Raw genomic sequence first — 72,089 nt, 5'->3', positions numbered from 1 at the left:
TAAAGTGCACACTGTTGACATTCACACACCTGAGCTACATGTTGAGATTCCTGTGACAGAAAAAGAGAAGAAATCTGCATTTCTTGGAGATAGTAGTCCCAAGCTATTCTAGGCTGTATCTTGAAACAATGTCGTAAAGGAGTCTGAAGGGATTTATGTACCTGGTTCCACATTAAATGCTATGGGGTATCCAGGACATCTGTATGAGGATGGTAGATAAGATAGAGCCCACAGGAGACGTGGAGTCTTTTCCCAGTTGCCAGAGGCCAGGCAGACTGTTCTTGAGCATCTCACTTAGCTATAGTTGCCTCTGTCTTGACACTGGATCTTTATTTCTGCACTGACCAGCTGAGATGTAGCTCCTCCACTCTACAAATAGATACAAATAGGTGGGATGAATCCTGACCCAGTGGCTGTTTCCAACACCCAGAGACAGGGGCTATAATTAGCAAATGAATTACCCTTTTCTATTCCTGGCACCACATTTGTTCATGGAGACTCCCAAGGCCATTCAGCTGGCATGACATGCACGAATCATGGAAGCAAGCACTCAGTTTTGCCAAGAGTCATCATGTCTGTGGTGCAACTCTGCCTTCTTTCACACTGCTCCTTTCAATATATGTCATTGCTCAAGAAGCATTCTTCCAGAGAGCACACCCCAGCTGGAAACTTCCGCTAGCTTTCTAGACAGAATGGCAGAAAGCAGGACAAATTGAGAGTAGAAACCCAAAACTATTCCAACAGTTTCTTTGCAGAAAATCATATTGCAAAGGGTTTAGTTGAATGTTAAGAGATGGACTGAAAAGTAGACTTGAATGACAATGTGATTTTATTCTTAACTACAATGCAGCTAACCTCGGAAAAAATAGTCAGGAAATTAATTTAGATCATAATATCTAGATAATATATAGTTATCTACAACTATATAATCTATAGATATGTTTTTCCATACAGAAATCTGTAGTAAACTCTGGCTGTTTTAGCAGAATTAAAAAAAATTAAGGAAGCAATGAAATAAATTAAAGGAAATGAGACTTCAAGTCTAGTGATAATAGAAAAGCAAAGAATGTGTATTTAAAAGTAGAAATATAATAATTCAAAGTGCAAGAAAGGAAAATATTGAGAGTGAAACCAGATAGGAAAAGGTAATAGAAAAAAATACATATGACTTTTGGAGGGATTGGATAAAATTTTGCTAATACATTAAAAATGGGATTAAATTTCAGTCCTACCAAGTGATATTGATTATATTCCTACTATAATTAAGTTTAAAAAGTGCTGCTAATTATCTGGATTTTTATGAAGATATTTGTTTCTTAGAAACCAGAGTGACACCGTAAAGGCCCCAGCCCCATGTACTACTTTAGCAATTTTAAATGCAGAGCTCAGTTTGTGGGGAAGCATTTTAAGGGTCATGACTTCGTTGACCTCTGAAAGCAACTAACATAGCACATGATAATAGTGCTCTATGGCTACTGCTGAACTTGTCTAAATTTTAGGGAGTGAGCTAGACATGAAAGAACTCAGTCACTGGCAGACCAAACTGACCAACCAACATTATCTCTTTGTCTTCTGCTTCTCCTCTGTGGGCTTGTATCTGTTATCTCTTTTTCTACACTTTGGATGAAACACAGCCTACCAGGTTTAATTCTCTAGTTAGCTACTTCAGCAACGTCTCACTGAATTGTAAGTCCCTGACACTGGGTGGACAAAAAGAAGAGGGGAATAATTCCATCAACCTAAAATAATCCAAGTTTTCTGAAACTTGAGAGAGACTTCCAATAACTTTCAAAGCCTGCAGAAGTTTCAGCCAGCCAGACTTTAGGACTTCTCTTCATGGCTGCGTGAGAAATTCAAACCTATTCAGAAGATGAACAGTCCATGAAGTTATGTTTCTATCTCTTTGGCTGAAAGCCTAGGGACCTAATGGGAATGGGACTTACTGGAGCAAACTCAGTGAAGGACTACAAAGTTCATTAAGAGACTGGTAGCACTTTTCAAAGGGGAAGATGATGTGAGAGTTGGAACTTTCCAGCCTAGAGAAGAGAAGACTTGAGTGGGTTTTATTAATATATATGAGTACCTGAAGGCAGGGAATGAAGATGAGGGGGTCAGTGGTACCCAGTGACCAGATAAGGGGCTATGGGTACAAACCTGAACACAGGATGATTCTGTGTCAACATCAGGAAACACTTTTTTCCTGTAAGGGTGATCAAACAATGGGAAAGGTTGCCCAAAGAGAATGTGGAGTATCTATCCTAGGAGATATTTCAAATCTGGACATAGTCCTGGGCAACTGGCTCTAGATGACCCAGCTTGAGCAGTCAAGGTGGATTAGATGATCTTACAAGTTTCCTTCTGACCTCTCCCATTCTATAATTCTGTGATCTCTTACATCTCTACTGATCTCACTTGCCCCATGAGACATGGAATATATGAACTGTAAACACAGCAACCACTGCTGACATGATAGCCTGGTAGTTAGAGTATTGCCCCAGGTCTGGACCCACCTCCCCAACATCCCTGAGCAGGTCTCCCTAGCGTATCTTTCCAATCTTGCAACCAGAAAGAATCCAGACCAACTTGCAGACAAGAAGAATGCTCAAGTCATTCAGATGGATAAGGCAGAACACAGCTTTTCCTTCTACTCTCAAGTTTCTTTGTTTTTATGATTTTTGGTAAATACAGGTACATTCAAGGCAGCAGTTCCTGGACCCCCTAGTTGTGTCATGGAACCATGGCTTGGGTTGGAAGGGACCTCAAAGATCATCTGCTTCCAATTCCCCTGCCACGGGCAGGGACACCTTTCACTAGACCATGTTTTTCAAAGTCCCATCCAGCCTGGCCTTGAACACTTCCAGGGATGAGGCATTCACAGCTTGTCTGGGCAACCTGTTCCAGTGCCTCACCACTCTCACAGTAAAGAATTTCTTCCTAATATCCAATCTAAAACCAGTCTCTTTCAGTTTGAAGCCATTCCCCCTTGTCCAGTCTCTATATGCTCTCGTAAAAAGTTACTCTCCAGCTTTCCTGTAGGTACTTTCCAGCTCCCTTCAGGTACTGGAAGGCAACAATTAGGTCACCCCAAAGCCTTCTCTTCTCTAGTCTGAATAAAACCAACTATCTCAGTCTTTTCTCATACAAGAGGCTCCAGCCATCCTGGTGGTCCTCCTCTGGACTTGCTCCAGCAGGTCCATGTCTTTCCTGTGCTGGGGACCCCAGAGCTGGATGCAGCACTCCAGGTGGGGTCTCACCAGGGCAGAATCCCCTCCCTTGACCAGCTGGCCATGCTTTTGATGCAGCCCAAGATACAGTTGGCTTTCCTAGGCTGCAACTGCACACCGTCAGCTTGTGTCCACCCTCTTATCCATCAGCACCTCCAAGTCTTTTCTAGAGTTCATACCCTATCACTAGTATCAGGTTTTCATTTCATGCTTCTTATATGGGCAGCTACATATTGTCTCACAGCAAGTTCAGGAGTGAGCACCTGGGTTCCATGGTCTGGTTGGTGGTTTGGGTCCTTGGCAGAAGTGCTAGTCCCAGAACTTCTGAGAAAAGCAAGTCCTGCTGTCCCACACTGTCCAGACAGGGGAGACAGAGGTCAGTCTTGCCAGAGCAGGGCACAACTACTGGTTAGGAAGCTCCTTTCCAGCTAAAAACCTGCACACTCCCTGGGTCAAAGTGAACAGCTTTATTCTGTATTTGAACCAAGTCTTCTACCAGTGTCCTGCCTGGTCCAGGGTAAACACTTCCTCGTGTTGTTGTCAGTAAAAATGCAAATAACAAGCTGGGTCCGAAAGCAAAGCAATAACAGGAAAACAGAGAGAAGGAAGCCAAGCAACCTTTTACAACTCTTAATTTGCTGCTGATTTTTTAAGCTGGAAATTGACAGTGGTGTCAGTCAGCTATGAGAAAGGTACAAGCACTGTATTAGGGATAGTATAGACACACTTTTAATGATTGAAAGGCTCTGTTCCAACAGGAAAGCAAGGTTTTTTGCATTATACAACACTGTAAATCAAGGTAAGTTTTGGGGACATCCCATAAGCAATCCAGTTCTTTTCTGACTCAGTCTTTCCTAGCTTTTCTAAAAGCGCTGGATTGAGTCAGACAGTCTAAATCCTATTAAAGTCAGTAAATTCATGTAAAAAGGAATGTTTCTTGGACTACAATAAGGTTTCCTACCAATTTTCCTTTGATTATATTACAGATGACAGTTTATAATAGAACTGCAGACTATGGTAACACGGAAAAATCCATAAAATGTAACATTTATATTTTTCCAACTCCTTGTCAGACATCAGAGGGATTTAAAAAATTTGGTCAGGAATTTACAGCTTGACACAATCACATGTGCAGCAATAATAATATAAATATCATATGTAATCTCCTTCATTCCATTCTAACCCCACCCTTGAAAAGAAGAAAAATTGGAAAAGTATTAAAAAATAAGTTGAACTCTCAAGGTGAAGCTGATAATAAATAGAAAAAGTCACTGGGAAACAATTTTTTATCACTGCGTGAGAAGGTTCAGTCCTTATATTTTCTATATGTCACTGGAATAACTCTTTCCGAAAAATCTGTGCATAATGTATCTACCATCTTAATTTTTTTTCCTATAGGTAATTCTATACATGGGCCAAAGAGCTTTTAGAAGAATTTAGATTCCCTCAAAGAGTGTTTAAACCTCATATTTCAGCTGGGAATTTTTCTATGAATAGCTTATGAAAAACTGCAGGTGTAATTACTCAAGTATTTTTGTGTGGGAACACCTTTAGACAAGTGAGTTATACAAGGAGCTTTCCTGAGAAGATTCACCTAAGTAAAATTATTCTTTTACAAAAGAGTGTGAAGGACTGGGCCCAGTAAACAAATCACCATATTTTCCATGGCATACTCAGTGGCACAGGTGGTATCATTGCATGGAGAATATGACTATTTCTTTCGTGTTGGTTCCTTCACAGATGTGTTTTACACATTCAACACACAGCCCCTTTGTACCTTTGTACCCAAGGATGTTGGCACTGTTTTTCTATACATATTTCATCTTTTTTGACTGTTCAAAACTCAAGCAAAGACATTCAAAATTGTCTCTAGGACGTTTTTTAAAAAATTGTTAATGTATATTGAGAAGAATGATATATATACATATATTATACATCTGAAAGGAAAAAAATCATCTTGACTCATGGTATAATAATAGACACCTTGTGTAAAAGATATACAGAATAAGAAGATAGTTTGTGATCAATAGTTAAAACATGAGCAAATTCTCAAGATTAGGACTGTAATTTATTGGTAAACATTAAGCTCAGATAAATATGGAATTAAAATGTCTTATCAGATTCCCTGTACAATTAATTTTTGAAACTAGTGGAATTACCACAGAAATACAGGTTGACCGCAGTAAAAAAGGTCTTTTCCTCTGATGAATCCCTTTTGATGTTGTGATTGCAATGCAAAGGGAATGGGTCTGCAATACTGTAAGTTTATAGAGACACATTTTTTCAGCACTTCTCTAGCTAATTTTGTGCTGTGCCTTCAAACATTAGGTTAGGAAAAGTTTGCCCCATCCAAGACTAGTCTCCTCATCAAAATCTTGTAGATGCTTTCTGCCCCTAGAGAATTTTTGGATGTAAGTATGAAGCTGGGATATGAAAATAAAAAAAGAAAAGAAATTCAGTCTCATCCAGCTTACAATCCAGACAAGAAGAAGCCTGAGGATGATGTAGTGAATGCTGTAGACAAGGAACTCTGATTGCTTCGTGCAGAAAATCTCCGCAGGTATGAGAACAGCCCTAGACTCCAAGATACGAGATATCTGAAAACAGTTGGAAATATTAAGCAATAGGGTTATGAGAATTCAGCTGATGTCCTGCTTCCTGCCAGGGAAGAAATTCCTGTTTCTTGTACCTAGAGGGTATAACTGAGGTTCCCCAAATTCCTCAGCAGTAAAAACAAATCAAGAAAACTTAGGGGCAAATTTGAATTTTCTACCAAACCCCTGGGTGTGAAATCCTGCAGTGGATGGAGGGAGTATGGAAAAGCATCCTAGAACTGGATTTGAAAGATTAGAGGGCAAGTGTCTGTGCAAGAAGGGGTACAGTGAGAAGAAATGAAAGTGTTGCTTAGAAAGGAGAATGAGACCCTGACTCCTTAAGTGCTTTCTCAAGATTTGGCTGGATGATGATACCCGCATTCACAAATGTAATAAAGCCAAATACAAGGACTTAATATAATTGTTTGTCAGCGGTGCAAGGATGCTGTGCCTTTAAGTGCCACAGTACTTACCACCTGCTATGTTTGGCAGGTGTCACCTCAATGGGATAAGGAAAAGGTCCCTCTGTCCTGCATGACTGTGGGAGTGTGAGAGCTGCTGTGACACAGCCTGGTGGCAGGAGCCCTGCAAGCCCTTTTTCCTTGGGGTTGGTCAAGGACACCAATGGAAATATGTAAGGTTGGGAAGACCCTCAAAAATGTGTAAGCAGCATCTTCTTACCTGATAGCAGTGCTGATCCTGTGGTCCAGGCAGAGGTTTAAGAGGAACAGAAGACAGAGAGTCCATGTTCTCCCCAGTCAAAGGTGGGCAAGGATGAGAGGGTTCAGGCAAGGCTGGTTGTCTTGTCTGTGATATTGAATGCAAAGAGAACACCATGAATAGATGGTATTTAGACTATTGCTTGGCCAGAAGAACTCTCTTTCTGTCCACCGCCAATGCAAATGTTGTCAGAACAGCCTGTTCAGGGCTGAGAGGATTACACAACCCAAGTAAGAAAAAGTTCTCTTTCTCTACCTACTCTTAGGGGGGGTTTTTTTGCCAAAGAGCAGTGAAAAGAACAGCTGGAAAAATTGTGAATTAATTTCCTACTGCTGTGAGCATCAAGTACCTAATAGGCCACACCATCTCATCCTGCTCTGAAGAGCATGTGGGACACTGTAAAAAAGGTATTCAGATATCCATTTTTAAATCCATGTACTGAAGCTTACCTGACCTGTCTTCCAAAAAACTTAAATCGTGTTCAAACATTTGTATCCATTGATTGTTGATCTGGAATGTTTGGTGATTTTTCTTGCTTCCTTTTAGAAGGAATAATGTTTGTATACATGGACATAACAAATCCAAAAGTCTAGATCATTTAAAACAAAACACAGAAAAAACCTATTATTTTCTTAGTCTGGTTAATAAATGTCTGCCAGATTCAGAAATGAGTTCGTTTTTTGACACTGTAGCTCCACAGTCTTGTATAATTATTTCTCTCTTGATTTATTTCCAGTAAGACAGTCGATCATATTGTGCAATTACTATTTCAAATTCTCCATAGAAACCAACGTTTTCATAGAAAAGCAAGTACAGTGCTCCTGAAAATGTCTTGATAACACCTTTTCTCTTACCAAATTGTCAATGATTATGACTATCTATATTTATTAGCATAGCTAATCTAATATTTTATCACAGTCAGTGAACTACTTTACAGAGTAGAATCATACTAGCTGGATACCAACCCTATGAATGCAACGTATCATCAAGGTCATAATTTTTTAATTCTTTAATAATTATTCTTTAATTACATTTACAATACTTATAAAAGCAGAAATCTCTCTAATGTTTATATTAATATATGAATAATAAATGATGGACAAGGAAACACAATAAATGTTTGGTTAACTTTACTATTCAGTACGTGCAAACCTAGAGTTCATCTAATAGCACTGTTATAATGGCACTGGGATATTGTTATTATATTTTATTAACTAGACTTTGCTAAAGAAAAAATTTGTGAATTACACTCTGTACTGACTTCATATTGAGTCATACATCTCGTAGTTACTATAATCTTTTTTTGCTTATGATGTCATTATAATCCATAAAAAGTTAATGTTGAAATAAAGTTATCAATGTAATCAATCTTTGTACTTTTTTCAAACCTTCAAACACTTTCCAAGTTAGTTTTCTAAGGAAAAATATGCTTCAAGATAAGGAACTAGAGGAACCACAAGTAAATGTCAAAAAGATCCACAAGGATGGTGAACTATCCATTGAGCAGTCCCCTGCTCAATTATTCTGCCATTATGAACTGAGTGTGAACTGAAGGTAATTGAAGTGAGAAAGGCATTAAAACATTTTCCAAAGCAACATCTGCAATGAATCAGAGGAATGAAGATAAAATGACAAGGACATTTAATGACAGGATTGTGCCCCTGCCTGCCTTTCAGCCTAAAAAGGTCTGGCTGAATTCCAGTTAGAAATGATCCCAGCACAATGAGTATACCATTTCTGTGTCACATGTAACTGGGTTTCACAGAGATATTTGAAGAATGCAGTTAAGCATCTCTTTGATATCTGTACTGTTCCCAACCTTTCAAATGTTTGTGGCACTCTGAGATGAGCTCTTCTTCTTTCTTCTAATATTTTTTCCACCCTCAAAAAAAATCTACATTATTTGGGAGGGAGTGCCATTGGTAACAAATGCACATTGGTGTTACACCTTATGAGGAAATCAAATGTATGCAGGATCAGCCCAGGCATTCCTTCTCCTCCTCACAGCCCTCACTATTCAGTCCTCACCTAGTCATACGCACCCATAACACACCACAGGCCCTCACCTGCATTCTCCAAGCTCAGGAGCAATCCATCCCAACAAAGAGGAAGTCAGACAAAAATGCCAGAGGGCCTGCATGGATGAACAAGGAGCTCCTGGACAAATGCAAACACAAAAAGAAAACCTACAGAAGATGGAAGTAAGGACAGGTAGCCTGGAACGAATACAGAGAAATTGTCTGAGCAGACAGGGATCAGGTTAGGAAAGCTAAAGCCCTGATAGAATTAAATCTGGCCAGGGACATCAAGGGTAACAAGAAGAGCTTCTATAGGTATGTTGCTGATAAATGGAAGACAAGGGAAAATATAGAGTCTCTCCAAAAGGAAACAGGAGACTTGATTACCTGGAATATAGGGATGATTGAGGTACTTAGCAATTTTTTTGCCTTGGTCTTTGCTGACAGATGCTCTGGCTGCACCACCCAAGTCACAGAAGGCAGAGGCAGGGACTGGGAGAATGAAGAACTGCCCACTACAGGAGAAGATCAGGTTTGAGAATATCTAAAGAACTTGAAGGTGAACAAGTCCATGGGGCCTGATGAGATGCATCCATGTGTCCTGAAGAAACCGGTAGATGAAGTAGTTAAGCCACTATCCATCATATTTGAAAACTTGTGGCAGTCCTGTAAAATTCCCATGGATTGGAAAATGGGAAACATAACCCCCTAATTTTAAAAAGGGAAAAAAGGAAGACCCAGGGAACTACAGGCAGCCAGTCTCACCCGAGAGCCTAGAAAGATCATGAAGCAGATCCTCCTGGAAACTGTGAAAAGGTAAATGGAAAATAAGGAGGTCACTGGTGACAGCCAACATGGCTTTACTAAGGGCAAAATGTGCTTGACAAATTTGGTGGTCTTCTACTGCAGAGAGACAGAGTTGGTGGATAAGGGAAGAGCAACTGGTGTCATATACCTGGACTTGTGCAAAGCGTTTAACACTGTCCTACATGACATCCTTGTGTCTAAACAGGAGGCAAGAATTGAATGGATTGAGCACTCAGTGGATAATGAATTGGCTGTATGGTGCACTGAAAGAGTTGTGGTTAGATGTCCAAATGGAGACTTGCGACAAGTGATGTTCCTCAGGGTCGGTATTGGGACCAGTGCTGTTTCACCTCTTTGGAGAAATCAGCAAACAAAATGATTTCAAATCGTGGCAGCATGAAGTCTAGCTGGTAAGACCAGACTGCACAAGATCATAAAATCATAGAATATGCTGGGTTAGAAGGGACCTGTTAAAGAGATGATGTGTTTGATATGCAGTTACTACATTGCATGGATATTCCTGCATAAAAGGTTTTGGTTTCCTATCAAAGCTGAAAATATTTATGGGTTTGCAACTCAGTTTTTCCAACAACAGTCTAAGATACTTATGCCCCCATAAGTATATTTTATGAGAAAATTGTTTTGTTTAAACTACCTTCCCCTCTCCCCGATTGTCTGTTCACAACAGTTACAAAATAAATTTTTTACCTTCTGTTTTCTGAGTAAGTTCTGAATTAACATATACAGTTGTTACTCTATGAAATGGAGAACATGGAATTAAATTTTTACAGCACTACATGTTTTTACTGTTAATTGAAAGATGTAAATCATGTCTCAACCGTCTTGATTTTTTTTAATAGAAAGTAGAACAAAAATCAAGATAATTCACTTGTCTAATAAATACTTCCATTAAACATACTGAAAATACGTGGTACAATACAAGACACATAATCTGAATCATATTGGAATCAATTCGACCTTTGTTAGTCTTTTCAGTGGAAAGATTCACAGCAAAAGTAAAGAAATGACCAAGGCCTTAGCTCAAAGCCCTCTGAAGACACTGGCAGATTTACCAGGCTAAAGTGAGAAGAGATTAGATTTTTAAATTGTTCCATTTCTACCAGCACTTTAGGAAAGTGAAGTGTATTTTAAAAAGACACCTATCATGCCATGCATAATCAGTGTGAAGAGTGAGATTAGCATGTTTTTTCTCACAGTACATACAGCAATGACTGGCTATTGGGGAAGACCAAAAGTATTTCCAAATTTTAAGCGAATTCAACAAGTTCTGAATGAAAAGAGATAGGAGAAATGTTTGGATTAGGTTAAAACATTTTGTTTCTCTATTTTTAAATTATCTGAGGATTTTTTTTTCAAACAGTGAAATGAAATTTTTTTGGTTTTATCAATTACAGAAAAAGAGGATTTACTAGAGCAGGAGAGGAATGTAATGAAGGTAAAGAAGAATATGTAATGCAGCTGCAAATGACAAGGAAGAAGAAAAAATGTTTGAACAAGCGAAAAAGCACTCTCCAGTTCAGGAAAAGAGCACTGTCTTAGTCTTAGCCCTAGCCTGTGTAGGTGAGCAGAGCCTGGGGATCCTCCTGCTCGCTTTTCCCCATTTCCCTGCCCACACCATTTGGCAGGACCTCTTTCCATGTGATGTATGGAAATAACAGGGGTAAGGAGTGGTGATGCAGAACAGCAACAGGCACATATTTAGCTCTGCTCCATGCCACTAAGTGGGGAAAAAAAACCCTAAAATTAGAGCAGGCAAAATTTACATAAAAAACAAGAACATTTTTCCATATTCACATTCTGTGCTTCTGCACCTGAAATTATCTAGTATATTGATAAATGAATTTATGCAGTTGATTTTACAAAGGCAGTCTGTATATCACTATGCTCTGTGCACCAAAACTTTTAAAAAGTACAATATCAGACAAAAATGGCATTATAAACATTTAAATAATGTGGGTATTTCAGGCTCTTAAACTTTTTTTACCATATTAGGTTTTCATTAGAATTTGGTGTAGGTTAAGCAGAGTGAATTTCTAAACCTTAAAAGATCAGACAAAAGAAAAAATGATACCAAGTAAATCCCTATAAAAGCAATATCACATCCAGAAACAACATTTCATTTTGGGTCTTCCAAATACTTTGGAAAGAATAAAATGTGGTTTGGAAAGAACTGTGGTATGCCTTGAAATTCCAGCTGAAAATCCAAGGAAGACCCATTTGTTTTCTCTTGTCTTTTCATACAGCCCTTCTGGATTTATTTTTCTTTAGTATCTGTAAAGCTTTTTCAGACATTTTGTATGACAGGTTGAATCTGCCTCGTTATTTTTGTTGCTAGGACAAATTAGATAATTGTAAATGTTTTGTCTACAATAAGGAAACTGCTATCAGTTTCATGGGGGATATGCAATAAAGCCATGGGCAAGCACGTGGTATTGCAGGACGAGGATTAGCTGCTTTTGGTGGCGATTGACAGAAAAAACAAAACTGAGATTTTTACTGAGGAAATCAGTTCTTTACAGATTTCACTTTGTGTCAGTGGAGACCTGTTGCAACAGATATCTGAACATGACAGGCAGGTGGTAAATCACTGTCACGCTTAGTTGTCAATGGGTTTGTGCTTTTAAGTTACCAGTGGCCCTGAAATCTCAGCGATAATACTGACTTAGGGATGATCTGCAGCACTAGAAGTGAGGGAGGAGACACCTTCATCCCCCTGACATCTGGACTGTGATAAGACTGAAGGAATCCCTGAGGTCAAACTTGGCCCAAAGAATCTCTTCAAACACCTGCATCTTGAAAGGAATTTTCCATCTTTTCAGCTCCCACTTTTCTGCCAGGGAAGTACAATAAATGTAGGAACATAATTCAGTGCAATCTTTCCTTAAAGCTATGCATATCTTTCTGTCTCTCTAGTCTTTCCCAGCGTTCAAAAAATGAAAAAGTAACAGACACAGAGCAAGTATATGGTGGTCCTTCCCAGCTTCTGAATGTTGATGGTTGGGGGCCTTCCTGCATTAAGGTTGCATTGATACAGTTACAGTTAATAACTATCAATAGATTTATTTCTGATTAATTTGCAGAATTGCTTTTGAATTCATGTGTTTATTTTTCCTTGACACCTTGGCAGTAACAAATCCTGTGTTGCATTCTGAGCTGTTTAAAAATATGTTTGTTTATTTAAAACTTACCTTCAAGTGATGGAGTCACCATCCCTGGAAGTGTTTAAGAAACGTCTGGATATGGCACTTAGTGCTATGATCTTGCTGACATGGTGGTGTTCAGTCACAGCTTGGACTTGATGATCTCAGAGGTCTCTTCCAACTTAATTGATTCTGTAATTCTCTGATTTAAATTTAACTGAATGTCTCTAAAGCTTATGTGAAAAAAATGTGAATATTTTCCTTTTTTCCCGGGTCTTCCATATCAATTATAATTTCACCTTTCTCTCTTGTACTATCTTGTTCTTTCCTTTTCCAAGCAAAGAAGTACATTCTCTGTTTTTTTCTCCCCAGTTTTTCGTTGCCTGGAAATAACTCCATAGATATTGGCATGCTTATGACAATTTCCTTTATCTCTTTCAGTTGTCCTACATCCTTTTGTGCAGTGACAAGAGTGAGAGGGCATCACAGATCAACATGATAACATAATTTTTTCTATTTATTGGTTCCTTTCTTAATAATTTCTAACACTCATTTTTTCACCCATCATCACTGACTCCCACCACAGGGAGTTAAAAATTTTTTTCCTAAGTATACATAATTTCTACCCCATCACTGCCTATTTATCATTAAATGCATTCTGGCCTATGAGCCTTAGCTCACATGCACTGACCTTTAGTCCAACTTCCATTTTATCATATAATCTGTTAAGTTCTGATGCAACTTTTGAAATGTACTTTAGATTTGATCATATGGAATAATTTTGTCAGAAGTCTTTGCTACCTCATTATTCACATACTTTTATACTTGAATTATGAGTATGCTGAAGATATTTTATGGGTTTTTAACCCCTTCACTATGGAAATCAATTTCTTATTTCTACCTTTAATTTCCTACATCTTAGAAAAAGAGACCCCAAGGTATCTTCTGCTCAAAAATCACATGCAATATGCACCTGCCACAGGAAAAAAATGCTTATATGGTTTATACTAAATCAGAATCAAAGTGCTTTATTTCTTTATAAATTATGCATAATTAACTGTCAATGAGTGAACTACACCTTCAGGACCAATATCAGTGATACAATAGAGAAACTGCAATACTAAACACTCACAAAACATCAGCAAACACCTACAGATTTCTAATTGCCCTTGTACAGAGAATCCAGGACAGTTTTGGTTGCGCACATACACACTTTTATGTGCACATCCACTGTTTGAATTAAAAGTTCATTCCATAAAACATGACAATGCATATACCGGTGAGGATGGTCCCTGGGCTCACATGCACATCTCCCAGATACGAGCATCCCTTTGCAGCTTCCCGTGCTATCACTTTGCTGCCTGTATGGTTTTCAAGAGTAGAGGCTGTGTGGGCATCCCTACACAAACCTTTTATTGTCTTGCTGTGACCTTTTCCTGAGTCACACTGTGCCACTAAGATGCAGATATGCACCTACTGACATGCAGAAATACAGATTTCTGTATATTTAAAAAAAGACAAGTGTTCCAACAATGACGCTTTTTCATGAACTAGTTTATTCCTCACAGAAGCTTCAGAACGGAATTCTTTACTAGGGAATTTCTACCAGAAATCTTGGAAAACTTGTAAAAATTCCTTATACTTCAGCTGTCTGTTTTAGTCATTGTCATAGTCTTTCACTACTAACAGTCCCATTAAATAACAAAGAGAGCAGAAAGATTGCTATGTGGGCTTCAAAAATTATTCATTCATTTTGCTTTATATTTGACTTATATTAAAAAAATAGAAATAATACATTAAAAATGAATTAAAAATAAAGCCTTTGCAAGTATAGGTCACACATGATGTGATTTGGAGCTATTCTTTGCCACTCCCTGTGAACCAGGGCTGCACTGAAGCAGGGTGTAGAGTGTGGTCTGATGTGTTTGCACAGTGCATGGCCAGTCCAATGCTTTCTGCTTTCAGTGGAAGCCAGGAGAGTTTAAAGCCTTTAAAATGTTTTAAGGCATAGAAATATGAAACAGTAATGGTAAATGATTGACTTCTTTGGCTTAGTGGTAGCTGGAATTAGTGGTAGCTTGAATTACCAGCCCACAGAATATGCTTCACTTCTACTGATGCAGGTGATGTGGCACATCCTGACGAAAATCATGCTCTGCAGGCAGCTGCCTCATTGTCTCTACCCCACGGAGGTCTTCTGGGGGTTTTTGTTGGTTTGGCTTTTGGAGGGGTTTTTTTTGTAGACTATTTGAAAGTAATTTGGGGAGGCTTGATTTCTCAAAGGCACATATTGAGGACTATTCATACCATTTTCTAGAGCACTTGACAACAGGTCTGACACTAGGAGGCCATAGCACAGGGACTGCAGAGCTTTTCCAGTAGGAAAAGCCTCTGCTTACCCACTGGAGGAGCCCTGATGTGAAACCATGAACATAGCTATGGGTTTGACAGGGACCAAGACAGTTATTGGTGGCCAAAAGGCCCTGTAGTGGTCTAGGTTAGGCAAGAAATTCTGGAGAGGAATTTCCCAATCTCTTTATTCATTATTTATTTTTAAAAGAGGATAAACATTTGAAGATAAGGATTTAATTTTTTATGGTAGTTTCACTGGTATAAATTGGTGGGAAGCAACGGAGTTACCTCACCATGTCAGGGCAAGTGAGACTGGGCTCAGGCAAAGGAAAGAGAGGAGGACTCAGATTCCCTCTGTATCCTTATTTCAACTGTGCTTCATTTTAGCAACTGCGTTTTCTTCCTCCATATCATAAATATTTCATATTCTTTCAGCCATTGAGTTCATCATTTAAACAGGAAGGCATTTAGCAATGCTGTTCTCATTCAGTTTAAAGATGTACTTCAAGCACAAGATTAATTCCTCAACTGATGTAAAATAGTGCAGCCCCACTGGGGCTGGGAAAGCTGCTTCCCCAAATGGTAGCAGCATTTCTGCTTCCATTACTTCCAGAAGAAGCCCCAGGTCCTCCTGGGAGCTCCCCTTGCCACATTGCCTCCTCCCAGGCGAGCTTGGGGCTGCACAGGGTCGTCACGCAATGGTGCTGTGCTGATCGCAGCTCGATGCTTCACTCCTGCAGCTCCAGGCGGTCCCTGCTACTGGTATTGCAGAGTGCAAGCACCAAGCTGAACCACAGAGGAGGCTGAAAAATGGCACCACGAAGGCAGTCATGACAGCATATTTCTTCTGAGACTGAAAGTATCACATCCCGCCTCTCACAGACTGCACATCCTCACCAAGGTAATGGGTCAGATTTACCCACAAAATCCCTGTCGACCTTGCAAGCAAGCACAGACTGTAAATCAGCAGGAACTTTATCTTATGACTGTTATGGCAACGTACAGCAGTCACAAGTCCACAGCACCTGTGACCCAAAGAAACATAAAATGCATTTCTCTTGTGCATTCAGGTTTAGTTGGTCCAGAGTTTTCCACACAAAAGTTAGCTCAATCACATGTATTTTACCTGGATTACACTGGCTCATGTAAACTATCTAACTGAAGTTTCCCTTTGGCATTACTTGAATGGGTGGCCAGCCACACACAGAACAAAATAGAAATGCGTGGAGCATTCACCTCGAATGCAACAAATGTTTACCATAAGAAGAGAAATTGTACTCTTCGGGGATGTTTACCATTTCCTTTTCCTCTTGTTTTCTCTTTCTGACAAAGCTAGGAAAGCAGGGCTGCCAAGTCATATCCATGTGATAATTCCAGATATTCAAGTACTTTAAAAGTGTAAAATTGGATATGAATAGCAAAATGTACCTTATAACCTACTCCCATATTAAAATATTTTCAGTCTTCAAAATCTTTTGATCTATCTCAACAACTCCTGCAAAGTGTAGTCATAACCAAGATAGTTTTTAAACAGTCAGCTCTAGGCAAATAGCATCATAGTCCAGCAAGGCGAGAATTCACTAATTCTTCATTTAGTCCATGATGAGGTCCCAGTGTCTGGGCTAATTTTACATCAGCTCTGGAATGATGAGTTCTAACCAGTGTTGGGAAGGCGGTCCTTGCCCTAAGATTGTCAGCCAAAGTGATCAGCCATCAGCCATGCAGCTCAACAAAGAACACAGCCCTTTCTGGATTCAGATAGAAACAAGAAATATCCCTGCTAAAACAACCCACTCTCTCAAGCCAGTAGGGAACTGGATGAACACCATAACCCTACAATATCCTCTTCTCTCTAGTATGTCTGTATTTCATGTCCAGCAAAATATTTGCTAGAAAGCCAGGGAAAGACAAGCTTAGATTACATTTTGCCACATATCAAATAATTCACAGTGAACTGGAAGCCATTCAGAGAAGATGAAAATAAGCCCTGAAAGATAAATCACTTACAATCATGTAAGCATGTCACAGACAATCTTACGTGAGAGAAGGGAGAAGAACTATTTTCAGAATTGGATGCAAAAAAAAGGCAATAAATGAAGAAGAATTATTAGGTTTTGTTCTGTAAAGTGGATTTACAAAAAGGGAAAAAGAATACTTTTGATTTACTACATCTGAAAAATGGAAACAGGTCACAGAATATGAAAAGCTTGAAAAATCTCACTTAACAGCACACTGTAGGCCTTTTGAGTTTTAAGATTTTTTTTTCTCCCACTGTTTTCCTTTCTATTTCTTTTTTTTTCTGCTTTGTGTGTGGATCCCGACCTCACAAAATCAAGAAATTTAAAGAATATTTGAGTTCAAAGGAGTATTCACATGAATATGTGTGGGTTGACAAGAGCTCAAAGAAGGGGGGAAGAAGGCAGAAGAGGTTGCAAGCCGCTGAGGTCAGAAATTTACCTTCTTATCTATCTGTATAGACTACCTTATTATGGGAGATTGCAAAAATAACTGTAGATAGTTTGAGGAATTTCAAATATAAAAAGATTTCAAATGTAAAAATGTGTCATTTGCCTCAGAGTAAGGCTTACACTCAGGGGAACTGGGTAGCAATCTGTAAATGTGCAAAGTGAATAGACCCCAAGGACAGAATACAATTACTTAGGAGGTAATGAGATGAGATTAAGAAGGGAATATTTAGACAGAATGCCAGGAAAAGCTTGAGCTACTTTGAAATGTTGAATAGCCTTGTAAGGGAAACCTGAAAGCACAATTACTTGAGACATTTAAAACTGTGAGTACGCTCACATTTGCTGCAGGGAACACATCTCCCTTTGCAGTTAGATAGACTGAATAATGCAACCAGGTTTCTACCCTTTTTTTTTTTTTCCCCATGATTCAGAGCACAGTGCAATTCAGATGTACTCACATTGTAATACAAGTAACACAAAGGACACTGCAGTGGCAAGCAACATGAGACAGGCGGTGTATAGGTTGCAACCAGCATTAAAGAATTTCTGCCTATTGTATCACGCAGCTGCAGAAACTGGTGAGTTGTTTTAGTCCAAATTCTGTGTTATCTCTGTACACATACATCACCTTCTTGAACACTTATGGTTATCAGCAGTAGCATCAACTAGCACTGGGAGGAGACACTTCTATGCTTCACATCTTAGCAGCAGCTAAGATTTCCCAGGGGAAAAAAAAAAAAAAAAAAAGGTACTTTTCGGCTGGGCACTGCTCTTTGTTCCCAGGTGTAGTTCCTATGAGCTTTCAGTACTGCAAAAGAGGGTAGAGTGAGCTGATTATTTGGAATCTTTCTCAGTTTAAAGATTAGATCAACCCAGTCTGCCACCAACCCAATTCAGTCTGCTAGTATCAGCAGCCACCAGCCTTTCTGCTGATCTGCCATGAAGCCAAAAGAAACTTAGAAAATGGATCTGTGGTGCACCTTGTTAATTGATTGATGTACTCCAGGAGGGCACCTGATGAAAATCCAGGTGCTAGTGGGCATTCCATCAGTGATACCAGATTAGAGCTAGTACAAAATAGCTCCATGAAACATAGGGAGTGTAAATACTGGCTCTTCAGCCCATCTGCTTTTGTCTGCAGCTTTTTTCCTGCTGCACCACGCTGTTCGCTAAATGTAAAAACTGCTGGAGTGCACTGGCTTTGCCTTCCTACCTCTCCAGACTTTTTTTTTTCCAAGAAAAAAAAGTTATACATACAGATGGAGCCAACAAGGTTAATGTGGTGCCAGAATATAACCAAAGTGCAGACCGGTGGCTGTGTAACTCACTTAGCCTGGTATAGATATGGCCACTCAAGTGAAAATTGCTTTACAATTAAAGTGCTACTTGGTGTGGAAACAAGAAGACAGACTTTGACCATTAATATTTTTTCTTACCAATAATACTATGATTCTTCCATATTTGCCCATAGTTTTACATAGTTTTATGTACACTGTTCATTGTCCTTAGCCAAAATGTGTCAGAAAAAGACTAGAGTGAACTTCAGATCACGGCCTTGTAGTCTGCAGAATAAGTTGGCTCCAAGCCAAGCAGACATTACAATACACACCTGTTGGGGCTTTCCAGGTTTTTCTCAATACCATCTTAAACAATATCAAGGCCTCAGAGAAATGTGAGAATGACTTTGAAAAAAAACCAGTTTGACTGTAACAGTACCAAGGTGGTTATATGGCTCTATATGGCCCTATTAGGAAACACTGAATTTCTCTCCCTCTCTCCCCATACTTTAATCTGCAACATGCAGTTGCAAGACAATCCAGCAGAAACAGTCCAGCTATTTCAATGCAGTACAGTAACTGTTTCATTTCATATGGCTTATGACTCTAGGTTAAGGAGAGCTGTTTCAAAGCAGTATTTAACCGGGAAGCTTTGTAAAAAAGGATGGGATTTCAGTAAATCAGTGTGTGTGTGTATTGTGTCTGGGGCAGAGGCTGAAATCAAGCCAGGCCATTCTTTTCAGCTTTTGTTACTTCATTCTTCTACCATGGGCCTGATTCTGCGAGGTTTTTTCAAGTTGAACTGCATGGTCCCCATTCAGGGAGCTTCCGCTGAGATCCCCATGGCACTCACTGGGATAAAATATTTCTCATGAGGAGCAAAAATTTCAAAATGTTGTCACCTGTAAGCAACAAGTTAGAATTGTTTTAATACGTGTCAGATAAGAAAAGATTGCCATTGAAGAGCCCTTGAGAAGTATAGAACACTTCTGTGACTCAGATAGGGACCTGAAGTTCTCTCTGAATAGCCAAAGGCTCATTTACCCTGCTGGAAAGATACTGATGCCATTACAGTGCTTCCTTTGCTGTTTTCTGAACATGTTCTGTTCAACATCTCACCTAGAGCCTCACCTCATACTGCAGATAGTCCCAGAGGGGGCATCTGAATCACACTCCAAGGAAAAGAAATGCCAACAGTTTTCTGAGGAGCTCTTTCCTTTGCTCCAGCTCTCTCTCTCCTTTCTCCCTCTCACTCTTCTCAGCACATGAGTTTCAGAGATCCCTCCCCAGATCCTCTCATACTCCCTCCATGCAGTTTGCATGGTGACAGGCTGAGACATAAAAATTCAGGTTCTCCATCCAAAATCATATGGGTGTGTGGCTGGTGACCTTAAGGATGTTCTGCATGTGCTGCATGCGAGAAAGTGACAAATTCTACTCTCCTTTCCAACACAGACACTGCTGATCTGAGTCCCTCTTCTCAAACCAGATGATAAGTTCCATGAAAGTCCCAGAAATCAAGCACATTAGACACTTCTCTGTGTGTCCAAGTGGGACTGAAATCAGTCTACGAGTTTAAATGGGCTAATACAGGCAGGGTCTCAGGTGAGCAATAGACTGGTAAGCAAAATAACTACCTGCTAAATCTTATTTCCTTTTGAAATCAAGCTGAAACATTTTTTTGGAAGGGTTGGCGTGTTTTGTTTTGGTTTAAATAAATTGAAGGATTTGGTTTAGAAGAAAGATGTGGAATAGCTTCTACACACAAACAACTGAGAAGGATATGACTTTCCAACCAGAAAAACAGTTGACTTTAAGAGGGATGTGATAAACACCTACCTGTTCATACAGTTGTTATCCTGTTATTGTTGGTTAAACCTGTTTTCGCTCATGGTACAATGCCTTCTAATTACTGCTCAATCAATTAAAAATCTCCAAGGAATTTTTAAAGGGTACCAATGAGCCAAACACTTCTAGTCCATGGAAAAATAAAAACAAAAACAAAAAGAGAAAATGGAAAACACTCCCAGCCTTAAAGTTAACCAGTTATCAGTTATCTACATACCCCCTCCCTGTTTTTGTTCTGCCATTGTAGTGCTGCCAAATCCCAGGTTTCACTTCTCGCAGACCAATGCCTTACCAAAGAGAGGAGAGAAGAGAAAAAGAATGAGAAAGAATAAGGGAAATGGTAGAATATCTAGGCCATACAAAATATGGATGAAAAGAACTCCATTGCACAGGAGAAAGAGGTAGAAATATTCCTGGTTCTATAGGGAAGGTCAGTGGTATCAGAGGTTGTAGAAAATGGGGAAATGGGGAGAACAGTATAAAAAAACCATGGAGAACCTGCAGCGGAAGAAAGGAGAAGAAAGAAGGGCAGAGAAAAAATAGCTCAGGTGTGTAGGATGAGAATAAGTTTTGCAGACCTCAGGACTGCACAGAACCAGAACAGGAAAATTAGTGTGGAAGAAGCCCATGATGTGTGCTGAGACTAGGAAAGCCACAAAGTGTTTATTTATCACAAAATTTATTTGCCTTTTAAAGCCCAGACCAAACAAACAACCTGCACACTCTCTGCCTGCCGTCTGCACACTGCTTCTAGCTTTGACAGCCCTGGCAGAAAGTCAGATGAGTCTCAGAAGAATTTTGTCCTTCCTGGAAATTCCTCCTGGGGCTCTGTGTGAGAGTGATTAGTGATTCTCTGGGCAGGAATATATTGATCTTTCCTCTCTGACTACTGGGAACTCCTATAATCTGAAATTGAATTCTCTAGGAGTGATTTGACCTCTCCAAGGAACCAGCCAACATCGGTCCTCTTAACATGAGAGTGATTTGTACTGTAGGGGAGCAAACAAATCCCCATCCATGCCCAGCATTTCCCATGCAGGCATGTTCGTGAGCACCCTCTCTACCTCTGAGCGTGCCTGCGTTGGGTAGCCAGGGCACAGTTTGTATTAGGTTCACAGATTATTCCTGCTTCCATCACACAAGTGTTGGTACAGACAGCCATGGAGTAATTTTCAGCCATTTTGCAAACTTAACTGCCCAGGCAAATTGTAAGAGATTTCATTAATTTAAAGCATGGTTTACTCCACATTTCAGTGAGTGAGTCTTACAGACATGCCACCTCTCACTGGGAACTGCTGAGAGGTTTGTGAGGTAAGTTAAGACAAATCCAGTAAATGCTTAGATGTGAGACCTCTGAAGGATGCTTGGATATGACTGGAAGTGGTACTGGTAACTCAAACACAGAATATTTTTTCCCAGTGAGAGAGTGCTCAAGCTCACAATTACACAGCATAGTGCCTTCTTTTTGGAGACAGAAGTCAGTATCCTTACACTTCACCAATGTAACTGTGTGAAAGGAAGGTGTTAATTCTACTATACCAGTTCTCTGTTGTGTTTCTGGCCTGCTATGGCCATTTGTGACTGGCAGGAGTCAACCTCAGTAAAACTGTCTGAAAAATTATGCATTAAAAGTCACTTTTCATGTTTGCTGAAAGGTGAAGGCCTAACAAACTTCTCTGAAGTTTTAATCACTTGAGCTCAGTCAATTAAAACAATGACATCACCCAGTAGCACAACCATCTTTGTTTTATGGTCTGCACACTTCACAAGGGTGCATGGGCTACTTTTAAGGCATCAGTGATAAGCAACAAAGGAAAAGCATCTTTTCCTCTAAAAGCTTGTTTATGGTCACTGGAAATTTTTCGTGTGACTGCAAGTGGAAAAAGGGTTGAAAAACAACTCAAACCCGAAGTCTTCCCAACCATAGAACAAAACAAAAACTGTGTCTCCATAACTCAATGTTGAGTCGTTATAATACAGATAATATCAATTAAGGTACTTGTAATTTTTCAGATATTTGTTACCACATTGTAGGATTTCTCTACAAATATTTTCATTTCTAGAAGAAATACAAGGCAGTAAGCTTCACAGAACAGCTTATTTTGGATCATAACAAATATTTTTTCTAAGTCTAGATTTAAAAAAATCTATATATTTTTCTTTTTTCAGAGGGGGGTGGGGGTAATAGACTGTACAACATGAGGCTAGAAAAGACCACTTCATAGCAGCTATTACAATGAAACTATCTGACTGCTTACTGTATGCAGATTTCAGTCTCCTCTATGCCCAGAGTGTTTGTGTGTATGTACACAAACATGTGGAGAGCAGCTAGCACAGACTAACTCTAGCTGTGAGGATTTTAGTCTTCAACCTCTTGGGGCTACAGTAGTAGAAATAGTCAGCCAAAACCAAACAATAGACCAAAAGTAAGACAGACTCAAACCCGTGATTTTTTTCTTTCATTTCATAGACACTACCTGAGCCACTCATCACTTAGCCATATTAGTTACATGATGTTTTTCAGATCCCTTGGTTGAATCAGGGCTTGAAATATTGGAGTTAAGGCAGGGCAGTGTTCAGGGACATCAGTTTTCATGAGGCTGTTCCTCAACCAGGGAAAACCATGGGCATGAGGCAGGGACAACATATGTTTATTATTATACATAATACTTCAATTTATTCAGGCTGCAACAGTGTTGAAAACAAACCTGATATTTTCCATACACAGACAAAGATACAGTCTCTTCTCCTGAGAACTTATGGCCTAGGAGAAGACTTAGTAGAAAGAGAGCAGCAAGTCATGGCTAACTGAAGTGGAAACTGCAGTCAGCACTCCCCCGTGACAGATCTTCACCTTCCTCCCAGACCAAAGGTGCCATTGCACTCCACTACTTTCCCGTGCTCCCGGACCCTGCATGCCAAAACTAGCTGTAGCTGAGACATGGCCTTCAAATGCCACGTGGCAGCTTTCAAGTGTGCCTCTGGGGAGGACTTGGTGTCTCCTGTTCACCTTTGTGGTGCTGCGTGCCTTCTCCACTTCTGCATGAGCAGGTGTGCCCAATGCTGGGACTGATGGCTACATCTCATGTCCGGGCAGAGGAATTTTCCAAGGTGTGTCAACTGGAGCTTTACCTTGCATTTTTCTTAAATGAGGAAGCTCTGACTGTACCAAACAATAATTGTGAAATAAATAATTAATGGTATTTTTTTCTTTACACTCAGTTGTGACATTTTTTTTTCATAATTTTTTTTCATGTGACCAACTCAGATTAGGAAAACCTTTTCTTAGTTCTTCGGCTGCTCAATTCCCAGCCTCTTACAAATTTTCCCTCCTGGAACCCGTTCCTTCCCTCCAGAGTCTAGCAATTCCTTACTGTTATTTTGCATGTGTCAATTAGACCTGATGTTGCAATGAAAAGAACAGAAGAAAGAGATGCATTTATTTTAATGTTTCAGAACCAAATATACAGGAGAGGCAGCTCCCTTTTTTTCAATATCAGAACACCCAGTCTCACCACTCTGACTTAGAAACCCTTTGAGCAGGGGAAGTCTGAAGAGCCTTTAGCATAGGAGCCCTCCCGCACTGCTTGCACAGATACACATCTGATCTTATCTTTCATCTGAAAGGATCTCCAAGGCAAAAGAAAACAGAAATATGTTTTCGTGGCTAAAGCAGTAACGCATCACATGCTGAAATGCGGTCTCATCCCACTAGAGGGTGGTCTGGTCACCCTCATGCTACAGCTGAGGTGTACAGGCAAAGCTCTTTCAGAAAGCCTGAGCCCACTTTATTTAAGACTCAGCAACATCAAAGTATTCCTGTTCTGAGATTTTCCGAGTGGCTCATGTTCCATCACCAACACTGAAACTACCCTGTCATTTAAACAAATAAACATGTTGTGCCTCTCACTGAAGATCTGACAATCTACAAATATCAGCGTGCTCTGAAGTGTTCTACCAACGTTGCAACTGTGGATGTATGAAAGAGCAAAGCCAGGTTCACTGTTAAAGAGTGCTAAAGTGCTTGGCTTGATATCACTTTGAAACCTTTAAAATCTGTTTATGTGGTTTATATTTTCTTCACATCATTTTCACAGAAAGCTGGATTATTACAAGTAAAACAAGGCAAATTTTTTCTTATGAGCTAGTCTGTGCTTTGAATGTCTGTTACAGTGAACTAGAAAGGGCTTTAAGACAAGAGATGAACTGGAGGCTCTTCCATCAGTTTGGGGGGAGTTGGCAGTTAATCTCACAGCCAGCTCTCACACTGACTGCATGAGATTCACCAAAAACACCTTCCTCTGCCAAGCCATTCTTTTCCTTTGTGAGCCATGTCACCTCTGCTCCTCTTCCCAGGACAGGCTGCTTGTCTCCCTTTCTCCCCCTTCATCTGCTCAGACTCAAACACACGCATCCCCACCTGCATGCTTCGTAGTCCAACCTTCAAAAGTCCTTATCTTGTTTCTCCTTCTGAGATTCATGTTGTGATCACCAAGAAAAGGTAATTTCAACCTGCTTTCTTATTCCTGCCCCTTCTGATGATCAGAAATCATTTAAGACCTTTGCAAGGAAAATAAAGGTACAGCCTTATGTCATGGAACTGAAGTTGCATCAAGCATCAACCCAAACACCATAACATTGTCAGAATTTGAAAGATATTTCAGAGAATTTCATCCAACATCTTGGCTCTCACCTCAATGTCTACATACATGGGAATCTTCCCTTTTACTCTCATGACAGTTGGAGCAAAGCTACAACAACATATGGCAAAAATTGCATTTGTATACCTATGCAAAACTTTCTTTGTAAGGAGTTTTTGTCCCAAAATTAATTGGGCTTTAGATTCTTTTGCTCTGATCAAGTTTCTCCTTACTGATTCATTTTCTTAAGTCTTGCTTTTCAACTTAAGTAGTGGATAAATGAAACACTTTATCTCAAAAAACATGAAATTGAAGGTACTTTCAGCCACAAAAATTTGCCATATCTAATGGTGTTCCAATGTGGATGTGAGCTCACTGGAAAAACTGTGAAGACTGTGAGTAAACCAGAGCACCATTCACCATTACATAAAAAATGTATATACTCATATTTTGCATGATACAGGAACAAACGTGAAGTGATTGGGGGAAAATGGGCTTAAGTTGCATGAGTTCACTTTCTCATCCAATTTAGGAGATGTTATTTGCCTATTTGGTTTTGTTTGTTTCACATATTTCAGACAGCAAAAATGTTAAATGATTAAAGAATTCATTATTAACCTCATGGCATTTGAATCATGTCAACAGATATGACACAGCTGCCAATGATAATCAAGACTACCTTCAGCTGTGAGTTTGGATGCAAATGACAACAAAACAAAATCTGTTCTGATGCAATATAATGAATTGCTACATCATTCATCTTGCCTGTATAAACACAACATAGCAAATAAAGTATTTTCTCTTTGTAAGTTCTTTACACTTCAATATTTTGAGAGTTATATAGGATGTGGCATATTTGGTTCTGGTAGTGGGAAAGGAAGTGATAGGGATGGGAAGTGTGACACACAGGTCTCATAAAAGGATTCTGTGTGCTCCTTTTTGGTGGCAGCAAAGTTTTGGATGGGTGGTATTGTCTCTAACAAATAAGTATTCTGTACTCAACTGTTAGGATACATGAGTAGAGCTGTCGTCCAGGTTGGTTCCAACATCTGGATACCACTTTTATTAGGTTTGGGAAGAACATTTGGTCCTCATTTAAAATACTGCAAACACTATCATCATGTAGACTGTGAAATTTTAAGAAAGACTACTACTGTTTTGATTATACTCTGAGATAAAAATAAAAGCAAACAGATCTCTAAATTGTGTGAAAATGCAAGAACACCAGCATCCTTTAACAGGCATCTCTGCAGGAGGTAAAGCAGCAAGTTTTGTTTTATAACAGAAGTTATCCAAGCATGGAACTGATGTGTTTGTTTTCTGCTCTCCATATGAACAGGGAAGGGAAGGAAGGGGAAAGGGAAGGGGAAGAGGAAGGGAAGGGGGAAGGGGGAAGAGGAAAGGGGAAGAGAAAAGGGAAGGAAGAGGAGGGGAGGGGAGATCGCAAACAAATTCCAAATGTAGCTAAAATTAGCAAAGCTATCCTTTTAATGCTTTTTTTTCAGAATCAAGTGCTCTGCATTGCCATTTTTCTGTAACCCAAATTAATTAGGTATTGACTTGTTTTTTCATTCAGTTAAAGTATAATTAAATGACAGTGGTCTGCCTCTGAAAGCAGATGAAAAGGTTCTAGTAAGAATCTCTAGGTTAATCCAGCTGCTTAAAATGTGTGTTGTATTTGACCATTTGCCAAGAGACTCTGTGAATACATGAGCCAGCTGGCATGAGGAGGGCTGGTGGGAACCTGTCAGCTGTTTAGGACAATGGCTGAAGTTTTTTTAACCAAATCAGGTTTTTAAAATACCTAAAAATAAGACACCCTACCTTTACATCTCAGGAATTATGGCAGAAATGAAATCTTACAATTTTTTTTTACTTCTTAAAATATGAGGTTTGACTCATATTCTGTGAACCTCTGCACCAAGTCATTTGTTTAGATTACTGTTGAATGTCTGGCAAAAATACACAATACATCAAAGCCTTATTTTTGCAATGATGGAGCCCAAGTTTGCTATTCTGACAAATATGTCTATTCAGGAGGAAAAAGCTGTGTTAATGTGCTGAATGGAGTTGCATCACCAGCTGCTCTTTGAACTAGGCAAGACCCCAGCCTTGGGTCCTGCTTTCAGAGTATCACCCCTCACTTCACAGAACCTCAGAAGGATGTGCGGGTGCTCATTTAGCCAAACTGCGAGCCACAAGCACATCCTGGTGAGCAGCTGCTCCCACACATCCTGCTGTTGGCTCTGGCTTTGCATGGGAATAATTACTGATCAGTCGAAGTCAGAGTTTCATCAGCAAACCTTTAATGCACTGTTTCCCACTAAGTATTTTAGACAGAAAAATTAGCCAATGACCCTGGCATTTAGAAAACCTCTTGTGCTCCCTGTGTTTTCACTGTTGAATGAAATGAAATGATTACAGTCAGGAGTGATTTCTGGAGCACAGAGGCAATGGCAAGGAGCCGAATAGCTCTTGAAAAGCTGGGCTGGGTGCGTGGGTGTGGAGGCCAGGGTGTCTGCACTCCAGGTGTCAATAGGAAACTTGCCATGCTAACAAGAGCCTTGCAACAGGCTGTTACTTTGATTTTTTCCACCTGGTGCTTGGTGCAACAATATGTCTGCCTTACCATGTGAGTTATCTGAGAACCTGTCAAAAGGCAGGGAAGATATGAGAAGTTCTGAAAAACCTGTCTGGGCCTGCCTTCTCAACAGTAACACTTTATGACACTTTTATTTTCATCCCAAACTTCAGATACTTCGTTCTCCAGACCTGAGAGATGCTCTGGCTGTGTGCTCTGTGGAGTGTCCCACTGCTCTGTCCAGGGATTCTCCTCAGCTTCCAGGTTCCTGCACACAAGTAGAGAATGACCTTGCTGTTAGTGCAGAAAAAGAAAAATGTAAAATGTAAATATCTCCATAAGCATTTGCAAAATGAGAAAAAGCTTATACATTTATGAAAGTTTCAAGTATGTATCTGAATCTCTCCATACCCACCACATCTGCTGAGCTGTGGCCTTTGGTGTTTCCAGTAAACAGGAAAATGTGAAGTGCAAATACTAGGTAGAAAATTAACATGAAGGAGATAAGCCTGAAGCCACAAAGGAAAGGAAAGGAAAACTGACAGGAACCAGAAGTTGTATTTCAGCATCTTTTGCACTTGCAGAAGGACTCACATGCCAGAAAGCTCATCAAAACAGGACAAATAAGTGTGTGTAGGAAAAGGTTTTCCACAACTGTGTCAACCTCATTTTCTTTGTTTACACTGAGCACCAGAGCTTTACAGCGTTACTCTTGTGTGTCAGAGACTCCTTCCAGTGGTGTAGACACCGGGTTCTTCTTCTTTTCTTAATGGACAGAATTGTTTTTTTCCTATCAGTTGATTCCATATCTAAAATACAATTTCCTTTTTCAGGACAGAGGCTGGAAGGTAGTCTGTGAAACAGAGTAATATTTCTTTTTCTCCGCATTATCCAAGTCCACAGCATTTACTATATGCCATATTCTGATTGTAGATCAGAATGATCCTCAGCAAAAGTAATCTGGGAGCCCGATATATTGGTGACATTTGGGTTTTTCTCCTAGCAGCGCTGTCAGCTGTCAGTAAGAGTACCTCTCATGGATACAATTCCAAGCAGCCAGTATCAGCCAGAGTTGTGTGGGCACCTGGTGGCCTCTGAAGTTGGCCACAACTCAGTTCAGCTCCTTTATCAGCACATCTCTCTGCTCCCACATCCAGGAGCACAGGACTGTGCAGCTCCTGGCTCCTCTCACTGTCCCACACCTCTCAGGGTGCAAGACGTGGACATGATAGAAAATGGGGGTATCCCTCTCCATTTTGCAAACAACTTTAAGTCTCTAAGTGATAACATGGTGAAGGGTTTCCACACCTAGGTTCATCAGTGAAGCTTTGGGACTCTAGAAATTCATGACTCTCCTTTGTGGACTTAGAAATCTGCACTCAGATCTCCAGGCCTCATCTCCTGACTCTACGGAAGGAACCAGGGCTTTCGCTGGAGTTAGGGTCCAGAGAGCTCTGGCTCAGGAGAGCTGTAAGAGAATAGAACAGAGGCAAAGAAGAAAGAGAAGACAGAAGAAAAAGTGGGGTCAGTTCCAGTTTAACCAAATATTTTTTATTTTTTTAATTAATTTTCTCATAAGTCGGAAACATCCTTTTTTGCAGCACAGCTTTCTGCACACCAAATTTATTAGTTCAGCGGATATAATGATATAACAAACAACTTAAAATATATTAATACAGTGGAAAACATAATGCTGTCAGTTAAATAGCATTTATTTTTAATGATTTATCATTCATGAAAGACATCAATTACATTCCACTTATATTATTTTTTAAATAATTTTTATGGCAGCAATGTCAAGCCCAAATGAAAAACAAGCCAAAAAGCAGGGAGCAAAAATCACCCCTGCTCCAAAGAGTTGGAAAAATAATCTAAGACGGAGGAAAGAGTTCCAATATCTGATGAAAGAGGTGAAGGATTTAAAAAAGTTAGTGACAATAATAGTATGCAGTGGTATAGATAAGGTGGGAGTAAAGCCATAACAGATTTATTCCCTCTGTGTCTCTGGTGCTGTGTGTATTATAGAGTGTCCCAGGAAGATCAGCTCCTTCTCTTGGTGCTTTCTGTTCCTGGGGGTTAGAATTTGGCTGCTGAGCTTGATATCGAGGGGATTCAGAGGCTGGTTTAAGGGCATGTTTTCTTACCGAGACTTCCTTCCCAAGACCAGTCATTCACTTCAGACTGGCCACCACCATGAAAGTTATTTACGGTGTGGTTACAGGAGGACATTCCTTTTAGCTTTGAGTCTCAGAAGCTGAGTGAAACCCACAAAACTTGAATAGTCAGGGGCTGACCTTAGAGAGAGCCAACAGAAGAAAATACTTGGAGTCACTGCAGTAATGAATGGACAGCCATTAATTTAAAACAAACCACATTGTTTCTTTTACTCAACATAGGTAATGAAATAATGAAAGGAACCCACAAGCTTTCAAAACAGTGGCATTAGCCGGATTTCCACTGTCACAAGATCAAAGCAAGAGGCTTTGTTAGTTATAGCCAGACAGTGTTAGACAAGGAAAGTCTCCACCAGCCTGGCAGAACTGAGTCAGTCCCTCAGCCCAGCACTGCCTCCTCCAGCACACTGGGGCACAGACACACTTGCGCACAGAGACTGTATTTATATCCTCTATTTATATCCTCTTCCTTTCGTGATCCTTCATCTCATTCATCAGAGAGAGTAAACTCTGCAGCATCCCTTTTTATGTCCAGGAATCAGCACTTTTCCTTCCATATTTGATCAATGTAGAAGGAAGCAGCAGTGAATGTTCTTGTTATCTCCGAACCCTGCACTTCATGATTCATTCAGGCATGACCTGAAACCTGTGTTTCTGGAAGCACTTATAGAGTATATTGCACTGTTTCTATCTTCAGCTCAGATTTACACCTGATGGTCAATATTCTTCCATAACAGGCCATGAAAAAAACAATATTTGGAAAAATTCAGAGCCTGCTTTCTTTCTTACAGTCAAGGTCCTTTGGGAATTTTCCTCTGAAACATACATAAAATGAGTGATACCAAATTAATGAATTATTTTCAATTTTGACGGTCAGGCTCTGCAATACTATTGATTTCCCACATACAAGTGACCCTAAGCTGCAACTCTCAAAGTGCTTCTTGCTTTCAGGTTTCAAGCAGAAAAACTGAAGTGCTGGGTTTGGACTACTTATGAAAACAGATGATTTACACTGGACTTCGGTCTGCCCAAGGCTCCTCTTGTTTTCAGTGTTATGTAGCCACTTCAATTTTCTTCTTCTCATCTTCTACCTTCATCTCTTCAGATTAGCTTCCTTTCCGATGTTTTCTGCTCTTTTATCTCTGAAGTCCCATCCCATTATCTGTTCATATTCCATAAAAAAACCTATTGTGTATGGCTTCATGTATTGAGGTAGAGGAGAGACACAGTGTATGTATCAGAAATTTTGTATGTCACAATGTCCCCATCATGCAGTCACAGGATGGTGGGATTCATAATTAGCATCTGAAATATAAAATTAAGCCTAAGAGACATCAGCTTCACAAGGCTGCAAGACACACAGTCCTTCACTTTCCAGGAACCTGAAGCACAGTATCAGAAAAAAGGAAGGGAACACTTTTCAGTTTTCCAACTATTATGAACATTACATGTTGTCCTCAAAAGCACAGAAAAAAATCCAAAGAAACATACATTTTAAGTAAACATTAAGCCAAGAAATTTAATGCCTGCTTTTATCATCCTTTTACAGCTTCATACTGAAGCCCTTAGGTTGAATCCACCTTAATTTTTCCCACAGAGGACAAACACAAACTGCATATTCTGAGTGAGTGTGAGCCTGAGCCCCACTGGTGCAACCAGCCAGAGCCCAGCAGGCAAAACGAAACAACACCTTGTTAAGTGCTCAGTAGGAATCCTTCCAGGATGCCACCTGGTAAATGCAGTAAAAACTAAACCAGGTAACCAGAAAAGATGCAAATCTGAAGTCAAATATCACTGCTGAGGTGGAACTTATAAGGGCAAAAAGAAATTAAAGATTTATGATCCATTTCACATGGGTATGGAGGACAGTCTGAAAAGTGCTAGTTTTCAGACTACAAAGAGCTAGCAAATATTTATCTGGCAAATAAGATACAAAGAGAGGACAGAGAAGCACAGAAGTCCGGAAACTGTCCATATTGCTGCAACATTTTAGTCGATAATGAACATTATGAAAACCTGAAATGACAGTGTTAAAGATACTGAGATTACTGTTATACCACAACACATTGCCAATTTAAGCCAAGAGAAACTATAAACATTAAGTTTTTGTTTAATGTTAGCCCAGTGTTTTAGTTTCCTGAAAAATTAAATTTGGGAATAATATATTTATTTGTGACTAATTAATATACTGCTGCTTTTGAACATGGCAACTGAAGAATACTGAGTGGGAACCATAGACCAGTGGAAGGCAGGTGTTGCATCACGTGTTTGCTTCTTTGGTTATTTTTGCAGTAGTGTTACTTTTCTTTAGCAGCACTCTCTGTGAAAATGTTCACATACATTTTGGGAAGGTGCTGCCAATTCTCAGAATGAATTTAAAATTACTGTAGAAAATGTAACATCTGCCAAATGTGGATCCATTAAGCCAGTCCCTTTAAAACTGGTGCTGTCAGATGAATGCATTTTATGATTATAAAGTAGAAGAGCAAACTATTTTATGTGGCCACTAATTGTCAGTGGTTTCCTTATGTTTCCCAGACATTCTCAAAGATAGTGGGAAATGGTTTCTTCACATATGGATGCTCGAATTTTTCATTCACTGTTTCTTTCACTGTGGGAAGAACAATCATGACCTCGAAAAACTTCATGAACTGAAACTTTGCAAAGACTACTCAAAGAAACTTTATAAGCTATTTCTAGTTTTTGTATTTTCTTCAGTAATTTCACAAAATTTTTACTTTTTTTTAGACCATAGCATAGCTATCCCTATAGGTAACATTTTGAAATAAAAGACTGTTTCAAACATGACAATGGATTCTTTTCATTTAAAATGTCAAAATTAAACCTTTAGATCATTAAAAGAAATTTAAAAAAAAATTTCTCTGCTATAGAACATCATAGTTGTTTCCCATACATTGTTTCTATGTTGATGAATTGGCATTTTCAGATATTTTCAGAATTTCCAGTCATCCTTAAACTAAATTTATCATATAATTGCACCACTGCCAGGATAATAGTTCAAGGTGCATAACTGTCAGCATCATTCAGTCCCAAGGTGCAATATAAGGACAACTCATTTTCTCTTATTATCCACCTTGCAAATCTTTTTATAATCTCATTGACATTTCTGCAGCAGAAGAGATCTCTTGGGACTTCCAAGAACCATGCAGATGGCTTTAAGTTAAAGGCAGAAAAAGCAAACAGCAAGCATTGAATCAGATTTGCTTGTTTCTTGCAAATAGCTTGTTTTAAAGGCTATTATGTCACTGCATTACAGATGCAGAGGCTGTGAGAAGGTGCAAAGAGGCCAAACAAGGTCATTGTCTTCTGCTACACCTCCAACATTGCCATGAACTGGGTGAGTTGCTGTACAGTTATATCACTACAGAAACATCCAAACCCAACCTTTTGAAATCTGTGCCAAGTACTAAACCTGCAAAAAATCCTTTCCAGAATGCAGCAGTTCCCAGGGGTCTCTCATGATCTCTCCTCTTTGCCTCCTTCTCTCTGTCTGGAGAGGAGAACCTAAAACCGCAACATTCCCAGCTGCCGAGTAAGAGGGGCTGCACGGCTGCTGCAATGGGGTAAGCCAGAGCCATGAGACAGGAAGCCTGGAAACGCCTGATGGGCTGAAGTTTGAATGTTGAACCGAAGTCTCTCACTTCGATCTCACCACCCTGCTTTGGCCATGTGGTTGAGTGCTGCACCAAAGGCACAAGGTTGCTGTGTCAGTCTGGCTGCTGCAATTCATCCTCTGCAGATTCTGTCAAATGTGATTGAGGCCATGATGTTTACTGACAAGAAAGGCGTGAAACTCTGGTGAGCTTTGATTTGAAACTCTATTAGAAGCAGGAGGGTTGAGCTGACATGCTGGTGCCAGACAGGATTGCCCAGAGGAGGTGTGCCTGGACTTGCCTAAGCGTCAGTATCTTTCTGACTGCTGCCATAGCTTGTCAAAGAAGGTATGAATATCTGAAATGTCAACACTCAGCAAGTTGGCATGAGGTCTACCCACAAAACAAAGATTTAAACAGTATTAGTGCTGCATTGAAAGAGCTTAACACCTGAGAGGAAACCCCAATTGCTCCATTTTTGTAGACAGAAAGGGAAATGTGTTTTCACCAAGTCTGTTGTATGTTTTTCTTTCCCCTTCAGCTTCATTTCTGTGCTGCTTCAGTCTCAGGCAATTGTAGCCCATTTGTCACTGGCTGATTTCCCCTGTACTCACTGGCAAAGTCTGCATCATCTTGGTGGTAAAAGAGTGATGGAGAAGAGTGACCAGTGTGGATCTTCAGCTCACTGCTTCAGCCCACATTGTCTGTTCAGCTCATCTCATGACCACCTACAGATGTTGAGCAGGTTACAAGGGGTAGAAGCGATGGTGTTCCCTGTCACTACACACTGTATATGCTCTATTCTTGTGCACCAAGAGAACTGAACTGAAACAGCAGTACTTCGTGCTGAGATGCCTCCTCACCTTCCTCCCTGCCTGTGGCCAGGCAGCCCTCCTGCCCTCTTCCTCTGCTGCTTCCCAGCACACAGCCTAATGCACTTCCTGGGTCAGTAGTCTGTCACATTTCTTTCTCCTGCCTGCAAAACCATGTCCTTCTACCTCTTACTTTGCTAAGTCATTGCTGCACCAAAGCCTGGAGTCAGTAAAATATAAATTTTTTTCTTTTTGTTAATGTTTACACAACCCACCCAAACATAACCTCTTCTTAGAGAGGCTAACAGAATAAAACGTCTAGCATTTGTCGGTGTAACACTCTGGTCCCAGAGCTGCAAGCTCATGGATTCAGTCAGGAGTTTTACTTGAAAATATATAGAGAGAGTTCCTTAATACCTCATGACAGTGTTAAAAGAATAAGCCACAGACTTATTCCCAAGAGGTATTTTTATTGATAATTTACAGCACAAAAAAAGGGAACTTGGCAAAAGTTCGAAAGGGCAGCACACAAGCTAGATAAAATGTTCCACCATAATACTGACCCAGCACATACTAATCCACAACACTTAAGTCAAAATCCAACCACTCCAGCTCCAAGACATCCAAAGCATCAAGAAAGGAGCAAAGAAAGAGAAGCAGAGGGAGTAAGAAGAGAGAAGGAGAAACAGGGAGAGACAGATCATGTAGCTACCATCGGAACCTTTTGGAAGACCAGCTCTCACATGTCCAGATGACAGGGTTGCAACACGAGGTAAGCATATGCCTTTGGTTTTATGTGCTCGGTCCCTTTGGCCAACCCTGCCCCCAGGCAGGGCTTCTGACCCACCAGCCACTCTGGGATTCCAGGCAAGGCTGAGGGGCAGTGTTCTCACTGTCCTTGTCAATCCAAGGATGGCTTAGGGACTCCAGGAGATGTAGTGTGTTATAGTTTTCCTGGGTTGTTTGTGACTGACAGCTACTCTGGGGCTTCCCCATGTGGGTTCCAGGAGCCTGTCATGAGGGATATGACACCACCTTACCTCCATGAGGTTTGACTCACCCCTTCCCCTTCCACACACACACACACACACACATGCATGCACACACACCCCTACAAGGTGATTCTGACCCAACAATTAATGATCTGGTGTCTAACAACTCAAAAAAAGTTAGAAAGTATTCCAGAAGTGAAGGGTAGAATATTTTGACATATCATGCATTCTGATCTAATAGATGAGGCATCCAAGGGGAAAAACTCTGCAACAGTATAAGGCAAAGCAGACAAAACCTCAGACAATGTGGCTTATTGGGGTGATTGTTTGAGGCATAGAGATGAAACTGGGGATCCAACCTAGAAGCCAGGTTCAAGTCCAGCTATGGAGCTGCACATGGAGCAGCTACTACTGTTTCATAAAACTGTAAGTTTTGGCAACAGAAGCTGTCAGAGGAGGGGGACTAAATGGATCTCCACATGGAGTAGCTAAAAAAAAACATGTGTTTTTATTTTCAAAGAACAGCTGAGATTGGGTCAGCTGGTTGGGATAAAGGAGGATTCACTGTTTCTGAATTGATACATAGGGAAGGATTATGGGATGCTACAAAAGTCAATGCAAATGCAATCCCAAAATAACTTAGCAATTCTAAGTTCCTTTGGTGATTGTTGTAATAATATTTGTTACTGGAAATTTATTTGGTATAAAATATAAATGTTAGCTATCATGCTTCCTTTGGTTTTCAGCCTTGTAAAATTAATGTGCTGGGAGGTTTTTTGCAGTGTAAACTGCACTGCTTTTGAGCAGTGAGAACACTGTGAAACAGAAGGATTTAGAGCTCACTGGGGGCACATCAAGTTTTGTATCATCACAGTTATATCTTCAGGCTATCATGACTATATTAATATATTATAGCATGGGAGGGCTGTCAGAGTGAGCTCAGAAGGAACCAAGCCCACTCTTACCAGACTGTTCAGATACTAATTTGCAGCCCAAACCTCAGGAGCTTGTAGTTCTTTGCAATAATGTCTAGGTTGTGTTCTAGTGTGATAGTCACTCTGAGGGGAAAATATCGCTTTCTTGACCTGGGGTAGATCTGCTTTATTATGCCATAGTTACCCCTTTAAATTGTATCCCACATTCTCTCTTGTTTTCTTTCTAAATTTTCTCTCTCTTCTATTCCTTTTTGCTCCATTATTGTCCTCTTTTACATACTAAATTCTCAAACAATAACCCACTTTTCAAAACAGTAGTCTAGAAATCAGAGCTGTGTACTGAGATGTAAACTGAATGCATGCGGGTACTGCCACTTAAAAAATTCAGGAATTTCTGCTCTGGAGCAACTTTCCAAAAAGACTGCCTACTTGGGCTTTCTAGTCCTCAGGGGAAACCTCCATTGTCCCTGGCACCACATAAGACCGTGCAGCTTCATTTCATGCCACATCTTCCAAGAATTGCTTGCTCTTTTATTATATTAAAAGATAACAGAGCAACCCTTTTCAGAGGAGCCTTTACCTTTGCCTCTGCTTTCCACCATCTCTGAGGTGGAATCTGTCCCTGTTTCAGTGGGTAAACCAGCATATTGAAAGTGTTTCTCTGCAGTACAGGATCTTTCTTTCCTCTTTCTCAGACAGGTAACTTTTGTTGTTTTAAAGACCCGATCCATAAAGAGGGCAGCTCTCGGTCATTTCTTCAGGACTTATCTTTAGACATTGCCATGGATCTTAACAGCTCTTTGCTTCTCAGAATCCCTGACTTTCTGTGCCCCCTCTGTGCCTGCAGGTTTCAGGGATTCTCCACCAAGGTGCAAAGGGCACTGAGCACCCCAAAAGCTCTGACTATAAAGACTGACCTCTGAAAAAGGCACACTAAAATCCCAAAGTAAACAAAACCAGAGCAAACAGCTACACACGTGCATTACTTTCAGAGACAGAGGCTTTGCCTGTTTTATTGTAATGGTCTTATAATGCAAAAGGGTTTAATTATGTGTTATATTGCTGTAGCAAAAAATCCTTTTACGTTAGCTTTTCCTATGATGCTGGGCCTCCTCATGGAGTTTAAAAGAGTCAGCTGCCACCTGTTTTGTTGGAGGTGATTTGTGCTTTATTTTTACTGAGATGGAAATACCTCGTTTGTTTTTTACCCATTGCAATCTATCTTTTCCCAATTAGTACAGGATTGTCAGGGAGATGATACCAAAGCACAAAAGACAATCTTAAAGCAGGTCAAGACCATAAGCAAATAAGTTGTGGTGATGGAGCCTTTTTGACAGTGGGATTCTGACTTTGAAAAAGGCACTCTAAAGTTTGAAATGATGGGAGGCTGATCCTGCATAAAACATCCTTCATCTGCATGATTATGTCCATGAAAGACTGAGTAGTCTAATGTATTATAGCAGCAGATGAGAATCAAAAATCTGAAAGCACCAGAGAAAATAGAAGGTGAATTTTTAAACCCAATGCAAACTAAAAACTTCAGAAAATGTAATTGTATGCCATCTTAATATATTTCTCAATTGTGCCACTAGAAATGAGACTCTATTCATCCAGAAGCAATTATTTTCAAACAGCAGAAAAGAGGAAAAAAATTAGAAGTAATAATCTTTGTTGCTTTATCGGTGAAACCCAGGTGAAGAACTCACTGTTTGTAGTAGCTAAATATTTGGATTTTACATGAGCTACAGGAAATGAAACAAGTCACCTGAAAAGATTAACTATCCATTTTCTAGGATTGATGAGTTGACAGCTCCACAGTGTTTCCCAGATCAGGTTAGAGGCAGCACAATAGTACCTTATTGAGGAGGAAGTACCACCAGCTAATGAAAGAAAATTGAAAAGTTGCTATAATGTGTCACAAAGGAGGATTCTGTTAGACATTTCTCTTAATGCAAACAAACGCACCTGCAACCTGCCCAGGAGCCTAAGCAGAATTTCCCCTCCTCCTCCATTTTCTTTGCAGCAGATGGAATGGGCTGAAAAGGTGTGTTTTCAGGAATTGGAGAACGAGGAATTATTTGCAATTTAGTAACAGTTTGATTTTTAAAAGAAAACATATTAGTTAATGTATGAGAGAAGTAAAATGCGACTTAAAATAGTTTCTTAAAATGCTATCCTAAAAAGGTATGTTTTTTAGAAATAAAAACAAACTTGAGAACAAAAGCCTTGCAATTTCAGTAGTACCCAGGAATGTAAATTGATCTACTGCTGTTTGTTTTGAGCCACCCTTTAAGTTATGGTGTAGTGCAGAGTGAGAATCAGTTTACAACAGCAAGGCTTTAGTGGGTAGGAAGGTACAATAAAGGTTCCCAGAAATGCCACTCTGAATTCCCAGAAAGGTGAAGACCATAAGTAAGCCTTAGTCTATGAAATTATATTTAATGACTTATTTTGGTCTCTACACATTTATTTGTCAGGAGATAAGAAAAAACAGTGGTTTCCAAGATCATGGTGGTTGTGTCTGTAATTTGTTTCTTTGTGTTTTCCTTGTTTATGATGCTGACACTGTAGCTGATGGTCAGCGGGCAGCCCCAGAGGTCAGGTGGCGATTTAATGCACAATCAGGAACATTCACAGGATCAGTTAGAGCCTTTCCTAAGGCTTTTTTCTTCCTTGTTTGTCAACAGAGGAGCAGCAAGAAACAACAAAACTATTTTTTTTTAGCTATTCATATCTCTGAACCTGGAAGACATAAAAAAATTTTCAAGTGCTTCATCTCAAGGGAAGAAATCAGCAAGAGGAAGGAAGCCAGAGTCTCCCTCCCTCTAGAAGTTTTCTACCAACAGCTAATTCTAGATCCAATATGGTGTTTATGAGTTTGGAGGAAATTTGCCTAAACCTAGACTAATTCATGACGCTACTAACTTTCCAAACCTTTTTCATTCTGCAAAGAGCTTCTCATTTTGGGTCCCAACAGAGCTGTGATGAGCAGCTGAGCAGGTCTTCAGCATTACATAGATTTTCTGCAACAAGGAGGGCCTCACAACAGAAACTAGACTATGAATGAAAGCTGTGAGGGGGTCAAAACAACTGCAACCGCAGCACTTGCATGCAGAATATCTTCCTGCAGGCAACCTCGCAGGTAAAATTGACTACACAAAATGGAAGGAAATAATAAAATAGCACAGTGATGTCCCACTGATGTTTTGAGGACTGGTAGGCTAATCCCCTTGGTCAGCACTTGCTGTTCATAGTATAGGAAACGTACCATGTAAGCAGCTTTGAATCCAATGGGACATTCAGAATCAAGTGTGTGAGTGAAAGATCTTCCCTGTCTCTTCCCAGCCATAGTGAAAACTGCACTACTTTCCACTACCCAGCAAGGACTGGCCACAATGTGTGAGAAATTACTCCAGGCTTTATGTGGGGAAGAAAAGTATGAACACTACATCTTCAGCCACAGGGATATAGCTGAATGCAAATCTCCAAAATGATTCTTCTGTTGGCCATTTGCCTTCTCTGATATCTGTCTCTCATGGCAGGTGGGGAATCCAGTGAATGCTGGCATGACATCCTCAGTGCATGGCTACTGTGCAGTGATAACTGGCCATTTTAATGATTTATCTCTAGTTGTATTTCTGAGACGTGTGACATGTCACAGCAAATTACTTTGGTGTGAAGGAGGCTTCAAAACATAGTTCCTTAAATGCCGTGGCACTGGTCCAATTTTACTTCATTAGGTTACTGCAGTGTAAAACAGAAGTAAAGCAGTTCTTCTGAGGACTATAATTGCTCCACACTTGAACAGTGACCTACCAGCGACAGTGCAGTGACCATTAAAAAGATCCTTCACAGTTATATGGGCTTGATTTTCAGATGCAACATTTCTTTTTTGTTTCAAGTTCAATGCTGTTAAACATAAAAGAGAGTTTCTTTTTAGAGCTAAGGAAGTACGTACAATCTGGTTCAAAGAAATGTAAGGACTAAAATTAAATATTGTCATTTCAAGAGCAAGCTCTCTTACAGTTCATATTAACACATCTTTTTTAAAAGAGTAAAAAAAGTTTTAAAAGGCAGTAAATGACATAACAGACTAAAAACGTAATTTTTGAATGCACATGGTAATAGACTCACTGCTAAAGTTAAGGTCTGCTGGTTACGTTTACTCTAGAAATTTGAATACATTTTTCTTCACCCTCTGGCTATGAAGTCAAAGTCAGCTGCCAAAATCCAGGGGCATATTTCACAAAGGCCTTGATGTGCCCTTCAGGTTTGTGCTTCTAACTCTTTGCATGCTTCCTTTCTGGTGCTGAAGTATTTGTACATTCAAAATTCAGAGTCAGAAATGTCATTTTTATGCAGTGTGGCACTGATTCAGCAAAACATGTCCATGCCTGTCCATTAAACCTCAATGGGTTTAATGCACAAAAACCAGACTAGCTATTCTCACTGACCCTGGCCACCAGAGCATCTACCATAGGTCATTACCATGCTTTTCTATTTTTCAGACTATGGTGCAGATATTTTCTGTGAACACCCTTGGATAACTCATGAATGGTGTCCAGTGGCTGCAGAGTGGAATATTAATGGGAGAGGGATCTGGTCCATCAGCAGGCACCTAAATTTTCTGTGCTTAATGAAGCAGCCTTCCTGATTTTGGAGCTTTCACCTATTTCAATTGTAATGCACCCAAAAGCTTAAGGACGAAAAGAGATGAAAACATTTGGAAGCTGCCTCTGAAAATTTGGCTCTAAACCTATATCTTCTTGTGGTTTCTCCACCAGGGAAGCAGAAGAGCATTTAGGCTCAATATTTTAGGGTGATAAATCAGATACCAATCTGAGGGTATGAGGTAAGCCCAATTACAGCAGCAATGGAGCTGCCTCCCACTGGTGGCTTTAGGTCAACATTTTGGGCTAATCACCTTTGCTGGGTAAGCACTCGTAAATCAAGAGCTGCTTGGAAAGCGTCTGTTTTTCTCTTCAAGTATATGAGATGTTAAGGGAAGTCCTTCTGCTCTTCAGAGTAGCCTCCTACCGCAGAGTGGGAAGTGCTGTGGGAAGGGTGGGAACCAGGGACTTCTCACAGACAAAAAGCACAAGTTAGCAGCTGTAACAATACTTTTAAAAGAAGAACATGAAAAACAGTATTGCTTCTCATCTAACTGCAGCTGGATTTCAAAACCAGGGCTTCTCCCTTACCCTTCCCTCCCATAGCAGTGAAAGGGTCTCTCCCTGGAGACGGAGAAAAGAAGAGAGGAAGAACTCATCCTGTTGAAAAACCCTTCATGCCCTTCTTCTATGATCGCTCTTTACAAGACAATTAGTGCAGTCCAATCAACTGTCAACAGTTGTCAACTCTGCTCTTCTGCAGCTTCCCCACCACAATGACCACTGCAGTGGTGGCCCTGAAACTGCAGTGGGGAGAGGGGAAGCCCAGATGCAGGTGGTTCCTGCATCCCTGCAGAGACGGTAAGGACATTTAGAGAAGATGTCTTGAATCAAGAATCATTTCACTCCTTTTGTCACCAGTAACAAGCGACAGAAAAAAAGGAAAAAGACTCAATTTGATCCAAGAGTGGTTTGGATTGGATATAAGGGAAATTTTTTTCACAGAAAAAGTTGTCATTGGAACAGGCTGCTCAGGGAAGTGGTGGAGTCACCATCCCTGGTGGTATTGAAAAGACATATAGATGTGGCACTTAGGGACATGGTTTAGTGGTAGGCTTAACACTATTAGGTCTACGGTCAGACTCAGTGATCTTTAAGACTTTTTCCAGCCTAAATGATTCTATGATTCTATGATTCTCTCCACTGCCCTGGAGACACATCTTATCAGCTCTTGTAAGAGGAACAAGAAACACAAGAGACAATTGTACTGCTTTTTATGAGGATTAGGTTTCTTTCCAGGCATATGTGAACACACTCCACTATAAACGGAAGGGGTACTAAGCAAGCTTACAGATGACACAAAACCCAGAGGAGCTGTTGCCTCCCTCAAAGGTGGGGAGTCCCTGCAGGGAGACCGCAGTCTACAACTTCCTCGTGAGGGGATGAATAGGGACAGGCACTGATCTCTGTGGTGACCAGTGACAGGACCCAAGGGAATGGCCTGAAGTTGTGTTAGGGGAGGCTTAGACTGGATATTAGGAAAAAGTTTTTCACCCAGAGGGTGGTTGGGTATTGGAACAGTCTCCCCAGAGAAGTGGTCACAGCACCAAGCCTGACAGAGTTCAAGAAGCGTTTGGATGATAGTGTCAGGCACGTGATGTGATTCTTGGGGATAGTTCTGTTCAGGGCTAAGAGTTGGACTCGATGATCCTTGTGGGTCTGTTCCAACTCAGCATATTCTATGATTCTGTGATTCTGTGATTTGGTTATATAGAGGTTATAAATAGGTAGAATATATGGGAAGTAACATGGTGTACTTATATTATAAAACCTATTTGAAACTATTTGAAGCAGTGTATAACAGACAGTGCAACACAGATACAGAGCAGCTTTCAGAGAATAAGCATTTTCTGTTTCATTAAGGGAAACTGCAGATCTCTGATCTCTAAAATGAGCCAGCCTTAAGAGTCCGAGCAAGGGACAGTCATTCACTATTTTTAACTGTACAGGAACTGGGACACCTGGTGAAATATCCAAGAACCAAGTACAAAACAGACAAAAGAGAGTTCTTTCTAACACAGAGCATAATTCAGGCTAAGGGTTCATTGCCGTAGGATACTGCAGAGGCCAAAAGTATAAGTGGACTTAAAAAAAGATTAATCAAATTTATTGAAGATTGGTCCATTGGTGGCTATTAAAAACAATGGTCCAGATGCAATGTCTGGCATTAGGAAGTCCCAAAACATTTGACTGCTAGGATCAGGGGATTATAGGAGGGGAAGGAATGCTTCATACATGCCATATTTCTTTTCTTTTCCAAAGCATCTGCCACTGGTCACTGCTGAAGACAGGATATCAGGCTAAACAGATATATGTTCACAGCTCACAGCAGTTCCCATGTTCCTCCCAGAACTGGGAACCAGAGTTGATTCATTTCAAGCTTCTATTTGCTTTCAAGTAAGCTCTTAAGCCACATTCAACTCACAAGTATCTGACTACCTGCCAGTCAAGCATTAAGCAACATAATTAACATCTGTCACTAATACTTGGACTTTCTTTGGTGAAATGTTCTGGAATACTTTCAGATTTTTTTTCTTGTTAACTCCAAAGATTATTTTTCCTACTCTAGATATCAGCTGTTCCCTTGTCTCTGGCAGAAAGATTTTTCTACCATATTTTCATACTCTCCTGAAAACTGCAGTTTCCTCATTCACACTTTGATTATTGTCAGAGCTGCACTGATTTTCAATCATGATTGAAAAAAGCTGCTCAAAACTTCTAGTACTCTGAATTCACTTTAAAATTATTTTGAACTGCTCTTAGCTTGACTTCTTCAAAGCTTAAAAAAACCCACACTATGTCTGAGCTGGTACAACTTGGAAATGCAAAGGGACTTTTGAGCTGACAGGGAGACTTCCCAAGGGTTACCTACTTCGATACATGAAGCAGAACTGTGCTGGGTGGTGGCCAAAACTGCTTATGTGCATGTGAGGAGTTAACATGACTGGGGACATGCCATGAAGCCAGGCAACAACTGGCATTAGTGACTTCTGCCTGTGCTTTGTATGTGTGGGCTGCGGCCACAGCAGCCAGGGCAGCAGGAAGCAACGCCTAAGCCTCACGCTCCATGTATGACACCCAATGACTCTGCAAGGAGGCTGAGTGTAACCTCTGTCTAAGTCATGTAAAGGCATTTTATAGTAAATCAAAATAATTGCTTGGGATTCAGCTCCAAACCCTGATTATGTGCTGTGCTCCTTGCATTCCAGTCCATGAAAATCTGGATTAGATCTGCCATATCACTGTAGGTGACTCAGAGCATGTCCCACAGACAGATCTTCTAAGGGCATCAGTACAAGGGTTTGCAGTTTACACTGGGATGAAGGCATCAAGATCCGTTCAGCACAGTCCACAGGAAGCTCTGTCCTTCCAAAGATACCATCCATTCACCTCAGCACTCATGTCATGATGAACATCATTTAGTAAATCCTCCAAATGAAAAGAAACATGCCAATGAAGGGCTCCACCATTCAGGTGCTCTATTTGAGGGTGATTTTGCAGCTGTTACTGATAGAAGATGAAGAGAGAAACCTCTTCATGAAGCTTTTAGCCCTGAAGCGAAAGCTGTCTGGAAACAATAGACTTCGAGCCTGAGAGCAATATTGATGCTAAGAGGAATGGTGATAAGAACTGGCTGTTTCAAGGTTAATTAAAGGCACTAAAGACAGTTCCAGAGTTAAATCATCCACCCGGTGCTCAGATATTGCTCCCCAGTGCTTCTCTGCTTGAGCAAGGCCAGCATTGCTCCTCTGTGGGCTTTGAAAATGTTGCCCAAGCTCTTGCAAAAACTCACCATGTTCAAAACACCACTGTGGGATATTCATAGCTCAAGACACTTCAATAAAAAGAGTTGTAACATTAACAATTTTGAAAGCAGAAAGACACAATCAGCAAAGGAGGCCACTTCAACACACTTCCCAGGCACCTTAGGATGGACCAACAGACCCTCAAGAGGTTACAACTTCTCTCCATTGACATGGAGAGCCTGAGAGTGAGGTTAGAAATATAACATATGGATGACTACAGCTGCTGAAACAGATGTAATCCTAAAAGCTTAACCCCATTCTCAGTGATATTAACTGGAGTTACTTCGTTGTTCTCAGTAAAATCCAGATTGGGCATGTGCCTATTATTTAGTTTATCTCCTACTAAATCCACCAACCTTTCTTTCCTCCCCCAAGAAATGAAACCAAGTTAATATAACAAAATTACCCATTGTTCGCAGAGTACTAACAACGTGCCCTGCTTGGCTACCGTACAGAATGAGGCTAAGCCTAGCACTTTCCCAAGGATTTGTGCTGGCAGCACTTACACTGTTTATATAAAAATAAATAAATAATTTGAATGCCCCCAATGGTAAGCTGAAAAAACAACTATCTCTGCCAAGCAAAAGAAAGATGAAGTTGGTGTAGGAAAATAAGTCAGGGACATTTAAGAGAACATAACAAGTAACAGAAAATACATAAATGAAAAAATAACTAAAACCATATGATAGGAGAAAGACTATGTCATGTGTGTAACCATGGGGGTGTTTAATTATTATTTATTGTGTACATATTACAGATACGCATAAGTTCTAAGTCTTCATCACTTGCTGTCATACAAGATTTGCAGTAATTGGATCAACTTGTGTTCAACAAACTGCAAATGACAGAGACAGGAATTTTGAATAATTTGTTTTCATACTTCAGACATTTCTTCTGGTTTTCCCTGTTAGTACTTTTCTATTTCTACTCATAAAACACAGTAGTACTTCCGACAGCCTCACTGAGTGACTTGTGATGACCCACAAATATCTTTCAAACAAAGTGTATTGCAATTGCTGTTAGATGAATATTTGTTCTTTTGAAGAACCTGGCGTACTTTGGTCAGAGGCAAAGGAAGGGAACATAGCAGATCCAGGTTACACCTACACTAACACTACAGGACATTGGAATTTTAATTCAGATCAGAAGTGTGTTTTTAAAGCAGATTTTGCATTTTGGCCTGCCTGATAAAGCCCAATTGCTCCTGTGTCTGTGGGATCAGTTTAACACTATTCTAAAGCAAGTCACCTTAAAAGATGTGTATAGTAGTCTCAACACCAGCTCTTTAGATCTATGGAGTCAGTCCCATAGCATTGCTTACTAACATAAACACAGCCTTCCTACACTGAAAACTGGGGAAAAAAATGGGGTTTTACTGTATTTCTGCCTAGCTTCAGGGAAATGACACCTAATCTCTGTCCTAAGATATAAACATATACCTGTTCCAGGAAGAAATCCTGGACAGGTAAGTGTGGTTTGATCTTACCTGAACAAAATTAGATGTGTTGCAAGAGAGTCATTGCACAACTATTGTAATCGGGAACTTTTCTGAGCACTACCTCTCAATCTTATTTTTCCCTTATGATGGTATTTAGTGAACTGCACCCTATGGTGTACCATCTTCCATTTGCAGTTACTGGAAAATACATGTGTGCTTCAGACTTAGACTGCTGTAATGCCATGATACCATGCAATATAGTGATTATTTCAGCATCTTCCCCTTCTGAACAACAGCTAGAAAAGAGCAACATCTACTGGTGTTTGCAGGCAGGTAGAGGCAGCAAGGTTAGCTCTCAACTGTGCACCTTGGTGAGCTGGTAATCCCAAGGCATCACTGCATGGAGTGTTGTAAGGTGCTTTGGACACAGGCAGTTTTAGCCTGGCCTCACATACTTCTAAACCCATGGAAAGAGACAGATTCTGGAGCAGTGAAGGCTTTCCTCTTCCTTTAGAGCAGGCATGATTTACCTGCTCATATCACTGCTGGCAGCATCCTACTATTCTTTAATTTTCCTTGGCAGAGGACAAGTGCAACATGGGTGTGCTTGGTGTAGCAGCACAGCCTCCCCTGCTGTCAGGAAAAGTCCCCCCTTGGCAGAGCATGCCCTACTCCACACCATGGCATGACTTTAGTTCTGGCATTTTGGCTTCCACAAAGGCATGTCTGATGCTTTCCTTCTGCCAAACAAACAGTAAGTCTTGAACCTTTTCTGGAAGTAATTAAAAGAGTAGATAAATGGGAGCTGATGGCAATAATTTACCTCGTCTTGTGAATGTCTTGATTATGCTACAAGTCAAGGCATAGCCCAGAGTGGAAGACCTGCACGTGTGTATGGTAAAGTTTCTGGGAAATAACTGGAAGAGCTACTGATGTAAAAGTAGCAGATTTGGCTCTACCCTCACTGGAATAAACTGTCCCTTTTGGCTAGTACTCCCTTTGCCTAGTTTGCAGGATCAGCCCTTCATTCTCAGCTCTGATAGTGATGTCACATAATGGCTGCCCTTCCATGCAAAGGAATAAGATGTTATGTTTCTGCAGCTTGTGAATTCTTGTATTTGTTTTGCCAACAAGTGGAGAAGGAAAATAAAAGATATTTTGATTAACAGGTAAATTTATTTTCATTAAACAAGAACATATAACTTCTTATATCAGTGTCTTATCAAACAAGTTCCTGTCATTGCAGGTATGTACTAAAGGAAAAAATTGTGTTCAGACAAATCTACATCGAAAGGTTAACAAGATATAAATGATCTTAGGAGAGGTATTCTTCCCCACTGCTACAGAGGCTGGCATGAAGTAAAACAGTTGCTCCCTTTGAAGCACTGCCAGCACAAATAGCTCAGAGTAAGAATTTTGGTTTTCATAACAGATGCTGAAATGCAAGAGAACTATGCATTGCTGAAAATACTGTATGGTTCAGTGGGATTAGACAACTCAGGCAGAGTTTATCTACAGTATAAACAAAATATCTTCAAAATCAATTTTTTTTGTGAAAAAGGTGTCAATTATGTAAAATTATTCCGTGCTAATAACAACATCATTCAAAGACATATATGCATCTTTCAAACCCATTCGGTTTTTAGACTTCCTCAGCTTTAGAAGGCAAAGATCTCACCTGCAAAAACAACGGTGGAGCACAAGAGTCCAGATTCTCCCAGCAACCATCTGCACAGATTATTCATTCTCCTGTTTGCTCTGATCTATTTCTGATTTCCACCTGAATGGATTTGAAACAATTTTTCTCATTTTTTTTTTGTTGGAGAGAATGAAGAGAAATAAATCAGGTAACGGTTTGACTTTGCTAGCCTCCCAGAAGATCCCAAACACTAACATGAGAGAACTTATACAAATTCCCAGAAAGAAAAATAAGTTTACCTTTAATTCTGGCCCAAATGTGGGCTGGAAAGTACTGGAGGCAATACGTCGGCTTTTAATTTTTTTGCTTGACTGAGGGATGACTTATAGTTGTCATGAGAAGGACCTGAGTGCAAATTTGTTCCGCCTAACTCAATCTGCCTAAATGGAAGGTATTTTTTCTCAATTTGTGCAGGTTTTTCCCTGAAGTTAATAGAAAATGATGGGGACCTCCAAAGGAGTATTCACCTTATGTATCCCTTAGTCACCTGTCTTAAGATGAATTACACGATGAAGACACTGTGTTCACTGACTGCAGCAGAGACCCCAGATTATATGACAGAGAACCAATTAGTAGGTGACTTACCTTTTAATAGTTTAAGGAATTCAATCTAGTGATCTGGACACCCTGAAATTCTCACACAGAGCTCTGTGCTCTTCCTTTTTTCTCACTTCCCATCTTAACTAAGCACAATGATGGAGAGCTGAAATGCTGTGCCAGATCTGCTTCAACACCTGCAGTGTATTAGAGAGCAGCTCCTGCTGTGTGACTGGCGCCCATGACACTAGTCAGAGCACATCAGCAAGGCAGCTTTGTGCCACTGTGATCATATGATTAACATGCATATTTGCTCACTTATAGGCAGTTACAGAGGTATGCAGGTCTGCATCACCTTTGAGGCCTGCTCCACATGAAAGTGACTCCAGTAGGGCTGGGCTGGAGGGATGCTAAGAAATGTTTCACAGATGTCACCTCTGGGGGTGCTCATGCAATAAGGAAGTGTCCAAAGATTTTTCATCTTTTCATCCTTTTCCTCCACACAATGACCAGTCAAAAGGTACACAACTTTATTCATGCTCTTAAGAGATTTCTTCCTCTGCAAAAGGCATAGGAGATCATGGTGCTATGTGGAGAATGGTACCTCCCCCTGAAGCAGCCCTGGTACATGTGAGCATGACTCTGTCCCGCTTCAGGGAACAGGGCAGTTGTATTTGGATTTCCTCCAGTGTGCATCTCCTAGACATCAAGATGATTTAGTAAGAACATCCCATATCCAAAGATTACAGACCAAACTAAATAAAGACCCTGTGTGGGTGTGCAGAGCCTAAAACACTACAGAAGCAAGAGGTTTCTGTTGCATTTCTCTGTATGGGTGTATGTGTTGTATGAGACTGCAAGGGCCAGAGCTACAGGAAAGGTCATATATATATACAGAACCAAGTTTCAGAGCGCCCACATAAGGAATTGCATTGCATATCTCAGCCCCACAAGCTGTGTCTGGAGAAAGGTGGATATATGTGTGTGTTGTCTTGCAGGTGGAGAGAGATAACAGTTGGGATCAAGGGGAAAAGGTTATGGACAACACACACTCCTGATCCCCAGCTCCTCAACATCAGCACAACCTCCTCCCTACTGACATTTGTGGTCCTGGCTCTTTGCGGTGCTCAAAATTAGACAATTGATTCCTGATGGGTGGAGTATGTCCAAGTATTCTAACTGCAATGCAATGCCCTAGTCAATGCCCCTTTACTCTTTAGGTCCCCTAAAAACACTCTCCTTTCCCTCTCAGGTTTCCTAAAATTATCCATTAGAGTTAGTAGAACTAGGCTGGTGATGAAAAGACACCAGTAGCATAGAGTGCATAGGAGAATAACACAGGAGATTGTTTAAAGGGTGCAGTAAGATTCTTATTGTTTATACATGCAGCAGCACATATAAACAGAATGCATCATGGTGCCCCATTCACTCGCTTACTTGACTTTCCTGACTTACATGCTTGTACAACTGCAGCTAAATAGGCAAGTAAAATGTTTGCAGGTTTAGCCCCATCTAGTTAAGCAGGTGACTAAATATCTATTAAAAGGCTGAACTGGAAATGAAAAAGAAAGTCTGCTGCCAAACACAAATAGCAATGAAAAAAAAAACTTAAAAATAGAAGGAACAAGTTTCTACATGTACTTGTTTTCCTAGGAGTGCACCATTTGTGAATTCATATTTCTTGATGACCACACTGCTGACAGCTTCTTCGGAAAGGTAAACAGATCATCCTGCTCTAGAACAGGGGGAAAATAATCCATCTTTACGTTTACTCATTCTTGTTTGCAAAATTTTCAGCTGCTTACTCAGGTCTAAAGTATTTGTAGAGCCAGATGAAAAGGAGATTGATGGAACACATTTGCACCACACAAAGTTCCTGCTCTGTATTTTAGTCCCTGCTTTGATGGTCATATCAGAGGAGGTCAGCAGAAGTGAAATAAGCTATGACTTGGGTGGTTTCTCTCAACTGAACCTCAAGCATACATTCCCTCTTATCTCCATTGAAGTGGGGCAAGAAAGATTTACACGGTGTCCAGGATTTGAGTGAGCTGAAGCCTGGAGATTCTGACTGTTAAGAAATGCTCCCTATACCTCACTGTTAAAGTTTAACAGCAGATCTTGAGGTGTGCTTTACATTCTCCCAGGAGAAAACACATGAACAGGTGATGCACTGCCCAAAAAACCTCTGCACCATTCCAAGTTAAGTACTTACAGAAAGGGACCATGAAGCCAGCTGGTGTGAATCAGGGGAGCATCTCTGTCCTCAGTAGAGCTCTGCAGATTAGCACTACCGAAGACATTGCCTAATGAGACTCTATTTAGAAAGTACTTATTTCAAGTTTTATTCCTAAGAGTAAAGTGGACAACAAAACCCAAACAACTTACATCCAAGCTGTCTTTTTTATCAGAAGAAACAGTAACTTAAGAGAGTGTAAGCATGACCTTTAATGAGGTTTAGCAGATCTGCTTAGGATTTGGATATTGGTAGGAGAACCTAGCGCATAGACCGCTTTCCTGAGCCTGTTTCTCTGCTCTTGTTGTAAACCCACTGTGTTGAATCACTCCCACATTGCTACACTGTTATTGTGGTACCGGGGCAAAAATATTTGGCAGGCATTTCAAAGTAAATGCTTCAGATGGAATGACGGCAGCTGAGGAGCAGAATGCCAAGATTAAGGAAAGAGTATGCTCTGCTATGCAGGGAAGCTTTTTTGGAGAAAAATACTAAAAAGAAATTTAGTCAAATTTTAACATAATTACTATTAAGTTTTACTGGAAGTTAGACAGAAAAATGGTCAATACTTGATGTACAGTATTTAAGGGATTATTCAGAATATTGTGTAAACAAGAATAAAAATTTCCCATGTAAAGAAAATAGGAGGCTTAACTCATCAATACTATAACGAATACACATTCTGCTGGGGAATTCTACTCTAATAATATAAATTCCTCACAAAAAGATTCTGATGAGGTTCAGTGTATAGAAAAAACAGATATTTTGTGCTATTATAGTGGCACATTTACCTCACCAAAGCTTGGGCAACTGCAGTTTTTCCATTAGAAGTTGATGTTTGCAAGGATTTTTTATAGCTTGGACATCAGAGTCGGCTTACAGCTTGGACTTGGTCAATAAAAGCTTGGCCTCAGACCCACTTATAATGCCAAAGTTTAAAAAAATATTAGTTTGGACACCTTTGGTTATAGCAAGAAAATAAACATTTTCTGGTCTCGTAGTGTTTAAAAATGCCTTTGGTCTACAAAGGCAATTTGTTAGGCATTTAGTCCAATTGCTGTAATTCCCTTCAGGGTATTAAAAAGGGAATGGTTGAGACACTCTACTTGAAAATGACTTTGCCATATGCGGTGAATACTTTTCACTAAAATTATTAATCCAATCTTTTAATCTGCTTTGCACATACATTTAAGAGTTGGATTCAATGATCCTTATGGTTCCCTTCCAACTCAGAATATTCTGTCATTCTGTGATACAGTGGAACTGTTCACCTGCCTGTGCCAGCAAGAGTGTGTTTGACTTGTGGTGCAGACTGAAATGTGTTCCCTGCACCTCCAGGACTCTGCAAAGTGGTTGGAGTCTCTCCAGTGGGCGCTATGCAGTCTTGCATGCAATAGTATATCTTTTCGATGGCTCCCAGTGCATCCCTCAGCAGTGTCCTGGGAAACCTGCTGCTTCCACGTATGCCACAGGGAATATATGCAAACAAACCACAAGTAAAATCCTCCAAAGACCACGAACAAATACCAGTGTGCTAAAATGTCCCACACTGCAATCCATCAGTATATTGAGATAAGATATTGCAATTTCTCCTAGAGCTTTTGTTTTCCTGTCTAACTTCTATGTTCACCTAAACTTCTGATAGATCTATCATTCCCACAGAATATCACTGAAGCCTGTCCTTTCCTTCCCCTTGGCCCTAAAATTACTGAGTACTTCCAAGGAGACCCCATCCCAGTGCTGAGCATTGCCATTGCCGTAGTTAACCGTGCTACACCCACCCAACTGCCATTTGTCACAACCTTTTTCTTCTGATTCACTCAGCACATTATTCCTCCATTAATTTTCCACTGCCTTGAACACCTGTTTATTGCCCCCATAGTTCTGCCCAGGTGTTCCCACACAAAGATATGGACACATGCACTATATTCTGTAGGCACTTTAAGTCCAAGGGGAGCAGCAGAAAATGCTTCCCCTTATGGTCTGCAAATACTCAGTAAGTTCAACATCTTTGGACAAGTCCAACTGGCTGTACATGTGCAAATCTGTACTGCAGAGTATGCGCTGTAGATCTAGTGCTTTTTGGAAGCACTGCAAATGTTATGGAAGTGCTATGTCATTGATACATGCATGTACCATAAGTCCATCCAGCTTTTTCTGGAAACTGCATAGCTCTAATGAACGTCTTAAAACCACGCGGTAGAACTTCTCTGCGTGCTCATCAGAGGGATCTGAGTTTTCTGGGTATCAAGAAATAGTTATGTTTCACTTGTAATACATGAAGAAATGTCTAAAAAGCACAAAATATTCTCAAAATCTGGCAGCACACAATAGCTGAGAGAAAAAGAAACATTTGAGATCCAGCATACAGAGTAGCCCTCAATCTCTGTAAAGAGCTCCAGTCTTCAGATCTGCTTTCTTTTCATAATCCAGGTGCTGTGAATTGTTCTGGTATATTGTCCTTAAACTTTTGCATTTATTTGCAGCAAGGCCACAAGTTGACCAGGAGTTGGAGGTAGAATTGCCCCACTGTTTCTGGAAGGGTAGTGCACGGAGAGATACAGAAAGACTTCCAGTCTCTAAAGCAAGATTTTATTAGAATACAAACTCTTAAACTAAAGCACACTATCTCTTTAAATTGAGTTAGCTCAAACCCCTGGATGAGGTAGACTGAGTGAAATTATTTGACTATGAATCTCCTTGCTCCCCATTTCACCCTTTCACTAGTTCTGCAATTCTTAGTGACTTCCTGGGTTTGAAGAATCACTGCCACCTCTTCCGTCCCTCAGATAAAGCCTCCGTCTTTTCAGAACCTTACAGGCTGTCTTACAGGCATCTGAAAATCCCAAGATTTTTTTTGATTCCAGTGAGAAATTCAGTCTGAACTTCTTTTTCTTCTCCAAAATGCATTGCAATATTCAGTCTTCTGCTCCCCAGTTATTCCGAAGAAATGTCCTTTCCTTTCATGTATGAGCTAGGTGATCCATTGCATCTGGAGGAAGGCAAAAAGTGGATCTACAGAATGATGAAATACAGCAAATTTTTTATGTTTTCTAGTCTGAAAAAGACTCACTTCAAGGGTAATAGTCATGATACGTGTTTTGCTTTCAGCCAAGAAGTAGGTTAAATCTATCGAGCAGCTGATAAAAAATCAGGTTTATGGGTGTCTGTTAAAATTTTTCATCTGGTAAAGTTGCTACAGTTTTAAGTATTGGCCCTTGCTTCGATAAAATAGCTACTCAATTCAAGTTAATCATATTTCATGGGCTTAAAAATCCTGGGAGATTTTCTGTATGCAATACCACTACCGATCTTTCACTGTGTCTGCAAAGACAGGTGTAATGAAAGCAGTGGACAAACAGGTTACAAGATAAGAAGAAAAGTCTGAAAGAGCAAAGAAAATTCCTTCCACATGTTGATTATGGGCTGTTCTAAGAGCTCCTCATCAGGAAAAAATACGGTACTCTTACTGGTCCCTGCCCAAAGATGAGGTCCTCCTTAGTGTCAGACATGCCATTTTCTGCTGCCTGACTATTTGTCTTTTTCTCCTTACTCTGAAGAATGTGCCAGCTCACAGTCTAGGAGCAGTTTGTCAGTCTGGGTAAATGATTCCAAGCGCTGTGAGCACCACCAGCAAAGTCCTCTTTTGGGATCAGGCCAGTGCCTAAGCCACTACCATTATTTGTCCTTCTTACTTAAAGCCACTGTCAAAGTTTCCATCTCTTTTCACTGAGTTGTGGCCAGCTCATTGGAAAGGGAAGGGCAGAGGCAATACAAGTTAGTCATAGCCCTTTGCTTCTTCATGCCTCTAAAAAGATCTCCAGAAATGTTAAGATTTTATAAACCCAGAAGAGAAAAGGACTAGGAGGAAAGCCAGGCAGGCAAGCTGGTACCACTTCAGCGGATGACTTACTAATACTGATAGGACGTGTCAGAGGGCTTACATCAGGGACTAATGTTATCACAAGCCCTTCTGTTACATAGCAAGCACAAAAGAGCCAAACACAGAGGAATAATGAACACCTGAAATCGCATTTGATGTCACAGGTGCCTGGAGATGCTCTAAACTCCCACAGTCTGGCCCAAGCAACTATGTCCCTCAGAAACAGAGAGTTTCCTCGAAACACTTAGTTTCAGGAGAATCAGAAGCAGCCATTTCCAAGTAAACTTTGGATATTAGAATCATAGAATACCCAGAGTTGAAAGGGACTCACAAGGATCACTGAGTCCAATATTCCTCTTGTGAAAGCATGGTTATCTCACATGACAACTAACACTTTCTTCAAATTCTCCACATCATACATTCTGCAAATTCAGAGGCTATTTCTGCTTTGAGTGACCTGAGGCACTCCGTATTATCCAAAGCACCTCATAGCTGCAAACATTCAGGTTACTGACATCTACCCACTGAAAAAACAACCATTTTATTTCAAGGTTAAGGCATAATATTCCACCCCTGACAGAAATCGAAAGACTTTGCAAAACATGCAAATGCTGTAGGAAAAAAAGAGTGGAAGGGCTCCTAGCCCTCCTACAGTCAGGGCTCAAATACTCAGGCACATGGTTGGGGCCACAAGCACTTCTCCAGCCACCAGCTACTGGAGATACACTATAAAAAATACCAATCGATCTTTGGAACAGGGACTCCTATCACCTAATTTACCTACTTAAAAGATAGGCATTTAGTTTAACCTAAGTAATCAATGGCTTTTCGAAAAAGAGAATATGTAGCTGCCAAGTCCCTCTGTGTTGATGGACCTGACACAATTTGCTCAGAGTTGCTGCCTAACAGCAAGTAGACAGAGCTCTGTGGGATGCATCCAACCCTGAGACATTTTCTCCCAGAGCCCCAGTGTGTGTGGTGATTCTTTCTACTTAAATTCATCAGAGCAAATTAAGATCACAATTTTATAATAATCTCAAGTAAATTAATTCATCTGCCTACAAACCTCATCTGGCTTCCCCAGGTTTTTGCCATATTTGGCCTTCTGTCCCTGTGCCACAGCCTTTTGATACAGGGATCCTCTTTGTAAGTTTCCTATCTTTCCTGTCATATCCTTAGCACCATCCCTTTCATATTGATTTATTGTAGTGTTGGTTTCAGTGTTATAAATATAAAATGTTGGGTTGGGTCTAGAGGAGGATCACAAAGATGATCAGAGGGCTGGTGCACATCTCCTGTGAAGACAGGCTGACAGAGCTGGGGTTTTTCAGTCTGGAGAAGGCTCCAGATAGACCTTATTGCAGCCTTTCAGTACCTAAAGGGCTACAAGAAAGATGGGAACAGACTTTTTAGCAGTGACTGTTGTGATAGGACAACATGTAATAGTTTTAAAGAAGACTATCCATTTAGATTAGATATAAGAAAGAAGTTTTTATAACGAGGGTGGTGAAACACTGAAACAGGTTGTCTAGAGAGGTACTGGATGCTCCATCCCTGCAAACATCCAAGGTCAGGTTGGAAGGGGCTCTGAGCACCCTGATGTAGTTGAAGATGTCCCTGTTCATTGTAGGGAGTTGGATGATGGCATTTAAAGGTCCCCTCCAACTCAAATTATTCTATGATTTTTTGAAACAGGAACAGTATAAAAAACTGTATCTGTCATTTACTAGAGTGAGTAGAACTGAAATTTGTTGCACTGACCTGGAATTTTTTCTTCTTGAAAAGTAACATTTTCATTAAAGAAGTTCTAGATCTCAACTAATCCCAGCAATAAAATTGTTGCTGTTGAATTCCATGGTAGCTTTTCAAAGAAGAAGACATCTTTCTGTGTTCACTGTCAAGTTTAAAATGTTGTTGGCTCTGCTTAAGATTTTGTATGCACAGTATAGAATGTTTTATCCATTTATACTTCCTGACTTTTCTCCTTCATGTGTCTTATATAATAATTTCCAAAGTCAGAAACAAGAAAATTTTTAAAAGGCATCAGCTAAGATAAAATGACACAAGTTTAAAAACTCTTAGCAGCCACAGGACCTGGTGACAAAGAACAAAGAGGTTTAAAAATCACCATATTTTATAACATTAGAATGCCACACATTACATATAGATTTTGCTGGTGATTATATTGTTACGCATTCCATTATTCCCATGCCATTGGCCTTCAGGACTTTATTACTTACGTAATTCTAAGATCTGACACAGCTAGAGTGAAATGTATCTGATCTCAAAGAATGGCATCAGATGAAAAAAAGTGGATTTTAGGAGAAAAAAATACTATTTTAATTTTACTGTGCGTCCATTGATTGGTGACGGATGTAACCAATCCCATGTAATTATTCTTGATTCATTTGTCAAATAAAAATAAAGATAGATGACAAAGTATTTGAAGTCACCCAGACAAAGAGTTCAATCAAACAAGTTGTCTTTATTCTCTTTTTTCTTTTTTTCTTTCTTTTTTTTTTCAGATTTTCCATATTAAGGGAAACCTGTTTCAGAGTGGCATTTACAGTCCTACCTGTATACATTAAAGGTCTCAAACAATACAACATATGATTACAAATCAAGGGTTAGGAAAGTCTGTGACTGTGAGAAGAGGGTAGTTCAGTAGAAAGTATCCTACAGTGAGTCGTGGTTCAAAATTCCTGCATGGTCCTCTCTAAACAGAAGCACCAAACTGATGTGTCATGACTACTGTGTATTTAGAGTTACAGATAAGAATATACTTAATAGGCATAATTTAAAAGAAAAACATATCTAAATCCTAAGGAATTGCCTATTTAAACTAAATATGTAAAAGTTGAACAATTTTTTTATGCACCCTGGAGTATCAGCACATATCTTATATCTTTTAGATAAAGTGCTGATAAAGAACAGAATATGTCTCACTTTCTCAGCCTACCTGGGGCACTCAAGAGAAACTTCTGCCCTACAACTATCCAGATAATAAGCTATAATGTTTTGAAGAAAAAAATATAGAAAAGGTTTTTTGTCATATTTGTCCTGTTTATTTTAAAATACTAGCATTATTTTTTTTATTTCAAAATCTAATACTTCATTTCTTGATTTCCCTATGTGTTATTTTTACAGGAAATATATTTTACCATACTTTTCATTATAAAGGAGAGTAATTGTGATCGAAAAAGAAGGTTTCTTTTGTTTGCTTTCCAAAAGTGTAGCAACATATATTCCTGAATATTAGAGATTCACTGCTTCAGAAGTGTGACACACAGATAAGAAAAATCTTATTTCAAAGAGACTATAAGTAGATGACTTTTTTCACATGATTCAGATATTTAATTAATTTAAAATAATAAAATGCTTTAAATAAGCAAGTTAATTCCTCCTGATCCTGGAAACCTGACAATAGTTTACTGTGGTAAACAGGTATCTGGCATGTCTCAGGCATTTGAGGCACTCTTTCAGAGCTTGGAAGGAGATAAGTAAGTATAGGTGCTCAACACAGGAGTGCAGATGGTCAACCTGAAAATGGTCTTCTCTCAACATTAACTTCGTTAACAGCTTTCTATGTCTCTTACTATATCTGATTTCCAGTTCATTCACTCCTTTATTTGTGCTTGCCACTGAAATGAAACTTTCACTGATGCGTGTGGTTTGGATTTAAGAACAAAATTGCTAATGTGGCAGAGCACAGCTTTCCAAGAACCAGTGGCTGCAGCAGAGACCTCTTATGGCCCACTGGCTGTATGGGGCCTCTCTGCAGGGCAGGAAGAGCCTGGGTGACCCCCTAGCTCCAAGGCTGCTGATCTGGAACATGACTGCTGCAGAGAATGAGGAACTGCTGTACAGCCAGGCATACCTCAGCCATTGAAGGAACAACCCAAATGGGAAATAGGAGCCTTCAAAACAAATTGCATAGGCATATGAATGCTATATTAACTACTACTCTGTTTCAAGATATTCTGATGGCTTTTCACATTTTGTTGGTGAGTCCTGTTAGCTCTGAGCTCTTCTGTCTGTTTCTCCTTGGAGTAACCTGGGGAAGGAGTGAGTGGCCTGGCAGTGTTTCAAGGGATGCCAGTTTTGGACCCATAAAGACTGCAGTGAAACTAGGCAATTCCATGGTTGGTGCTTATCAAGTATAATATTTTACTCTATATGGTCTTGCTGCCCACCTGGAGACCATCTAGCAAGGTACACTGAAATTTCTCAAAATGGGGCCTCAGATCCTGGTTATGCTCCTGTTCTAAATAACTTCAAGTTGTTCTATGGATTTCATGTTCCTGGGTTTCCTTTGATGTGGTACACTGTAATTTGTACTACACTGCCTGTACTTTTAACTATGATGCTTAATCATATTTCATTCTCAGAATCTTGATGTAGTTATGGATCAACAAATTGGGTGCAGACTGTTTTTGTGGGTTGGCTTCTAAAGATGTCTGCATATAATGCAGCAGGTGAACTTTGTGTTGTTACATAAAATATTTCTATGTACAAACAAAACTGGGTTTGGTGAAGACATTTCTCTTTGGAGCAGTCTCTACAGAAATGCATTTCTTCATTCTGCTAAAACACCAAAAACTTAGGAGCATAACACATCACTTGGCATTTTTAGAATTGGCTTTGCCCTGTACAACGTATTTCTTTTGCTGAAAGATACAGTTTTACGCCTCCAAAACCCCTATTATTTTAATTAATGAAGTCAACCTTCTCAATAGGTTCCCATGTTGTTGTGCTGAAGGGAGTGCAACTACATTAACCATTGCAGGCTTCAGTTTTAATGCAAACAAAACACGGAAGGGAAAAAAAAGGACTGAAGGTAGCTGCACATCTCTAGATTCCTGAGACAGCTGGGGTGAAATAGCATGAAAAAAGATATGTTTCTGCTCTCTGACTATAGCACACACCAGCTGAAGTCCAGAACTACTCTGGGAAGGTGCCTCTTGTATACTAGCTAAGCTTATTCCTAAGCTCTCCTCAGGGAATTCTTCCTATAGCTCTTCAGGGACAAGTGCCCATTTTTACTTGTGACAGGGCACAACCTCTCTCCTGTGCAGATGTATGGTGTGGAAGGAGAGGGAACCCTGGTTCTGCCTCACCATCCACTCCTGGTCTGCACTGCAGGAGCACAAGAAAGTGATTACATGCCCCTGCATAAGTGTGTAACTACCTGAGCATATTTCTAGCCTGGTAAATAGCTCTGTTTCTCAGTTCTTATTGTACTTTTCCTGGTGCACATGCACTACACAAGAAACAGTGTGCTCCTGCACTATCTTGCAGAGTGAGCCAACTATTTCCCTCCAAAACAAAATCTGTGCTCAGTTCTGGGGACAGTTCTGTCCAGCAGCTGCTCTAGAGGCAGCATGGTTGACACTGCCCTAGCTTCAGCCCTCTGCCTTTTACAGTCCTTCAGCACTATGTCAGTAGGCTTTCCATCTTCAGACACCTTCTCATTCCCTCCTGTCATGTCCCAGAACATTAAACACTTCCCCTCAAGTTTCAGGTGTGAAAAAAATCACTGAGCTGCAACTCTACCTTTATATAACTGCAGACACGATGAGTTAAATAATCATATTTTAGGATTACGGGACATCATATTGGTCACAAAGGAGACCCCGGGGGAATGTCCTATGTAGCAGGGATGTAGCATAAGACCAGTTTTCATTAAATAATTTCTTCATGAAATAATTTCTGTGTTACTTGCATTGTGCCTGCTGAGCTGAACATCCAAACACTCATCTCCTTGAAGCCAAATGGAACATACATGCTGTCTCAAGTATCCAGCTCCTCTGATCAGCCTTACGTAGCAGCCTTACTCAAAGCATACCTAGCCATCACCTCAAAACAATAAAGTCAGTGCAAGACGTATCAGCCATGCCCAGACCATCATAGCATTGCTGTGGTCTTTGCACCATAGCTAATGGCTGGAGCAATCATGCAGGAAGAGAGAGATTGAGATCAAAATTCCTCTTGGTCTGGGGGTTCAAAGTTAGTCTTCCAAAAAAGTGACATAAATTACAGAATAGGGTACCTTCCACCTCCCACCACCCATTCCTCTCATTAAGTAGCAACTGGATGAATAAGTGAAGAATTATCCTCAACACAGACCCCAGGCTTGCCTGTCTGCCTGAATGCTATTGCATTACAGTATCATGCTTCCTCATAATTGTTCTTCTTCTAGCTTCATGAATATTGAGAGTGCTTAGGCATCAATCTTATGACTTCTCATTTGGCAAACTAGCATGAACTTCCAGGGGATAAGTAGGAAAGTGAAGTCAGGACTGATGTTTTAGACTCAGGTACCTGACAGCCAGCAATTTTGAATTTCAGGCTCTTAAAAGCTTTTAGAAATCTCACCTTGTGCATACTTAGGGAAGTAAGGAGGGCGCAGTCTCTATTTTCTTCCCTGAATGTATGGATTGCATTTATGCATGACTCTAGTGTGAAATACTGCAGGAGAAGGAGAGAGAGGAGCATATCTGTGACCCTGGCTGCTATTTCAGTATTACCTGGTGCCAAAGCATAGCTTGGCCCCATATTAATCCATGGGTTAGTTGTTTTTTTCTTAAAAGAATAATTGCATTCAAGAATGTCTTTTCCTGTAGGTGCAAAAGAACACCAAATTCAGTTCTGGTGTTTGGTTGCACATTTTTCCTGGTGTCATTCGAAGAAAAGTAAAGCTAGTCTGTGAGATGGATAGTGATTCAGTTATTAAAGATGAGCAAGAACTGCTCACTAATGGATATAACACTTGAATTCACAGGCATCCTCAGTTGCTAATGGAATCTGAAAGTTGTCAGGAAGATGTTGCAGTTCCATTTGGCATGACACACACCCTCCTCGTGCTGACAGCTCTGCAAAGTTACATTTTTTAAAACATATTTTCTTAATGCATTTGTTGGCTAACCAAGTTGTCCCCATTACCTCTGAAACACTTTAGTCTAATTCACATTAACCAGTTTACTGAGATACCAACAACATTCTTTTTTCCAGGATCAATTGAACAGACTTTAAAAAATGCTGGTATTTAAAGAAAGTTCAAGCCCTTTCCTGACTGCTGTAGGGCTCTGAATTTCTCATTTATCTTACTCATTCTGTCATCTATGCACACAGTAAGCAAATAGCTTTAATATTTCCCCAAATGACCGATTCTCTCTTCTTCCGTTAGAGTTGATGGTACTGATAGAGTAAGGAGCAGTGGTACCTAAGCTGGAAACCAAGGGAACACAGGCAGTTCTATGTATTTTGCAAAATTCTTTTCCGTGGTATGAACTTTTCAAACAAATAGACCACAAAAGTTTAACATACTTGATGCTGAAGAGCTGACTGCCTTACAGCAGATCATCAGTGATTCATTCTATTTTTAGCAGTTATTGTTGCAGGCTTAAGCAAGAGATGATTTCTGGGGTTTCACAAACTTTGTGGCAAATCTGGGGAGAGTATTTCTGAGCAAAGATATCCACAAGGCCACACATTAATGTAAAATTACAGAGATATAAACGAAAATCCATACAGGTTGCATGGAGATGGAGTCCTGAAATGAGATCTGTGAGAAATGATTTATGTACATGGTCCATTTACGATGTGGAAAAGGTTTCTATTATAGTTTTCTTGAGAAATTTTGACAGAGCTATCAGAATGTTTCATCACAATATCCAGCACTGCCAGAAACAAATATCTGTGTGCTTTATTTTCCTGTAATCTATTTAATATCTTCTATTTCTCTAAGAATTTATGACAGAAAATTCCTAATGATGTTGAAGCTGCATTTTAAATTTAATGTTATATTTCATTGGTTTTAGTTGCTTTATGTCACAATCAAGATATTTTATTAAAAAATACTAGAAGAGGATTAATTATGTGAAGAATTATCATTGACTAAAATGATGGTTTGATTTTTTTTCAGGGAACTTCTTTCATGTTTCTCTGAAAGACCCTAGCACATGGCTCTCTAAATATTACTTTTTCTGGCTTAATGTATAATATATTTGTGCTAATGTAGATCTATAGACTGCAATGGAGATGCCCCTCTTGTGCATCATCTTGAAACTAAAGCAAATCATGCTTCTTTATTCCCAGTAATCTAGTATATAGTGTCTGTAACCAAACTGTTGTATCAGATTGACACAGATGACTGCTAAATTCTCTCATACTGAAGGCAGATGCCAACAAAGCGAAAGGTGCCATTCTGGACGGAGGGAAAGCTGTTCTGGTCAGACTAACTATGCAGCTTAAATAGAATAGCTCAAGAGGGAAGACACAGTCCTCCCATTTCTGGTTTGCTACCTTGAAATAAAGATACAGACATGAGATCTCAAGACCAGGTCAGATGGGGCCCTGGGCAACCTGATCTTATGGGTGGCATCCCTACCCATGGCAGGGGGGTTGGAACTTGATGGTCTTGAAGCTCCATTACAACACAAAGCATTCTATGCTTCTATGATTGTATGATGAATGAGCAAAAGAAGAATAAAGAAGTTTATCGTATTTGCATTTTACCTCTACAAAGTATAATTTGATTCCTGAGGCTCACAGTTCAATATAATTTTTATATTTCCATAGTGATTATGTGACTGTTCTAGGGTAAAAAATCCACTCCCTAAATGAAAATTTTTTTTTTGTTGTAAAGGTATACAGTGCCGTGCAGATTTTAATGGCTGTGGAAATCTCTCATTCCTCATCAGACCATCTCAGTGATGTAAGGGAACAGGAGCTCCTCTCGTCAGCTGGTTTCATTTGGCTTTATGCTGCCAGTTTTGACTGGAGTTACAGCTACATGAACTCAAATCAAGGAACAGTGTCCCTGACCTCTTACCTCTTAGGCTGCATTTTGTTCTAGTATTCAGCCACAAATTCTAATGGTTTACATTTGTTTTTCATGGAATTTTAACTCTTGTTGTCAACCTCTAAATTAGTCCTTGTTCACAGCAGGAAAGAACAATTGGTGCTGATGGTGGCACCAATGCAAGTCCCCGTCACACTTGTCCCATGTGGACTTTGTCCTAGCAGGAATGGTGAGAAGACCCTTTGCTGCCAGCCTAGTAGCACAGTATGTCTGCTCCAGTAGCAGGTCCTGAGCAGACCATCCGTCGCTTCCCCTGATTTAGCAGCACAAACCCCAGACTGCACAGGAGGATGTTCAGTACATGGCCCACAGAGCTGTCTCCTCCAGCAAAGGGTGGTAACTAAGAACATGTTTTTTAAAAGTAATTGAACATAGAAAACATCTGTGCCTCTCTCCTGTCCAGGTTTATTTTTCCAATATTTCACATACCACAAATAGTTCAGTATGACTCCTCCATTAGAACAGAAGAAAAGAAAAATAAAAACATGTAATATTTAATTAAGAAGAATACTGTTATTGACCTGACAACTTTGATCAAATAGTCTGTATCCCCCTCACCCCACCCCCTATCCACTTTCTGCACCTCATCTTTCTGTTTCCCTTTTTTTTAAAAAAGCATTTTGCTATCCTTTAGGTCTGCTGAGTCTGTCAGCCTCTTACTGCTTCTGGGATGTTTGGCTGCCCTTGGAGCATCATATGACTTCAGTTAGCTTGGGGGGCTCCAGCTGTACTCTTAAATGTCATGGACAGAGGTAACAAAAGGGGAGAGGGTTAAGAGAATCAAATATGTTATTAGACATTTCTTTCAAATCCTCTTGCAGAAGATGTAAATCACATGCTTGGCACATAGATTTGGGGATGTCACATGGAGGTTTGTTTGGTTTTTTGTTGATTATATCCCCAAACATTTGCTATTTCTTACATTTTTTTCCTTTGTATGTCTTACTCATTCCTCATTTATTTCTATTTAGGTCCAAGAGGTCAGAACCTAGGAAAAAAATTTGACAGTTCCTGCAGCTGACATAAGAACTTTCTCATCCAAGCTGTTTGGGAACTTATTTGGGATTTCTCACCATTAAAATATATCCTGGCCCTTTTCTCTATTGGCCCATGAAGTATGGCTCCTTGCCCCTGATTGACAGAAAACATTGCTCAGGGCAAATTGACAGTCTACAAAGAACCTCAGCAAACAATTATCTTGAAATGCATTCAGATACCCAAAAGAACTTAGAGTGCCTAAATTAACCTGAAATCAAGGTCATTAATTGACCTATGAGCAAGGAGATCAAGGCATCGTCTCCTGTTGACATTCCTAACTTGTTTACCTGAAACCACAAAATGGGAATCCACCATTAAGTTAAAGAGTACTTTCAAACTACCTGGTATATATCTTCCTCAGGGCTATTTGCTCTTGCAGAATTGTTTGCCTCTGACTCGGGAGAGTATGGGAATTCTCCCAATTTTCAGAAAAAAACAGTCAGGAGAAGTTCCTTAGATGTGGGGAAGTGAAAAGGACTGATCAGTAAGTAAATTTTACCAAGATTAAACAACCAAAGCTAAAATGGAAGGTCTTGTACCCTTCTCTTCCTCCAAAGGCTTCTCCAGAACTGATAGTGCCACCTGGGAAGAAATGACAACCATGTGACCCCTTTCTTGGACAAGTCCTCAATCCCAGTCAAAAGCCAAGGAATCAGAAAAGGAAGAGGCATTTCCTGTACATCTTTCCCTCAAGCTGGAAGAAATGATGTAGGTGCTTTTTAGAGGGAAGCTCAGAGTACTGTGGAGACATCAGCTGTCCCACTGTCAACTTCCCTTGACTTGAGAGTGCCCTTTACTGTCACCAAGCAGTGGGGGACATCTTCACAGCAGGGAGTAGATGACCTCTAGGTCATCTTTTCATCTAGGACTAGATGACCTTCAGAGGTCCATTCCAGCCTCAGGTATTCTGTGAGCATTGGCCATGGGTCTGAAGCTTGTACCAGGCTAGTGGTCATTGTGACTGCAGGGTTCTGCTATCCTGTGCCCCACAGATGACAGAGACCTCCTATGCTGTCATGGAAAACGTTGGTTTTTGTACACTAGACACCCTTGAAAAAAGATTAATCAACTTGGTGAGCAAAAGTTGAAATATTTGCAACAGAAGCTCTATTTCTTTCTTTTAGAAACTGTGAAATTCTTAAAAAATGAAAAGCTAAGATGAAGCTGAAGAAAAGTTTTCATGAGGATTTTCTTTGACAAATTTGCCATTAAAAGAAGTGGAATTTGCCATCTGGTTCCAATTATGCTTTCCACCAGGTTGTGCTGGAATGGTAAAGAAAGGTACGGGGAAAAATTGCTAAACTAACTTTTTACAAGTTTATGGATAGATGAAAAAAACATTTGGGCTTTCATCAAGAAATTAATACACAGCACTGCTGATGCAAAATGTCACAGCACCTCTGTGTGTGACTGCTGAAGATTTTGGCGAATAATTTTGTTATTCATTAAATACAAGCTAATTTCAGTGGTTCAGGCTGTAATCTGTTAGGGAGTACACCATAGCAGAGTCAACTGCAGTCAGTAGCTATGCATGGTTTGTCTCACCTTCTAATATTAAGTTCCTGGGTTCTACTTCTTTAGGCCTTTCTCGGTATGATTTTGCTAGAGTTACCGTGTAAACTTTACATTCATGTTAGATTTTACGATGTGCCTGAATTTAATTTAATATCTGTGGGCCAATAAGTGTGGTTTAGAGAATGAGAGTGGAAGGATGGAAGATTATACATGCACATACAGAATCCTGGGGTCATCCAATCCATGTTTTTTGGAATACAAACAACCAGGTTCTGATCTCACTGCAGCTGTTTATCATTGACTTTAAAAGAGCAGGATAGGAAACTTCACATACAGCAATTCCCAAATCCCTGATGCCATTTTCCTGTTACAGCAATGGCTCAAGGATGCCCTGCTGAAAACTTTCTATTTTTGCAAGTAGATTCTCCAGTTTTCAGCAATCTCTCAGAGAGCTATTCCATACCAGGATGACTCAGGAAAGGGAAACTGGATAGAAGACTTGCTGGGGTATGTTCCCAGCCCAACAATGTGGCTATACCAATTAGGAACAATTGTCATTGCTTCTTCAATGCCAGTAGAGTTATGGTACCAGCAGAGCATTTGGCCAAACATATTCAAGTCTGTTAATACAGCTGGTTTAGTGCAAACTCACTAGCATTGGTGAAAACAGGTGATTTATACTAGTGAATTTGTGCCCTTACACATGAAAAGCTCATCTCCACACACACAAATAAGCAGGGAAGGGTGGCAGGCAGGACGGCCCCAATACCCCTTTCAGGGACACGAGCTCCAACCTAGCTGCTCCCAGGGTTGTCCTGGGGACCCTCAGCCCCACTGGACAGAGTGCACTCCAGAGTGGATCTCTTGAACATGTTTTGGACTGAGGAGTGTCACTGCTTGTGGTGCTGTGAGGTTTATTATGGGATGCAGGCAAAGGCACTTTTGGACTCTAGAGGATATATTATGAGATGGTTAGAAGTAAAAACAAAGGCAGGGAGGGAGAATCAAGGTAGTTTTGAGGATTTCCAAGCTCAAGAAAAAAAAGGCCTAAGTGTGTTAAAAAGGTTATTTGTGTAATTAGTTTGCTGATCAGTATACTTGCCTGGCTAAAACCTGTGCCTGATCAGCATAGTTTGTCCCATCTTATTCAATTCCTTTCTACATTTTTCCTGTGTGAGGAACTGTGTCTTCTGTGTGCATGTGTGTGTATGGGAATCTGAGAGCAGCCACAGGGCCAGGACCACGGGTCAGAGACCCCTATGTTCATGATACAACACCTGGTGCAACTGCAGATGTGCACTAGTGCCCCTTAAGTGCCAGTGAAGATCAAGTGGTATAAGCTGTCGAGTAGGTGAGGTAATGTGGGAGCCAGAGAGCTGTGTGTCTGGGAATGAGAAACCTCGAGGAGGTGGCTGCTGGTGGGTCCCAGAGGTCCCAGACATCTACCGAAGTGACTATCAGATCTGATGGTTTATTTAGGTGTGTAGGAGGGGAGTGTGTGTTGGTGTGTACAAGGAGGTCTTTACCAGCAAGTGGAGTGGAACTGTGTGTCCAAGGACTCGTGTCCAGTTGTTAGCTTCCAGGAAGCTTGGGATCCAGGGGCAGCTACTGGGAAGACTGTGTCTGAACCCAGCTGCTGGAGGGACACGCACTGTGCATACATATGTATAAATATTCCCCCTAATGGACTTCCATCCTGCTCAGTCAGAGAGAGGAGCAAGATGAGGCCAGTGGCACTGCTTGTGTTCATGTAAGTCCTCTGTGTGTCTGTCTGTGATCTGTGAGGCCAACCCTGCACATACATGTGAATTTGGTGTATAATTGTGCTCTGTGTGCATGTGCTTGTTGCAAGTAAAGGCTCAGCCTCATCACAGGGCATAGAGCTGCAGTGGCCTCACCCGTATCAGGCTACAGATTTGAACATCTCTCTAGCAGTATTTAGTTTAAAAAGCAGACTAAAATGTATTATTGCATCATGATTTAAATTGGTGCTACTCACTTGGAATGATTTCAAGGAATGACCATCCCTCACTGGAAACCTCCAAGATTAGACATGGTCTGTGCTTGTGAAAGTCTCTTACATTTTCCATGTCCTGGAAAACCAAACTGAGAAAATCCTCTATCAGACAAATTGCCTCAGATGTAGTTAATATGTTCAGAATGATTTAAAGTCTTCAGCTGAAAGGGGATAAATAAATGCAAAGTCCACCTGTTTCCAATACACTCTGGCTGTATGACAGGCAAAAGAAGCCAGGCTTTCCCTGCAAGATACAGATACTTGCAGAAGCAGGGGTCAACTTGTTTTATGCATACTGGACAATACACAATCTGGTGTGAAAATGTGAGCCATGTTTGCATTACACTTTTCCTTTGCCTGAATTTAGTTTCACACTAACTTTGAAAAGTTCACTCAGAGTAATTTTAGATGTTATCCCTGTGGTCTCTCCAACCCTCTTGCTGCCTCAGGAATTATAAGAGAAAGCAACACTGCAATGGCCATGAGGTACCAAAACCAGGCATCAGCCTCCCCTTCTTTCTGTGCTGCTAAGAGGCATGGCTCATCTCATACACACATATTGTCATGCTAAAAAGAGATGTAACTTCATGGTCCTAGCACCACTCACTGCAAAACTTTGTTGATCCCTTCTGTTCCCTCTGTGAACAATTTATGGAGGATCAGTCTAAATTTTTGCGAACCAGGAAACTATATGAAGTCTGGCATTTGCAGGAAATCGTGTTTTGTAAAAATATAGTGTGTTACATTCTTTTTGTGAGCACGGGTCTTTGATGGATACAGAATGCAGAAATAATATCTTTTAAACATTTAACCATGTTCTGCGGTGTGTTAAGAAGCAAGGAGGTAGATGCAACCAACCTTTAAGATATTGCCATTAAAAGTATAGAGTAGGACCACCACACACATTTTGAAGACCAGCTGTCCTGAACTATTTCCTGTCAGGAGGAATACTTTCCAGTCAGTCAAAGAATCATAGAATCAATAAGGTTGGAAAAGACCTCTAAGATCATAGAGTGAAACAGTTAACTCAGCACTTCGAAGGCAATCACTAAACCAGGTCCCCAAGTGCCATATCTGCACATTTTTTGAACACTTCCAATGACTCCACCACTTCCCTGGGCAGTTTGTTCCAATGCCTGACCACCCTTTCCATATAGAATTTTTTTCCTAGTATCCAGTCTAAAACTTCCCTGGCACAACTTGAAGCCATTTCCTCTTGTCCTATCACTTGTAACTTGGGAGAAGAGACTGACCCTCCACCTTACTCCTGTCTTCCTATAACTCCTTTCAGGTAGCTATAGAGAGTGATAAGGGCCTGCCTGAACTCCGTTTTCTCCAGGTTAACAATCCCAGGTCCCTCAGCCACTCCTCATAAGATTTGTGCTCCAGACCCTTCACCAGCTCCATTGCCCTTCTCTGGACACACTCCAGCACCTCAATGTCCTTCTTGTAGTGAGGAGCCCAAAACTGAACACAGGATTCAAGACACAGCCTCACCAGTGCCAAGTACAGGGGGACGATCTGCCCTGGTCGTGCTGGCCACACTATTGCTGATGCCAGTAAGACAGGATGCCATTGGTCTTCTTGGCTACCTGGGCACACTGCTGGATCATGTTCAGCTACTCAGGTTGACCAGCAACTCCAGGTCACTTGCCGCAAGGCTGCTTCCCAGCCACATTCCCCCAACCTGTAGTACTTGCCTGGGGTTTTTGTGATCCAAGTGCAGGACCTGGCACTTGGTCTTGCTGAAACTCATAGAATTGGCCTTGTCTCATTGATCCAGTCTGTCCAGATTCCTCTGCAGAGCCTTCCTGCCATCCAGCTGGTCAACATTCCTGCCCAACTTGTGTCATCTACTAGTTGACTGAGAGTGCACTCAACCCCCTTGTCCAGATCATTGGTGAAGATGTTAAACAGGACTGGCCCAAATACTGAGCCCTTGGGAGCACCACTAGTGACTGGCTGCCAGGTGGATTTAACTCCATTCACCACCACTCTCTGGGCCTGACCATCCAGACAGTTTTTTACTGAGCAAAAAGTACACCCATCCAAGCTATGAGTGGCCAGTTTCTTCAGGAGAATGCTGTGGGAAACAGTGTCAAAGGCTTTAATAAAGTCCAGGTAGACAATATGCACGGCCTTTCCCTCATCCACTAAGTGGGTCATCTTGTCACAGGAGATCAGGTTGCTTAAGAAGGACCTGCCTTGCACAAACCCATGCTGCCTTGCCTTTGTCCTGCACATACCACATGATGGCAATTCAAGATGATCTGCTTCGTGACCTTCCCTGGCACCAAGCTCAGGCTGACAGGCCTGTAGTTCCCTGGATCCTCCTTCCAGTCCTTCTTGTAGATGGACAACACATTTGCTGACCTCCAGTCAGGACCCCCCTGTTTGCCAGGGCTGCTGCTGAATGTTTGAAAGTGGCTTGGCCAACTCTTCCACCAGCTCCTTCAATATCTTGGATGGATCCCATCTGGCCCCATAGACTCAGTCCCTGAGATGAAGACTGCTGCCACTAGTCAGACATGTTAAGAGCCATACAGATCCTGTGCCTTTCTGTAGTCATCAAGAATAGCTTTTTGAAATGCCACCAGCTCTTCACTCCCACCCCTCCCCATCTCTGGCTGCCAAACTTTCTTTAGATTGTGGCAAGTGAAAAATCACACTTGTGAAGTGTGTGGAGGTAAGGTAAGCATCAGACCTTTCACACAGAAACCATTCATCATGGCTAGGCTTTGCAAATGAAGATTTGGGAAGGGCTCTACCCACGTTTGTTGCAAGTGCGTTGGTGGCTAAAAAGGCCAATAAGAGATAGGCATGTCCGGTTGCACCAATACGAGATAGACACGTCCAGTTGCAGACAGAAACCATTAGGGCTAGGCAATTAAACAGGACAAAGAGGCAGACATATAAAAAGTCACATTCCTAAGAATATATGAGACTCAAGCAAGTCAGGACATCAATGATACCTGCAGAAGAGGAAGACATGGGAATTTATAATCTTCAAATTCCCCTATGTCTTCTTCATTGAACCAGATTTCCAAAATTGCCTGGCACTATCACGCCCATCAGAAGAAACAGACATGCAGGACTGAACATGAATTTTTGAGAGTGTCTGCATTGACTGTAGATGTCTTCAGTGGTGATGTGTTACAGACTTAACTCTCATTCCATCCGGTTTTTTTTGAGTTTATGAAGACAAAGAAATATCCTCACTTTTTCCTACTCATGTTATCAATGTTCATTGCATTTTGCTGAGTGAATGATAAAAAACCCTGGATTAAAGCAGTATCACTGATAAATTCAACAGAAGTTTTGTAAATGCATTCCAAATAACTCTACAAAGAGCATACATTTTTGAAAACTAGATTATTTACTATTGTTTTTAAATTATTTTAACTTGCTGCTCCAAGTAACAGCACTTCAGATATGAAGACAAGAGCTTTGTCGTCCTTGGGGGGTAATCTAATTTGCTATTTAAAACAGAGTTTAAATTTCTGCTGAAGAAAATTGCCAGCAGGCAAAGGTCACTTGGCTTGTCCAGAATCATATTTAACACATATTTTACCTTGACAATAACCACAGTTGTTGCTTTTCAGTGACCCTCTTCCTGTCTTCCTTGTTTTTAGAAGATCTGTTAAGTAGATTATTTTCTAGGAAAAAGTTACATTTTCAGAAGTACATATCTCCATGTTCTATGTCTGAACATCTCCTGGCTTTGTTTATGATAGTATGTTTGTTTGAATGAATAACTCTGTTGGAAAGTCACTGTTATGAACCCAGTTAGGAGTTTATGAACTTCACATTAATACCATCATGCAAATCTCCTCCTCCCTGATCCCTGCCTAGATTTGAGTTCTCTTTTTATGACTCTTTTTTGCTATTGCAGCTGCATCTTCTCTGGTATTTCCTACATACCGGAGATCTCAAATGTACTACACCATCCTAATTCTGTGATCCAACAGCAGGTTCCTACAGCAGGGAACCCTGGGTCATTCCTTACCCTAAGGGAGACTGAATTCTTCCTCAAATGCCATAGGATGCAGCAGAAGCACTCCCATCACTCTTCCAAATTATAAAATTACACTGATCTCTGGGTAAAAGCTTTGCCTGTGGCTGTCCTGTAATCCCAAGAACACCTGTGGGATGTATGTCTAATGGAAAGATCGG

This window comes from Manacus vitellinus, unplaced genomic scaffold, assembly GCF_001715985.3.
Source record: "Manacus vitellinus isolate BGI_N305 unplaced genomic scaffold, ASM171598v3 scaffold_2_pilon, whole genome shotgun sequence".
NCBI lineage: Eukaryota > Metazoa > Chordata > Aves > Passeriformes > Pipridae > Manacus > Manacus vitellinus.
The sequence above is the reverse complement of the archived record's forward strand: the minus strand, read 5'-3'. Positions refer to the sequence as shown.